At 37.6% G+C, this 71,166-nt stretch overlaps 4 protein-coding genes, 2 long non-coding RNA genes and 1 pseudogene across 25 annotated transcripts; 4 read left to right on the top strand and 3 right to left on the bottom strand.

The window, feature by feature from the left end:
• Window positions 1–2,820: 2,820 nt before the first annotated feature.
• LOC133795056 (maintenance of ploidy protein mob1-like) lies at window positions 2,821–6,299 on the bottom strand (annotated as a pseudogene).
• Window positions 6,300–11,703: 5,404 nt separating this feature from the next.
• LOC133795055 (uncharacterized) lies at window positions 11,704–12,869 on the top strand. Its single transcript, XM_062232508.1, has 3 exons — window positions 11,704–12,122; window positions 12,206–12,572; window positions 12,720–12,869. Exons 1-3 carry the CDS (start codon window positions 11,704–11,706, stop codon window positions 12,867–12,869), a joined length of 936 nt encoding a protein of 311 aa, XP_062088492.1.
• A 4,782-nt stretch (window positions 12,870–17,651) lies between these two features.
• Window positions 17,652–19,843, bottom strand: LOC133793501 (uncharacterized). The gene is made up of 3 exons (XR_009874858.1): window positions 19,017–19,843; window positions 18,373–18,409; window positions 17,652–17,916 (listed from the first exon to the last, which is right to left on the bottom strand). It is a non-coding gene; the product is annotated as an uncharacterized LOC133793501 (long non-coding RNA).
• A 1,247-nt stretch (window positions 19,844–21,090) lies between these two features.
• On the top strand, window positions 21,091–24,089 carry LOC133794694 (protein phosphatase 1 regulatory inhibitor subunit PPP1R8 homolog). Of its 6 annotated transcripts, none has more exons than XM_062232070.1 (4): window positions 21,095–21,249; window positions 21,418–21,458; window positions 21,608–22,205; window positions 22,714–24,089. In XM_062232070.1, exons 3-4 carry the CDS (start codon window positions 21,751–21,753, stop codon window positions 23,531–23,533), a joined length of 1,275 nt encoding a protein of 424 aa, XP_062088054.1. In that variant the 5' UTR covers window positions 21,095–21,249; window positions 21,418–21,458; window positions 21,608–21,750; the 3' UTR covers window positions 23,534–24,089. The 6 variants fall into 6 exon arrangements, with proteins under 6 accessions (XP_062088051.1, XP_062088049.1, XP_062088050.1 ...); XM_062232068.1 differs by having other exon boundaries at window positions 21,601–22,205; XM_062232067.1 differs by having other exon boundaries at window positions 21,091–21,458.
• Window positions 24,090–30,314: 6,225 nt separating this feature from the next.
• Window positions 30,315–33,221, bottom strand: LOC133793500 (uncharacterized). Of its 2 annotated transcripts, XR_009874857.1 has the most exons (4): window positions 33,100–33,221; window positions 32,944–33,020; window positions 32,415–32,476; window positions 30,315–30,940 (listed from the first exon to the last, which is right to left on the bottom strand). It is a non-coding gene; the product is annotated as an uncharacterized LOC133793500 (long non-coding RNA). The 2 variants fall into 2 exon arrangements; XR_009874856.1 differs by lacking the exon at window positions 32,415–32,476.
• Window positions 33,222–35,387: 2,166 nt separating this feature from the next.
• LOC133794693 (BTB/POZ domain-containing protein At5g47800) lies at window positions 35,388–41,530 on the top strand. 10 transcript variants are annotated; one of them, XM_062232061.1, is made up of 8 exons: window positions 35,388–35,792; window positions 38,080–38,191; window positions 38,584–38,666; window positions 38,887–39,031; window positions 39,150–39,219; window positions 39,380–39,784; window positions 39,885–40,622; window positions 40,781–41,530. In XM_062232061.1, the coding sequence occupies exons 4-8, from the start codon at window positions 38,973–38,975 to the stop codon at window positions 41,303–41,305; spliced, it is 1,797 nt and encodes a 598-aa protein (XP_062088045.1). In that variant the 5' UTR covers window positions 35,388–35,792; window positions 38,080–38,191; window positions 38,584–38,666; window positions 38,887–38,972; the 3' UTR covers window positions 41,306–41,530. The 10 variants fall into 10 exon arrangements, with proteins under 10 accessions (XP_062088045.1, XP_062088044.1, XP_062088040.1 ...); XM_062232060.1 differs by lacking the exon at window positions 38,584–38,666 and having other exon boundaries at window positions 38,112–38,191; XM_062232056.1 differs by lacking the exon at window positions 38,584–38,666 and having other exon boundaries at window positions 38,112–38,191; window positions 38,863–39,031.
• Window positions 41,531–41,891: 361 nt separating this feature from the next.
• On the top strand, window positions 41,892–51,004 carry LOC133794692 (calcineurin B-like protein 3). Of its 5 annotated transcripts, none has more exons than XM_062232052.1 (10): window positions 41,892–42,173; window positions 43,214–43,330; window positions 47,524–47,678; window positions 47,972–48,054; window positions 48,141–48,200; window positions 48,551–48,659; window positions 48,800–48,852; window positions 49,375–49,455; window positions 49,977–50,089; window positions 50,393–51,004. In XM_062232052.1, the coding sequence occupies exons 3-10, from the start codon at window positions 47,555–47,557 to the stop codon at window positions 50,448–50,450; spliced, it is 681 nt and encodes a 226-aa protein (XP_062088036.1). In that variant the 5' UTR covers window positions 41,892–42,173; window positions 43,214–43,330; window positions 47,524–47,554; the 3' UTR covers window positions 50,451–51,004. The 5 variants fall into 5 exon arrangements, with proteins under 5 accessions (XP_062088036.1, XP_062088033.1, XP_062088035.1 ...); XM_062232049.1 differs by having other exon boundaries at window positions 43,142–43,330; XM_062232050.1 differs by having other exon boundaries at window positions 41,896–42,173; window positions 43,214–43,325.
• The last annotated feature ends 20,162 nt before the right edge of the window (window positions 51,005–71,166 follow it).

The following is a 71,166-nucleotide window of genomic DNA, read 5'->3' as shown; positions in this document are numbered from 1 at the left end:
TGGGGTATCCAGGGCGTTACAGCGATGCCCAGCATGTCCGGTTCCCGCATTCCGATCTGCTGGTCATGGATGTTCAAATCGCCAACATGATGGTAAAGAGAGTACTGGTCGATACAGGAAGTTCAGTTAACATCTTGTATAAATCTTCGCTGGAACGCATGAAGTTGTCCGTCAAGGACTTGGAGCCCTGCAACCAAACAATATACGACTTCTCTGGTGAGGGACTCGCCCCCACGGGGTCAATCAGACTTCCGGTAACAGCAGGTACAACGCCTGCTACCAGGACATTACTCGCTACTTTCATAGTAGTCGATTGTCCTTCGGCGTACAATGTTGTAATCGGAAGGCCCATACTGGTTGACCTTCGGGCCGTCACCTCAATATGGGACCTGGCCATGAAATTCCCGACAGACGCAGGGGTAGGTTTCTTTTTCCAAGAATGCACGAACGACTCTGACAGATTGGGTGGTGTAACCGAAGAGTCGTTTGCCTTAAAGTTCATTTATTACTGGTCTTAATAAATAAAATTGGGGGGCAAATGTTATCCAAAAAACAGGCACGGGTGACGTGGCAGACTTTTTTAGCACGTGGCTGACACTTGGCAGAAGGTCCGCTCGACCATCGACCAGTAAGATTCTCCTGGCGTAACATTTGAAGTTTCTTTACGACCAGCATGGTCGTACACTCCGCATATTTCAAGATGATCTTGGGTAAATCATAATCAATTCCGAGATTATCTCCGATGATTCCTGATTATCCGATTAATTAGGAGAGAATATCTGTAACAAATTCATGTAATCCTCCTTGAGCCTATAAATAGAGAGAAATAGCTCAAGGGAGGGACTTTTGGCTTTTGGTTGATTAAAGCTATACACTTACAAGAGAATTAGAGCTATTGTATTACGATTGTATTGTTTATCTCTCTCAGGCTTGTGAAACTCAGAGAACCCTAGTTCTTTGATCACTCCTTTGAGAACTTATACACTACAAGAAAATGGGGTCTTTACCTACCAATTGTAAGTGTAGGTAAAACTAGCCTAATGGTGGGTAATGTGGTTTACCTACCAATATTGAATTGGTAGAGATTGGTAAGTAAAAGTTAGTGGGGAAAGAGTATTTACCTACACTTATTAATACTGGTAGGTAAAAGAATCTGTGGACCCCACTAAGTTATAAATCAATTGATGAGTCAGCGGATGACGTGTTTATCGACGTGGCATCCTACGTGTCTGCTGACATGGTTTCCATAGTTTTATGTGTCTGATGACGTGGCATACATCAATATCGCCACTTGGCATCTTGTGGTTGCTCCACGTGTCAAACAATAATTTGTCCACGTGTCGTTTGATAATTAGTACATATGTCATCATTTGATATAGACCACGTGGCATCATTTTATTAGTCTACGTGGCACGATATTATTGGACCATGTGGGGTCATTTTATTAGCCCACATAGCATGATTTTATTGGTTTATTACAAAATTTATATTTTGGTCAAATGTAATGGTTATGTGTAGGTAAAAGATAATAACAATTATTATAAATGTTCTATATATTAGAAATAAACTAGAAAAAAACCATACAATAATAAAATGTTTAATGCTAAAATTCTTTATAATGTTCAATACTAAAATAAGTCATAAAGTTATCATTTTAAGGTTACCCTTACAAAAATAAAAAAACTTCATAAAGTTCATTCCTTAGTAAATTATTGTAAATAAACTAAGAATCATCTTGTGACTCACGAACCGAACTCAAATAAATTATTTAACATTAATAATAAAATAAACAAACATATATTATAAAATATTCATTGCTTATTAAAGATGAGTGTTAAACTAATTACATTTCATAAAAAATATCAACAAGTCTATTCTTGACTTTGAGATTATTACTAAAGAGCATCATTTTTCTCGAACTTGTGAATGTCGATGATGGCTTTGTGAGGTGGACACCGACGATGGTTGGAGGTGGGGTTCGGGTTGGCAACAATGGGAAAATATAATTAATCTCAACATAATAATTATCCTCAATTTAATCATCATAAGGATTTCAGAAAATATGACTTATCATTATGGGCATTTATGACACTTGATATACCAGCATATATTAAAAAACAAATATATGAGCACATCAAGTCCCATAATCACCAACATAAAATAAAATCATTTATCAACATCGCAGGCAAAAAAAAAAAAAAAATCAAAGTAGCATAATAATCCAAATCAAAAAAAGAAAATATAAGTCAACATTCAAAACTACATTTAATAGGCAATATGCATCGAAAATTATAATTCATGTGATAAAACAAAGAAGTTCATATGCAGTATATATGAACATGTAAACAATGATGAAGATAATACAAACTAGATTCAAAGTTTAACATAAAAAAACTTGAAATAAAAAGTAGATGTCTCTTCTCCTTTTTAAAAAGAATAACAGATTCATATATATAATCAATGAACATAATACATAAATCAAATACCAAACACAAAATTTTCACACTTTAAAAAAATCAGATTCAAAACATATTTGTATACAGAATAAAAATCAGATTCAAACACACAAAACTCGTAAACTCAAAAACTAGTTATCTCTCCAAAAACAAAGTTCACCCTACAAACCAGAATGCAGAGCATGCTAAAAATAGAGAAACACTTGAGATTAATGCAAAACTTTAGAAATAGAAAAACAAAGAAATATGAAAAAGCAAATATCTAAATATGAAAAACAAATATCATAACATAAAAAAAATTAGTAAATCTTAGTACAGGAACAAAGAATCAGATTCACTAATGCAGTAAGCTTATTAAATTAATCTACATCCTAAATCTGAATATCAATATCAATAACAAAGTACAAAAAAATCTCCAAATCTGAATATAGCAACATAGTATCAATTTATTGATGATATCATATACCTTGTTGTTCTATCTGTCTCTGCTACAGAACCAAAAGCTACTCCAAAACAGGGAATAACAAAGACCAAACACTATATGTGATGTTCCCAAATCATCATCAGTATTTCAAAACTAATTATGACCAAATATGGGCATTTATGACATACATAGAATGCCAATATAACTAAAAATACGACATATCAAATGTCATAATCACTAACACATTAGCTAGTCATACTTATTATGGCTCTTTATTGACAAGAAAAAAGTGCACGTCTACACAATGTCTCAAAAATGAAATAAGTAAACCATAACCATAAAATCAATTAAAAATACAATTGTTTAAGAGCTGAAGAAAGGTATTGTGTTTATAACTTTGAATACACAAAATCATATAATTAGAAAGACAAAAAATCACATATTCATAGCAATGTTTGAATCCAGACTGCCTTAAATAATAAAAACAATCCAAATCAATACACATAATCAAAGATTTTGATTTTCCACTAATAATAAAAATCACCCAAATCAACACACATATCTAATATTCAGATTTGGCTAAGATAATAAAAATTAATATAATCAACACCACAATATATTCAAAATTGGCTTTTAAAAAAAAAGTTCATAAAACTATTCTCAAAACATATCTAAAATCAATTGCAAACTTGAGCAAATCAATAAAAATCTGTTAAATATATAACAACCCACCCCAAAACCATATTATAAACCAACTTTAAATACATAATATAAAAAAGAATCCAAACTCAAACTTGCCCAAGACAGTGATTAAACCACAGATTGCCTCATAATAAAATTGCCAAAACCAGCAACCATATTTAAAAAAATTAGATATGCCGTAATAAAAATTACCAAAGACAAAATCAATCAACAACATATTTTCAAATATTCAGATTTGCCTCATATAGATATATTCATCACCAATCCTTCAGATTTTGGGAATTTATAATAAATAAAATCATAGTATACCTCAATATTGCATACCGAAACTACAAATACATCCACTACAATCAACACCTCAATCCCCATCGCTGCAATCAACACCTCAAACCTCGTTGCTGCAATCAATACCTCAAACCCACCAGCCACTGCAATGAGGAAAACAAATAAAAGAAAGTTAAAACATTGTAAAGATAAAAACATAAAAAATGATAGTGAGCATACGGTATCTCAATTGAAGAACAGTGAATAAAGCGTTTGGATTCAATAACAGAAATAAGGCGTCTGGGTTCAAGAAAAGAGGTGAAGGTTTCTCGGTTCAACAACGGAGAAGAAGGCCTCTGGGTTCAAGAACGAATTCAAGAATAGAGACGACGGCAACTGGGTTCATGAAGATGAACTAAGGCCTCTGGGTTCAAGAACGGATTCAAGAATAGAGACGAAGGCAAACATTAAACAACTAGCAAAGCAATTATATATTACATTTTATTATACTACTAAAAAAACAAAAGAAGTTATGAATGTGAGTCTTTATTAAGCCACTTTAGTAATACCTGTATAGGTAGTGAAAAGCAAAAAGTTAGGGAATCATTTTTTTATTTTTCAAAAAGATTATATAAAAGTAATTTTTAACATATATTATTTATATATTTAATTTTTGGGTGATGCTTTGTCCTACTCCCCTAACTCATCACTGATTCTTACTACTTAAATATAATACAATTAAACAAAAAAAACATATGAGCATTTAAATTAAAAAATCATTCACACGAAACAACCTCTTGAAGATTGTCTTCACCACATCTGGGAAATTGGGTGGAAAAGGAGCACATGGAAAGAAAAACTTGAGTTAAGATTATGAAGAAGAAGAAAAAAAAAGAGTTTCAAGCTTTCAACTAGATACTTTACTAACCCAATCTTTGAGGGAATATTGACTCATCATCTAGCTGAACTTCAATCCAATCCATTAAGTACTTAAACATATTTTGGAGTAGAGACCTTTATTCGTTCTTTTGTGGTAACCCCATCAACCCACTTATACGAGTATCTACCAAGAATGAAAACAGACAAGGAATAATGATCTATTCGAGTTCTAAACACAATACAGCCAAAAGAATCTACTTGGTTGAGTACTCACACTGGTCCAGCATTCATGACTGGACAACTAGTTGGAGTGCAGAATTCAGTGAGAGTACCATAGAGGATGTTCACTTGGTTAAAAAAGTCCACAGCTACAGTATAAACAACAAACGGACTAAGTTGAAAAAACCAACACACGAATAGTTCTTTTAATCCTATTCTACTAAACAGGAATAAAATCTTACTATTCACAGCTAGCCATTCATTACAATCATCACCAGGAGGAAGCCTTATGACTTCCTTTAAATTCCCATTGCCCAAAGTTGTTAGAATGTGCTATCAACTATATCACTTTCAGCAGCAATATATATATATATATATCATATTTACATATAACAACAGAGAGATACCATGGGAGAGATGTGAGTTACCGTGAGTGTAAGAGGGAGAGAGAGAGAGATCAAACCCAGCTGTTCCCAAAGCCCCCACAACGTCCGTAGATCCCCATCCCCGCCATTGAGCCTGCATTTGAGACGAGGAAGACCACAAGCCCAGACCTTCGTTGCAAAAGTGGAAAAATCAACATGTTCTTGACCTCTTTCATAGCGTTTACCTGGTACAAAGACAGAATCCTTATTAATGCAATGGTTAATTATAACAAGAGTCAATCAGGGAAATATAACACAAATAAAGTTACAGAAGAAACATGTACACCTCCTCCAATGCTTTATTTTAGAGCTCAAGAAAAGCAAACAAAAATAAACTGCTGCATAAAGAAGGGGCTGAGCCAACCAAGTAGTGAGAATGCAAAGAATGCAACTAGTTCACCACAGAGTAACTTATTGGTAGATCAACCTTCAAGTAACAATCTTCAAGTCCATTACACAGCTTACAAGGTAAAATGCCCAACAAAACATGATCTAGCATGAGTGTTGAAACACTGATAAACGATCATATTCGAGCTAACCAAGATGTAAACATTAAAATCCATTTCAAACTCAAAGACCGTTATCCCAACTACTTGAGATTTTACTATTTTATAGATCAGTGTCATAAATTAACACACAAATAATGATGAATACAACTGCCCAATTCTTTCTTTCAGTATATTAATGAATCAACTAAAATATATTTTCTTTGTCAACATTCACTAGTGTCTTTTCTCTGTATGTCAATTACAGAACTAGTTCTAGTTCCAGACATTCAAATATTAGAAATAATAACAGTTATATGCAAAACCAAATATGCCGTAACTTCATACGTTAGTTGTACTTAGAGATAAGGAGAGCATACATACCTATATTGACTGTAAACAAGGAACGAGTGGCACATGACTTATGGTTTTCACAATGATACATTTTTGCACCTTTTCCCCGTGCCCTTCATCAAACAAGAGGCTCGGGGTAGTCGGAATCTCACCGGAAAGTGCAAGGGGCGGACGACTTCGGACCGTTGGTTAACAGCCCTGGGTAGCGCGTACAGTGGTGAGCTCGCGGGGGTCGACGTTTCGAGGGCCGACGGTTCGATTGGGCTGGCGCGTGTACGGCTCCAACGATGGGACGATGGCCGTTCGGGACTGGCAGAAGCAACACAGTAGTGAGAGAGAGAGAGAAAGAGGGTTTCGGGGAAGATAAAGGAAAAAGAGGGAAAGAGATGTTTCAGATTTTTTTTATCCAAAAATTTTCTTATTTATTGAGAGACAAGTGTTAGGGTTTAGGTTTATAAGTATATATTTATATTTAATAATAAATTTATTTATGTTTTTATTATATTTTATGTATTGATAAAATGATGTGTAAATTATAAAATAAGTATGGTTAGACACTAGGATAATGTTGTAGACACATCAGCATTAATTTTAATAAAATTTTAAAAATTAAAATAAAATTAGAGGGAAAAATGAGCTCCAAAAGCTTAATTTTTTCCCTCCAATATATACGTAGGTAAAAATCTTTACCTACCAATTTTATTGGTAGCGAAAAATATATTTGAAATAGTTTATATATTTTGGAATATTTACCTACGCATAGTCCGTACCATTAAATATTGGTAGGTAAAAGTCACATTTACCTACAAATAAATATAAGTAGGTAAGGAATTGGTAGGCAAATGTCGTACATATCATATTATTTACTCCACATAAACTTCCAAATAAGCATTTATAATAATAAAATAATATAATGAAAATAAAAAATGGGGGGAAAATTGAGCGGGAATGGTTAAAAAATTTCCCTCTATAATATACGTAGGTAAAGATCATTACCTACTGATATTATTGGTAGGTAAAGCTATGTTCCGAAATATAATATAATGGACTAGCATTTACCTACTAATATTATCTACCAATAAATATTGGTAGGGAAAACATTACTTTCCCTACCAATATATATTGGTAGGTAAAATATTGGTAGGTAAAGATCAGATTTTTTGTAGTGATATCAATAATAGCTTAAGTGGACGTAGATTATTACCATTTTTGTGGGGCCGAACCACTATAATTTACTGTGTTCTTTACTGTTTTTGTCATTAAATCTATTCCAACACATCTATCCACATCAAGCATTTGACTCCGTGTCAGTTGACCAAAACGAGGGTCAACAAAATTAAATAAATAAAGCATTATAGATATTTAAGTTAATAAAAAAACCCTTTTTGTAATGCATTGATCTGGAAAAAAAATCCCTTTACAAATATATACAAAACAATATGAGATTTTTTCATATTTATGGTTTTTAGGTTGTTTTTATAAAAATATGGACATTTAATTTTTCAATATTTTATGATTTTTTGACTTGAAATTTCATATTTATTAGATTTTTTTCCCATAAATTTGAAAAAATATATAATTATGCCACATTTCCAATGATATATAGTTATATTTTATTCGATTTTGAGGGTAATTTTTTTAAATTTTTTTTTATTATTTTTCCAGCTTTTTTCTTTCTTTCTTTTTTTTTCTACTAATTTTTTCTTTCTATTTTTCCATTATTTTTCTTCTTTTTTTTTTTCATTTTTATTCATTCATCTATTTTTTTTACTTCATCATTTGTTTTGTTTTTTTTCCAACGTTATTTATTTTGTTTTTTTTTTCTTTCATATTTTTTCAATTTTCTTTCCACTTTTATTTTTTTTGTTTTTCCTTCCTTTTTTTTTTCATTTGTTTACTTCCCATTTTTTCTTCTTTTTTGTACTTATTCTTTTATCTTTTCTCTTTTCGCTTTCCACTTTCTTTTTCCTTTATTTTTTTCACATATATTTTAACATTATATAATTATTTTACTATTTTATTATTTATTATCATTTATTATTGTAATTGTTTTTTTACAGTTTTACTACTATATGTAAGAAAAATCAAATCAATTTTTCAGCATTTTATTTTTACCGCAACCTTGATAGGAATATCCAAATTTGAAAAGAAAAAAAATAAAAATATGAAAACATGAATGAATAACTAGTTACCTTAATGAGAGCATTCAAATTTAAAGAAAAAAATCTGATATGAAAACGTGAATGAGTACCCGATTACCCTGATGGGAACATCCAAATCTAAAGCAAAAAATTCGTATATGAAAACGTGATTGCAATTAATTACTTAACCCAATCAAGGAAAGAAAAATAGTCATGATCAAATATATAAAAAAAAAAAAAAGCTAGGACAAAAAATTTGATTATTTTAGTACTGTTAAAAAAATAAGTACAATAATAAAACACATGATAATAAATAATGAAATATTTTGAGTTAAAGGGGAGACGACTAAATAAGAAGCTTTCTAAAAAAAAGTTTGACAAAGAGAGAAAGGAGAAATAAGATGCCATAGAGAAGATAAGTTGAAGAGATAAAAACTAAAATTAGTAAAGTGAAAATGTATTTGTGATTTTAAATTGTAACATTAAGTTATGAAAAATAAACATTAAACAATATAAAAAAATACAATAAGTTCCCTTCTTAAAAGACTAAGTCAATATCTTATAATAAAACTAATATAAAAATAATCAAATCAAAATACTTAAATGACTAAAATAATCTCCTAGTTTAAATAAACTTAATTAAGAGTAAAAATATGATATAAACCAAATTTTATAAAAAAAAATATGGGAAACTAAATCCATAAAATTGAAAATTATTTAAAAAAAACCATAAAATATGTTTTTTTTAAAAGCTATATTTTTGTAAACTTGTTAAAAAAAAGTCATAAAATATGTAATTTCCTCAATTAATATAATGCAACTACTACATATAAAGGGAAATTTTACCCTTTATGCATCATAACATATTTAATTTTTTTTAAATGCCAACATAAAAATTCTCCCCATAATATGCCCTCTCTTATATTTTGGACAAAAATACCATCCTCACTCAAATTTAACACTTCACACATTTTTTCTCTCTATCTCTTTCTCTCATCCCTCATTTACAGCCATTTTTTCACAGCTCAGAGGTGGAATGGATTGGAAGTTTCTTGGCGTTTTTTAAGAGAAAAAATCATGGGTAAGTATCATTTCATTAATCTACTTATGAATATGAAATGCCATGGTTAGATATTAGATTCGAACTGTTCCGCAGTTGAGTTTGTATTTTTTTCTGCAATTTTTGAACTGTTCTTCGGATTTGGGATTTCCAAAATCGATGGTACATCGATGCCATTTCGATACTGAGGCGAACATCTAAATTAGATGATATTTTCGATGTAATATCGATGGTGTATCGATGTTGAATCGATGTCATACATGTTGATTTGGTTCAGCGTCGATATGACATCAATATACCATCGAAATTGAATCGCATACATAGGGCAACCATCAGCATCGATGGTACATCGATGCAATTTCCATGCTGAGGCGAATATCTAATTTCGACGTTAGTATCGATGTAATATCGATGGTGTATCGATGTTGAATTGATGCCATATATGTTTATTTGGTTTAGTGTCGATATGGCATCAATATACCATCGAAATTGAATTGCATACATAGGGCAACCATCAGCATCGATGGCATTTCGATGGTACATCGATGCCATTTCAATACTGAGGCGAATATCTAATTTCGATGTTAGTATCGATGTAATTTCGATGATGTATCGATGTTGAATCGATGCCATATATGTTTATTTGGTTCAGCGTCGATAAGGCATCGAAATGGTATCGCATCGAAATTGCAACCATCAGCATCGATGATGCATCAAAATTTCATCGATGTGGCATTGATTTTGAACTACAATACAGATTTTCATAGGCATCAATTCATCATCGATTTACCATCGATTCTTCATAGATTACACTTTATTTTTATAATTTTCTTATGTTTTTTTTGTTGTAAATTTGCAGGTTCTAGAGTTAATATAATTGTTTCTTACAATGGTGTTTGGGAGCAGAAAGGAGAAAAATGGAATTTCAAAGCTGGTTTGAACACTATAATACATGTACCAATTGATGTTGGTTACATAGAATTATTGGAGAAGTTGTATTCAAAGTTGAAAGTGGATAGGTCATTGTTTGACTTAAAGTTGGAAGTGTCGTTTACATGTAATGATTTTAGCGTAGATCCCATTGAAATCACAGATGATGAAGGAGTTAGTGCTCTTATTCTTGAAAATTCAAAGTCCTTAAAACATCGGGTTCCTTCATGCGTTAGTTTGATTGCAAAGAACATTGCTCTTATTGATCCATCTCCTAGAGCGAGTGTTAATATGGAAAATCATAATCAATCATGCACGGCTGTTCCACAAATAACTCCTGGGCCAAGTGTATGCATGGGAGATCCTAGTCATAATGAAACTTTTTTCCCCCAACAAATCTCCCGCATGATGATGGGTATGAGTATGAGCCTTATGTCAATGACGATCTAGTTGCCCTTTTTGGTGATGATGATGAAAGAGTTGAGGGGTGCAGTAGTTCTAATGATAACTCAGAGGATCAGTTGTCGATGCTACATGTGATTCAAGTAGATAATTTAAATGTATGACCATTGCCAAGTCGTCAAGAAAGCCAAGGACGGAGGACTGCTGGCTCAGAGAGCAGTCGTCTAACTACACAAGATGATGAAAATAGATGGAGTTCTCCAGCGTATACTGCTGAAGATATCCCATGCCCCTCTTATGTTATCCCCATATTATCTGGGGTGAGTTGTGGAGTAATAGAAGTTGGGAAAGTTTTTGAGAACAAGTTAGAGTTGAAGACGAAGGCACACTTGTATGCAATGAAGCAGAACTTCGAGTTTGTGGTGAAGAAGTCAGGTACTGAAGTTTGGTATATCACTTGCAAGGATCCTGATTGTGGGTGGAGATTGAGGGGGAAGAGAATTCCTAAATCTTATATGTTCGAGATAACTCGTTTCACCAACAAACACACTTGCTCACTTGACCTCCGACATAAAGGCCATCGCCAAGCTGCACCTTGGGTTATTGGTCATTGCATAAAGAAAAAAGATCAGACTGGATCGAATGCGTACATGGCAAACAACATAAGAGAGGTCATTAAGAATGATTATGGCATTGAGTTGTCATATGGAAAAGCTTGGAGATGCCAAGAGAAGGCTCTTTCTTATGTCAGAGGGACACTGGAAGCATCCTACCAGAAGTTACCATCGTACCTGTTCATGCTTCAACAGAAAAATCCTGAGACGTTGACAGATTTTGTCACTGAGGAAGATTGATTCAAATATTGCTTTTTCTCACTCGGAGTTAGTAGAAGAGGGTTTCGTACATGTCGTCCTGTGTTATGTGTGGACGGTACCTTTTTAAAGACAAAATACGGTAGGCAGATGTTATGTGCAGTCGCGCTGGATGCAAATAACCATCTATATCTAGTTGCATTTGGTATTTTGGATAGTGAGAATCATGATTCTTGGAAGTATTTCATGTCAAAGCTAAAGGAAGCGATTGGGGAAGTCGAGGACCTGGCGTTTGTATCTGACAGGTATGCAAGTATTACACATGCCTTGGAAACTATTTTCCCCGATGCTTATCACGGTGCTTGCTACCACCACATTAGTATGAATGTGGTTGCTAAATTCAAGACTGATCATTGTCATGTGTTGATGTATAATGCAGCATATGCTTTTAGGAATTCCGAGTTCCACGTTAACTTCAAAAAAATCAAATCAAAAGACCCAGCAATTGCTCAATACCTAGAAGGTATGAGTTTTGATAAGTGGTCCTGTGCTTACTTTCCTGGAAATAGGTATGTCATTGTGAATTGAATTTAAATTTATGAAATCTTCTAAATGTATGTTACTATTAAATTTTAGTTTTCCTGGATACTAGGTATAATATAATGACAAGCAATTACGCTGAAAGTTTCAACAATAAGACCCGGGACGCTAGGAGCTTTCTGATAACTACATTCGTCGAATTTATTCGCTTCACACTACAGTCCTGGTTCTGTGATAGGAGAGAAACTAGTGAGAAGACAACTACAACTCTTGCACCGACCTATGCGAAAAATTTGGTGGATATGGCTGAGAAAGCTCGATTCTTGATTCCTTATGCAATAGGGAGGCATGGGTTCCATGTGTTAGATGGTGAGCTGAATGGTGAAGTCGACCTCCTGAATAAGACATGCACATGCGACGTGTTTCAAATTATTGGTATCCCATGTGCTCATGCACTATCTGGATCCCTTAAGCGAGGGGTGAACTTTTATTCGTTGTGTTCAGATTACTATAAAATTGAGACATGGAGGTCCTCTTACACATAATCTATATATCCTACTGGTAACGAGGAAGAGTGGATTGTTCCACATGACATTATGACAATAAAAGTGAGAACACCTGCGCAGAAAAACCCGGTTGGTCGTCCAAAGAAGAAACAAGGTAGGCCTAAGACAAAACGCCATCCTTCCAATGAAGATAAATTGGTTGTTCAACGCAAGTGCAACACTTGTGGAGGTCTAGGCCATAATAGGGCAACTTGTAAAGTTTGTGTTTGAAATTTATGGCATCAATGTTAAACTTTTTATTTGGGTACTAATGGTCTTTGTTACTCTTTTTATTTGTGTATTAATGGACTTTGTTATTCTTTATATTTGTGTATTAATGGACTTTGTTAATCGAAATGACATTTTTTATATACAATACTAAGGAGAAATATACTATTGTGTGTCATCAAAATCAAAATAAGTGTTTAAACATTAAGGGTACACATTCTCATAAAAAATGTCGATGCATAATTTATCCCCGAAGTACTGAATGTTGTCCTTGATGGCATATGATAAGGGAATGTCTCCAAGAATGAACTCCAAGTGTTTGATGGTGAATACGCTGCAATCTCTGCTGAAACCAATAAATCTTTATTGTGAGTGTATTGAAAATTAAAGGAGAACAGTATTGAAAATCTGAATTTAGTACGTCAACCTGGTTCTAGACTGTGGGACAATATCAGTGGACATGCGCCTCCAATCAAAGTTTGGAACGGTGATCTTCAGTCTAGCTATTTTCAACTTGGGGTGTCCTTTAAACATACCAGAAGCGTTGAGTAAAGATGGAAGCATCCTAGTCCAAGGCTCGATCAACTCAGACAACTTATTATGGCTAAAGTTAGAATGATCTGAGTCAAATACAGTGATCATCCAATCAACAAAATTTATTTCGCAAAGGATCCAGTGCTGATTTTCCATGCACCAGTGGAAGTAGACCTCGTTGCAATCACCCCAAGGCTTCTTGTACTTTTTGGCATCTCCTTTAAGGAAATCAAGAATGTCCGAGTCCCATTGGTAATTCCTGCCATTTTTCTTGAATTCCTCGTATCTGGCAGGAATATATTGTGCAAATGATGAATCAAGTACGGTGGCTTTCATGGGGTACGTCTTCGGAAACTCAAAAAGACGTCTCCGTATAAGATAATTCACAGCGTTGAGATGCTGCAAATAAATAGATTAATGTTAAGGAAGAGTGGATTGTTAAAATGAGATAAATGTTCTAACAAACATAAGAGACTTACAGTTTCTGCCAACCATTCTTTTGCCACCTTCAACTTCAAGAACCAAACAGGGGTCCTATCACAACATTCCAACTTCCTCGGTCTGCTGTTGTCAATCTCACCGAGTACCCATCTGTTAAAAGTTGTCAACATATCTTGATCCAACACCTTTAAAGGAAGGATCGTAACTGGGTCGTTGAACTTTGGTTTCTTGGCTGCTGGAGTACAGTCCTCGTACCTTACTGGTCTCTGTCTAGTGCGCTTACCTGTAAAGGAGCAATTAGTATCTAATCTCTTTAAAAAAAAAAAAAAAACTCATGGATTAGTCGTACCTAAGACCGTCTGCACTGGTTGAGAATGTGTGGCTTCTCCAACAAAAGGCTCGTAACATGAGGGGAGAATGTCGTACTCTACATCATCTGTTGGAGTGGGTGCATGAGTAGGTGCAGGAGTAGGTATACCACCTAGTGTTGCCAGCTTCTCTAATATGACTTCTTGATTTTTAAGGACGATACCTAGAGTGGCCTTAACATCATCCACTGCACCTGATAGTCTGGCTATCTCGCCCAACACCTCCTCATAAGCCCCAGGAGCAGGAGCAGAAGTAGGTTCTGTACTAGTATCTGGAGCAGACTCTGTCGGGGTATCCTCCACAAATATGCCAGCCTCAACGGCTATCTCAGCCACCGCAGCAGTCTCTGCCTCAGGATCGTAAGGTCTTCCATCCTCTGGTGCAGGCTGGATCATATTCTGCAGCATCGCATACCTAGGAGCATCCCCCTTTCTCCTCTGATATATGGCATCAAAGAAGTCTCGCTCATTTGGTCGAGGCCTTAGGATAGAAATGCATGACAACTGTAATGGAAACAAAACAATCAAATTAGAAACGACATAAGTTGATTAGTATAATTCAAAATTTCTTGAATTATTTAAATGTATTATAACTTACATGTCTCCTCGCAAGTACATCCTTCAAATGCAAATGCTTCAGCTGGCCTATGCTCTCCCACTGTAGCATCCTAGGGAACTTGAATCCACAGGGCTTGGCGTGTTCCTTCTGTAAATCAAGAATCGTCTCGTATGCCCAATATTGCAAGGCTGGTGGATACCCCTTGCAAGTGTACTTTGCCTCCACCTTAAAACCCTTAGAAGACTCCACCTCAGTGATCTTCTTCGCCTTCTTACTTGGTATTGTACCACCAATCGCTTTCATATCTCTATTGAATTTTTTCACAGTTGTATCGAATGAAAGGGATCCCCATGGATACTTCTCAAAATAATCTAAATCCTCGACTATCGACAATGAATCTCGCTAAATAACATTGTTGTTCTCAGCACCCAATAGTATCCCCTCCACAAAGTAAACCAAACCGAGCTTGTACAAATCATCAGGTACATCGCATATACTAAAAGCTCGTTCCAACATACTGAACTGAATGTCTTTCTCGAGTTCCACACTGAAATATGTATCAACTAGGCGGGAGGAAGTAATGTGAGGTTCAATGTCAATGGCAAGTGGTGGACAGGAGCAGCTCAGGCCGGTGATAATGGCAAACTCGTGCACCCCAAACTTACATAAGTTTGGGCCCATCAAGAAGTGCACCTCATCGCCACGCGGAGACTTGACCTTCCGCAAAAGCAGTGTGTGCACCAATGCCCCAGAGAACGAAAAGGGAGGGGCTGTGAAGAATGGTCCAAAAACAGACTCATTCACCCTCCCCAACAATCCATGCTCCTCAAATCTTTTCTTCAATTTTGTTAACCTCCCGGAACCCCTATAGGTCATACGACCGACATAATGATCCTCCATAGGGATCTCAAGCGGTGGGATACGTTTGGGTGGCATCTGCAAAATATCCAAAAAAAAAAGAATTAGTTGAATTTATAAAAAATACTCAATATGTTGTTGTCATTGAAATGGAATCGATGTACCATCGAAATAGCATCGATGGAGCATGGAATCGATGCCATATATGTTCAGCATCGATATGGCATCGATATACCATTGATTGCACATCGATTATGCATTAGCATCGATTATGCATCGATGTGGCATCGATAAACCATCGATGGCACTTCGATGGTACATCGATGATACATCGATGCCATGTCGATGCTGAGGCGAACATCTAATTTAGATGTTATTTTCGATGTGATATCGATGGTGTATCGATGTCAAATCGATGCCATATATGTTCAGCATCGATATGGCATCGATGTGGCATCGATATACCATCGATTATACTTCAGCATCGATTATGCATCAAAGTGGTATCGATAAACCATCGATTATGAAAGAATCGACATGGCATCGATATACCATCGATGGAGAATCGATGGAGCATCGATTGCGCACTGTATGTCATTGATGGAGCATCGATGTGGAATCGAAAGAACATCGACCCACAAAATTTTTGCAGAATTTGCAGAATGCATATAGAATCAAACCCATTTTAAGCTACATTTTTTGCAAAATAAAGATTAACAATCAAACCCATTTCATCGATTTATACATTACGATTCAATTTTTTTTTAAAAAAACCACATGACAATCGAATGTCTTACCTTACCGTGGCCGGCGATGGAGAAGACGGTGGCGACGGCGGCTGTGAGGAGAGAGAGAGCTTCGCCTGAGAGAGATGGTGAGAATGTGAACCGAGAGAAAATAATGAGAAAGAAATGAGAGAGTTTGGTTGGGAAGAGGGAAGAGTTTGGCTGGGAAGAGAGAAGGTGAGGGGTCTCGGTTAGTGGTAGGGGTGTTTTTGTCCAAAATTTTAAAATGGCATATATTTGGGAGAGTATGTTATGTTGGCATTTTAAAAAAATTAAGTATGTTATTGAACATACTGTCTAAAATTTCCCCTTATAAATGCATAATGTAATACCAATGCATCATACTCAAGCAAATGAAACGAAATCTAAATTGAAGAAATGATTGAGAGAGTAATGGAACAATGAACTCAATCTCCATTTCAAATCTAGTAATGAAGAAGAGAATGCCCAAATCAATAGTGTTCTTCCTGAATTCCTCCTAATTCATTGGATATATGAGTAGTGTGCAGACTCCGACAATAATAATTAACATATTTTAAAAGATATATTTGTAGTGAAAATACCCAATTTATTATGTTTGTAGCATTTAAGTACTCAAGTTATTTTTTTAGCGACCAAAGTACATGTCATCCATGTTTTGGTGACCGTCAATTCTCACAGTTAAGTTTGATTGTGACACGTAGGCGAAAGTGCCTAATTAAATAATATTTGTGGCGAAAATGCCCAATCAAATAGATATTTGCGGCGAAAGTACTCAATTTAAGAGATATTTGTGGTGAAAGTACCTAATTTAAGAGATATTTGTGGCGAAAGTACCTAATTTAAGAGATATTTGTGACCAAAGTACCCAAGTTATAAGTAAATTTCACGTTATGGTGGCAGATTTAATGGCGAAACAAATATATGCATTAAACTACACCAAAACATGGAAGGAAGATACTTTCGCGGCCAAAAAAATAACTTTAAGTGCTACAAACAGAATAATTCAAATATTTTCGCCGCAAATATCTTTATTTCAAAATGAAATTGTAACGACCTCCTTTCTTAACATACATGTATAGTGTAAAAACAAATTTTAACCTAAATACGACAATACTGAAATTCTGAATTTACAAAAAACTTTATTAAACAATACATAAATAATGTTTATAACCTCAAACCACACAATACTCACAACTAAATAAAAACTTTATCTTACATACAAATCTTAATACTTTTATAAATCATTTTCGTGACGTTACTACACCTTAACGTAGAAATGAAAATGTATCCAACTGATAAATTGAAAAGCTTTATGTAAATTACAAAGTTCATGAAATACTTTTAAAGCTTTAAGTAAATGATAAAGTTCACAAAATACTTTTAATGAAATATAATAAAACCAAGTTTCTTGTTTATTTATAAAATAGCATAGCAGAACTCCACTCCCTTCAGGTCAGCCCCATATGTACAGTCATGTTGGCTCCACGTATACTCATCAACGATTTATATTTGGGGCCTCTTACCTACAATACAAAACATTAACTGATGAGCCAAGGCTCAGTAAGCAGAATAACTACCTCATATGCATTAAAATAAACGTGCAACATGCTATGTATTCTCTTTCTTTCTTTCACTTTCCTTTCTTTTGGGCCCTAGAGGATGCTGCTGCCGGCATTACATAGGGAATCACATTCCCACCTGAACATAAACATGATAATAGGGAATTTCCCGCATAAACATTCATCATATAGGGACGTACATCTCCCTCCTTACATTTTTGGGACTTAGGTCTCCCAAGCAGCACCTCTACTTTAACGTTTTCAATAACTTGTCTGTGAACATTAAGCGTGCTTATGCATAATATAACACTCTTGAAAATAACTTATGCATAAGAACAATATGACAGATTAACATATAAAGCATATAAATGCACATAAGACACATAAAATACTTGTATTGTAGATGAGGATTCTACTTACCTTGCGTCTTGATAAAACAACCGAAATTGTTAGCTTCCTGATAAAAACACAAACTATTAACTTACATAAAATCTACATTATGAAATGTTAGCTTATAATTGTTATTATCCCATTTTTCCTATTTTATTGCTTATTTTATGTCCAGGCGTATGGTCATACTATATTTGTCCATGGCAAGGTCTTGGTCTAAAAGTCGTGGTCATGGTCATACGAAAAAGTCCAGGTCATAATACTTGTTCATAATAATAGGGAATAAGGTTATAAAAGTCCATAATAATAGTCCAAAGTATGACCATAGCCTATATAAGTTTAGTATTATGAGGATACATAAAAAAATAGTTCATATTTCAATTTTAGCATTGTAAAATATGACGACATGGTAAAGAAATCTATATATAAATTTTGGTATTATAACGGCATAGTAAAATAATCTATATATAAATTTCAGCATTATAATGGCAGGATAAAATAATCTATATATAAATTTTGACATTATAACGACATAGTAAATTAATCTATATATAAATTTTTAAATATAGTAGCATAATCTATATATAAATTTTGGCATTATAACGGCATGATAAAATAATCTATATATAAAAATAGTTAAATAACTGAACTGAAAGGCTCGGGAAGGAGCTTACCCAAAAAGGTCTTCGTAGGCTAGCGTTACAAACAGAACTTCGCCTAGATTTTAGAGATTTAAAACTTTAAAAGAGTGTTAAGAAGATTTTAGGCAGAGTGAGAGAAAGAAAGATTTTTCGTAATTCAAAATGAATTCTGAAAGGCTCTATTTATAGGAAAACATTGGGTTACTATGCTGCATAGTAAAATAATAAAATATTAAAAATATCAAGCATAGTAAAATAATAAAATATTCAAAATATCAAGCATAGTAATTTGCTTAAGTCATCACTATATCACTACTGCATCAACATGTGGGACCCATGGGGTGGACCCCGCTGTGGGACCCTTGCGGACCCCACTGTGGGACCCACTATGAATAGTACCCGGTGAATAGTAAAAAAAAAAAAAAATTCCCAATCTTCTTATATTACTTAGTTTAACATTTTTGACTCACAAACTTTTCTGAAAATGTTTCTCTAACACCCATAAATTAATTATTCCCACCTGTTGGTTACTACAACAACTTAGAATTGTTAAAATCCCATAATAGAAAACAACTATACCCCCAACGGTCATGATCACTATTCACCAACGGTCATAAACGGCTAGTTTTTGTCCTATAAATACTTGTTCCTTCAACCATTTATTTGCACAACTTCTTCATCTCTTAACCTTCTAGATAAAATTCATCATCAAAACATGAATTTCTCTTTATTTTTCATAACTTTAGTGATTGTTTGCTTGTATTTAGCATCATTCTATGGGTATTATACTAATGAAATGCCCATGAATGTTATAGTTGCATATTCATTAGTTATTCTTCCACTTTACTTAATAGCTCTAACATTCGGTTAGCATTGTAATGCACTCAAAAGTATGAATAAAAAAATATCTTCTCTTATTTTTCATAATTGTTGTAATGTATTTGTAGAAAGAAATGGGAGTTACAGAAATATTTAAGTCTAAAGAAAGAAGTGCCTCGAACAATGTAGATGTGATTTCCTACAATTGATTAGACGGGTACCGGCAATCTGTCAAGAAAAAAGAGAGAGACAAGAGTTCAATTGGGAGCACCGGTGAGGTGTCAGCCAAAAGGACTCCGACACTCAAGTTAGTCAGGTTGTAACAAAAGATGATTGGAAGTAATAAAACTATAATGAAAATAACGATATATTGATGGATGGATGAGTATTAGGATGGTCAAAGTGACGACAGAGACGACGACGGAATTCAACGATCGGGTCAAGTCCGGTTGGGTCAGACTAAGCTGACTGATTCAGCTTGCTCGATTGGATCGCCTAGAGAGAGTAGTACTTTGTTTCAGTAAGAGAGTAAAGTAGAGTAAAATGATTATCAGATGTCCCATTCTCAACCCCTGAAGGTCTTATTTATTATTCTTTTTCTCTACCGTTGCTCCTCCGTTTTCCTGATTCGTCTGACTCACTTCAAATGGTTTCCTTCCGAAATTCTCGGCAAATGTGGTATGAGCCTTGACTGTTTCAAGATCCCTGGCTGACTGAGCATATCTGGATTCGGGTTCGGGTCTGGATATGGTTTTGGGCAATTGGACGGTTCATTGTATATGCAAGCCTATTTACATGAGTTTGAGCCTTGTTGGCTAGTTAAGTTGGCTTATTGGGCCAAGAGGTTAATCTAACTACTTATTGGACTCTTTTTTTTTAGCAAGTAGACAGATTTTGTCCATTACAAACAAGTGTACAAGATGAACTCTTATAATCGTAATACATTAAAATAAGATAAAAACTATAATCGTAACCAAAATAAATAAACAAAAACATAATTTTTATTTTCCTACGTTTATTGTCATTCATTTATCTTTTAATTAATATTATGATAATTGTTTTATAAATATGTTTTGTTGTAGTAGATTTTTCTCTTGATTTATAAATGATTATAGTTTACTAAACACGGTGGTATTGACTCTTAAAAAATACTTCACATGTTTTAATTACGTGATCCACTATAAATATAGTAAAATTATATTCAATTTTTATTGAATAAAAAAATCGATCCTTTTTGCAAAACTGGAGTAAATATTAAAAAAAGTAAAATAAAACCCTAATGTGTTTAAATGGGGGAGAACTGAAGTGGGATGTGAAGAAATAGGAATAAAGGGCATGAAAGCAAAGTCGATACGTGACAATTGAGGAGGTGAAGAGCTTATTACAATGCTCTGTTGAGAACTCGGAAGGATTTTGTGGTTTTCTCCGTCGCCGACCTTCCTCCCTGGTAAGCATAAGATAAAACTATAACCCTTTTGATTTTCTCTAACCTTACGCGATTTCAAGTTCCGAACTCCTAACCCCGATCTTGGTTTCCACTTGTTCTCAAATTTAACCGATTCATTTTCATTCTTCTCAATCGCACTACCAAACCACTTGTTCTTAACAATTGAAGCAAAATCTGGTTTGGATTGGAAAATCAAAGGACACCCTGAGGTGACGATGCTCTTTGTTAAATTGATTTTTTTAGCTTATAGTCTCTATTAGGTTTTACTGTCTTGTACTTTTTCTTTATCTTAATTTTCTCTACCATAACAAGTTGAGATTCCTATTTTTTTCTAATGGATAGTTTTTATAGGGAGAAGGTTTACGGGTGTAAACTTGGGGACGATGCTCAATGGCATTGGTGTTATATGGGTTTTTTCATGTTGGATACCATTGCCACGATTCCCGATAGTTTTTTTAGCTTAGCATTAGACCAGATCGTTTTGAGTAAGTTAAGGATTAAATGATGTACGGAAGAACGGGACTTGATAGGTTCAAGAAAGCTCAGTCATTGGAACCCTTCGCTGTATCTGTTAGTTCGGGTTCGAAATCCACTTCCAGGCCTGAAACAAAATCGGTTTTGAATTTGCAGCATCAGACTGCTCAATACCAAAATCAATCCCATGTTTCTCAAAAACCAGCAGCAGGGCAGGACGCAGCCCCATTGGTGGGGCAGAGCCAGCCTGTGACCCAGGTTGGAGGGGGCCAGTCTACCTGGCAGCCACCTGATTGGGCTATTGAGCCACGGGCTGGTGTCTATTTTCTTGAGGTTATGAAGGATGGTGAGGTTCTTGATCGCATAAATCTTGATAGGCGGAGACATATCTTTGGGAGGCAATCCCATACCTGTGATTTTGTGCTTGATCATCAATCAGTGTCACGCCAGCATGCTGCTGTGATTCCTCACAAGAATGGAAGGTTGGTTACTTGTTCTTTGCTCAAGCTTGATTTTCTATTTTTTATGATTTTGTACCTTAACCTGTTATTGCCCTTTTAACCACTAGTTTAGGTATTGTTTTCTCACAAGTTTTCTGTCTGGCGATGAGCTTGTCAAAAATGTATATGCTGACATTAATTATTATATCTCAAACCAATTGCTGGGAGGGGATTTTACCGAGCCCATTCATTTGTTTTGTTTTTTTGACACATGTTACCAAGTTCATTCTATGTACTTAGGCTTGAACTGAATGACAGGGACATGCGTTTTGGTCACCTAGGAAATTATAGGGTAATCTGATCTCTGGCGCTTCATAATGGCATAGTTATGGCTTTACTCATAAAAACATTAGTACTTATTTTCATTTGCCTATTTTGATACATTCGGTTTTTGTATTTTGTTGTTTTAAAAAAGAACATTTGTTTGGCATGAACTTTTGTTCTCTTTTTGAGCTGTGTGAAAATTTACAAGCTTTCATCTCTTCTGCAGCATATATGTAATTGATTTGGGGTCTGCACATGGTACTTTTGTGGCAAATGAGAGGTTGACTAAAGATACTCCTGTTGAGCTTGAGGCAGGGCAGTCTCTAAGATTTGCTGCATCAACTAGAATTTATATTTTGAGAAAGAATAATGCAGCTCTTTTCCCGCGTCCTCCACTATCCACAGAGATTAACCTACCACCACCTCCTGATCCATCTGATGAAGAAGCCGTTGTAGCCTATAATACACTTCTAAATCGTTATGGTATTAGCAGGGCTGACACATTGCCTAAATCCCGTGTGACTGGTAGCTCAGCATGTGGAACAGATGGCAGCCATAACTTGGAGAGAGCTGCTAAGAGAATAAAGAAGGCAAGAGTGGTTTTCAGAGATCATGTTGGGGGAGAACTTGAAGAAGTTGTTGGGGTTTCAGATGGTGCTGGTGTAGAAACAGAACCTGGTCCAATTGGTGTAAAAGAAGGAAGTCTTGTTGGAAAATATGAATCCCTTGTACAGATAACCGTTATACCCAAAGGGAAGGAACAGAACTTTGCAAAAGAAGATAATTATTCCCAAAAAGGCGTGACTGGTAAACTACAGGAGGTTTTAAATAAGGTAAAAACTGCTCCAAAAAGTGGAATTTATGATGATCTTTATGGAGAATCCTTTGCTGGAAAAGTGGGCTCTTCTTGGGCGTATTCTTCTGTTAGTTCCAGTGGTAGACCAGCTTCTCCAACTAAAGACACTGCAGAAAAGTCATCAAGTGTTAAACCCGGTGCTAACTCAAGCCATGTTGACGATGATGATGATGATTTATTTGGGGATTGATTGGAGCCAATTGCACAGCTTGTGGATAATTTTGAAATCTTAATCTGATTTATACTTGGAGGTTGAAAAGCTGCAATATCTGAATACTGTATGTGCATGGCACACTTATCTCAAGGGAAGACTGTGCTTGCAAGTGGGATGAGTTTTCTTTGGCTTGTACCCTCCATCGTTTATTCTTACTTCATACAACGGATGAAACAGAATGGAATTCTGCTGTTGCCACTTTTTTTCTAGTAAAGCTGCTTCTTTCTGTAATTGCTTTGACAAGCTTGTGCTGGTCTAGTAACGAGGAAACTTGCGCCTTGAGTACAGCTAGTATCTCGGTGGCCTTTTGAGCAGCAGCATCAGTTATGGTTTCAAACATATGAGGAGGTTGGTTTCAGTAATCTCCTTCTTACTTTGGTTGAAGCGGCTTGATTTGTTAAAAAGCAGCTCTCCACACCAGTTGTATATTTTATTCAAGAATCATTTCCCGTAGACATTTATTCCTGGAATTTTATGGGACATTTTCGTGTTTATTAAAATCAGGCTGAAGAATATGCTGCATTGCATCATCTTTCCTATGTTTGACATGACTTGTATTATATTGACAATTATTGTCTCAGTTTTCTTCTATTAATCCGGCAATAGAACAGAGAAATCAAGGAACATGTATAGGTGGTTCGATTCTCGTGAGAAAGTAAACCAAGGTTTAAGGGCCAAAAGCCAGATGTTGCATTTTCAGAATGTTGAATTGCTTGTGGGTGAGAACAGTAACTCAATGCCCTTTTCTGATAATGGTATAATAAATAATAACGTTCTGACGGCTGACTATACCTTTGGAAAATACTCAATGATGAACAAAACTCAATATGCGAATGGAAGATGCCCTGGAAATGAGTCCTAAATATGTTCACAAAGATGGCAAATTTTTTTTAGAAAAAAAATCGGGGCAAATACTGTTGTCTGTCTTAGTAGTACATAACATATTGGTATTTCATAACATTTAAGCCTTCGAGAAAAAAACTCTTACAAAACATTATTCGTAGAATTCAAACGGTAGTCCAGTAGTTATGATCAAGTTAAATACTAGTTTCAAGTAAGAAGTACCAAAAGTAGTGCTTCCAATTGCATGCAAAGTTGTTAACTTTGCAAACAAAAAAAAATAAAATAAATGAAGAGATAGACCTGCTTTCTCTGTAAAGATTTAATAGTTTACATCTGAGCAGCCTCTGCAAAGCCCTTTTCAACCTTTTCTTGGCGGCCCCAACTCTACATTCTCACCACTCAGCACAAACTCCTTTTCTTGAGGTGTCTCATTTTCAGTGAAGGGAGAAGAACCTCGAGTTTTTTTTTACTATTGCCACAACCACCATCATGGCTTGTTAATTGCTCTCTCTGCGGCTTTTCCTCGGTTAGTTTCTGCCTAAGTTGGAGAGTAATGTGTCCAGTGAAAACACCTTCCTCTTCGGTGAGAGAATGCTTTTTTTTCAAGGTTCATAGTATAAATCAACTGCTTGTTTTATAGGAGGAAATGGATTAGTTGAAACCATACATCAAAGGAGAGTTCAACAAAGTTTGGATAGGAACACACTCAAACTAACTTGAAAATGAGACATATTGACTTTTGCCATGACAATTTATTTATTTTATGTAGTAAGACCAGGTGGATGGATTAATTATTATATACTAAACCCCGTTTTAAGTTTTAAAACAACATGATTTTCAGACCAACTATTTTAGCAATTACTTCTAAGCTCCCTTTCTCTCATATTTGAGTGTATTTTAGGCAAGAGTTATACTGCCTTGTCCAGCCACCAAACCATATACTCATGTGACTCTATTGTCCTATATAAAATTATTATTGTCGACGAGAAACCCCTTTGCAGAAGATTCTTATTCGCCCATTATAGCTTGTCGTGAAAATTATGTAACAAAAAATTAAGTTAAAAAAAAAGGTACAGAGGCCAATCCAAATACTCTCTCGAAGAGAGACCAAAGCAAATGATATCAATAGTCAAAAACAGGTAACGAACCATACATACTGAGAACAGTCTAGCATGGGGTATTGGGGGTTAGTTTTTATAAAGCCATTCTTATGGGCTTAAAATAAGCATGATAACATGTATGGAAATGAGATCTTATACCCATTTTAAATGATCAATTTTAATTTTTACCCACTATTTTTAATTCTTATTTTAGTATCCAAATTTTTAATTAATGTACCCATTATACCCCTTCAATTACATGTTTTTTTTTTCTCCTTAAACACATTACAATTAGAATGTATTTCTAATTTAACTATAATATGACACATATAATACACATTACAACAACACTTAGAATCATGTACTCAAATAAGGGTAATTTGGGAAATCTCATGATAATAATGGGTAAAATTCAACTAAATATATTTAGTGTCTAATTTTAGTTAATTACTCCTAAAAATGGGTAGTTCTCAACTTTTCCCGAAAATTACATTTTATATGGATTTTTTAATAAAATTTTAAAAAATATGACTTTTTTTTTACGAGTATTATTTTATGATTTTTTAAAACTTGTATTTCCTTTTATGAGATTTTTTTCTCATATTTTTGTAAAAAAAATCATTATTATGCTATAATTTTATAAAAAATCATTATTATGCTATATTTTTTTTCTCATAATCTGATTTTTTTTAATTAAATTTGTCTATACAAACTAAGAAAAGTTTAATTACCATATTTTTGCATATTAATGGCTAAAAAATCATATTTATGAAAAAATCCCTTGTAACATAGAAGTTAACCCGCCCACAAGATAGAGTTGGATTGGAAGTGGAGTATACTATTCAGTATTGAAGAAAAAATCTATTTGTCCAATTACGTATCATTACATGATAGTTTATTCCATTTTCCTTAGAAAACAAAGAACAAACAAACAACATTGTGAGACTTTACACTAATACAAGAAAGATAAGATCTTATTACTCAATCTTACTCGTAATGAAATTGACTAGTTTATTGAATCGATCTTATGTGTCAAATTTTTCTTTAAAAAAGAAAAATATGGAGTAATGGACATACATACCAAATTTATCATCACTCATAGAAGAAAAAAGAAAAAGAAAAAGAAAGATTGGTTACTTATGATATAAACTTCAAATATAAAACGAAGACATGTGGAAAAGGATAGGTTTAGAGAGAATATTTCCATAAGACGCATATGGAAGATATGAAGAGATCCCTAAATGGACCATGTAATCTAAAATGGGGCAAGCCCTATAAACTGCCCCATGTGGTAGGAATAAGACATTGACAGTGGGGCTCCCACCCACTTAATCTGACTGCCCAAACTTAGAAGACCCCTCAGTGTTGGGAATTTTTTTTTTCGGTAGGCCCATTGTGATGGAGTGAAGATTGACTATACCCATTTTGGTCCTAGCCTACCTCCTTTGCATATATGTAGCTGCCCCTTTAATTTATCCTAGCCTACTAATACACTCATCGACTAATACTGCACTGAAATTTTTGTATATCTAGGGAGTTTATGTGTGGTGTACAACTGCCATTCGTTTGGTCCTAAAAAAATTTGAGATTGTTATTTCTTGTAGGTCAAAAAAAATCAATTCCATGAAATACACGTAGGAAATGTCATTATATATTTGGTTCATGTCATTCTCATATGTTTGTCGTGTATAGTTTTTGTTTGGTGTGTCTATACCACACAAAATTCAACTGAAATTGCTCAATCAAAGAATGACACATCTTGCTCTTACTCTTGTGTGGTTTTTGTGTGTTTGACCAAGATATCTATACTATAAAGAAGGAGCTGATGATTTATATATGAAAGCTAATAATTATAGAAATGCATGGGGAGAGAAATAATAGAAGTTTCTTTTATAAGCTTTGACCATAAAGTGGAAGAAGGATATCGATTCACTGCTATAGATTATTAATATAGTGTTTAATAATGTGGTTTATTAATGTATAACTGACTTAACCTAACCTAGTCTAGGTATGTATATAATATTTCAATAATATTCTTCTTTTAACAAATGTTAGTTACTGAGTTAGACTAGTATTATTAGTAGTAACAATTATATGGAGGAAAGGCAGGGAGGGAAGGATATGTTGGTCCCTCCGGCTAAAAGAAAAGTAGGTTTTGAGGACAACTTTAGTCTTTATACCACGAAAGGCACGTCCGACCCAAATAAACAAATATATATATATGAATTTACAACTGTAATGAGTTTTGACTGAATTGATTACTTAAAAGTTGTAGTCATACAACATTGATGGCTCTAGGGCCTACGGATTATTTAGCAGACCAAACAAAGCTATATTACTCAAGTAACACTCCATTTCTAGTATTGCGTGTTGTAATTCATTAGTATTAGTTTTCTTTGCATGAAAAATAGAAAAAAGCTCTATATATAGGTAGGTACAGTTAATGGACCTCATATATATAATTATACGTACATAGGTAGGCATATACTTTTCTCTTAAAGGTAGTAGTAGTAGGGTTTACATTTTTTTTATAAGAAAGAAAGCAAAATCTGAGTAAGAAATCTTGAAAAAGTTGAGTTAAATGATAACTGGGGTGATGATGATGATGATCATGCCATCATGATGAACGTTCTCATGATGACCAACATCGCGGCCTTGTTATAACATGATTGGTTTATTCGGCAATTAGACTTTTAACTTGTCTTTCTTTTTTGATTTAAAATCATATAATCTTAAGCCCTAATTGCTCATGTCTAAACCTCATGGAAAGTAAATTCAATCAAATTTCATTTTATTTCCCTCTAATTACTTATTTTTCTTTTTATGTAAAAATAAAAATAATAGTAATAAAATAACAGTTGGCACATCCCATTCAAAATGAAGAGATTGAAGAGATAGGTGGGGCCCATACACCCTCAAATTACATTGTGAAAATTAACGTAGGGCCATGATAATTAATGTATATATTCATATACACGTACCAATTAAGATTTTATATTTAGAATAATAATTTGCGTCCAAATATTTATTTTATTATTGTATGAATCGACAACAATATTAAATTGAAATTGAAGATAACATGTTAGGAAGAATTGGAAGAGTGAATATATTTATATGTGGAATATATATAGGGTGATTGTGTTGAGTGTTGACATATGAAAAGTTAGTAATTTTTTTTTTTGATGAATATGTATATTGTAGTTATTTATAATAATTTATAATTTTTTAGAAAATTTTGAATGATTTACAACGTTGAAAATTATATTTAAATATGTTTTATACTCGTAAAAAAATTAATCACATGTGCAACAACTTATTTTGAACACAATTTTCAATATTATAAATTATTCTAAATTTTTTTAAAATTTATATAATACTCTAAATAACTACATTCCAAGTTCATAACAAAAATCATTCCAAAAATTATTAATAGATCGGGAATATCTCACCGGTGTGATCTTCTTGAAGCCCCTACAACATATTGTCTATATATATATATATATATATATATACATAGTAAAGGTCATGGGAGTTGGAATGCACACGAACACAAAAGGAACGGGGCGAGGGAATCCGAATTCACACGCGTGGGCGTGGGAGGTTTGACAGTGGGAGGAATACTTGTCTTTGTTTGGCCTCCGAAACAACCAACAAAGCCAAAGGAGAGCAATCCCATCAGCGTTTGGGTTGATGTAGCCAACGGCACACCACGAGACACGTGGCCGACATGCAGATCCAGCGGGAGCCAACTCGTGGACTAAGATAGGTAGTAGCTAACAACACAATACGAAAGAATATACTCCGACTTTGGCTTAGTGGGGGGAACAATGATGATGATGAGCAATTTCTCCATACCCAAAATCTCATTCGATTTAGCCACATACACACCCAAAAAAAAATAAACCGACCCCACACCCCATACTACTCCTCCTTCCTTAGCAAAGTTCATTAACCTCTTTTGAAGACATAATATATAGCGTTTTGTCGTGATTTGGTAAATTAGTCCTTACATTAATAACATAAATCCAATTAGGTCTTTAATTTCATTAAACACTAATAATTAAGTCTATGTATGTCTTTTTTTAAAAAAAACTAATTATTAATAGAAAAGAATGCATAGCATTGGTAAAGTGACAATGTGAAGATTTTGTGTTTATCATTTTGTTCATGATGCTAAAGTTTTGATATGCACAAATTTTTATTTTTGATTCGTTTGTTTGTTTGTTTTTAGAAAGATAAAATAGAAAAAAAAGAGTGAGATTTTGGGATGTTAATTAATTATGACAATGTATTTGATTTTTTTTGCTTTTCCATAAAGATATAAACTAGGCGGGGCGGATTCGAGAGCCCACTAGATACTTATTTAATAAAAAAATTAATTATTTTTTTCTTTCTAAAATTGATAAATACTATTTTGAATCATATGTTTTGCAAAAGTTATCGATCAGACCTTCTGTTTGTTAAATAATAATTCAGACTCTACATTTTGTAAAACGGAACAAAATAATATTCTGGACAGGATTTTTGTCAAAATATTATTGAATATGACCAAAATAGTCCTACTTTTATGAATTAGTTTTTTTCAACAATTTGAAATAAATTATTTATTGAATTAAAAATTTAAAAAAATTTGATATATAATTTAAAAAATAATAAAATATATATTTTAATTACTTAAAATATTTAAAATCATTATAATAAACAAAAATCAAAATTAAAGCTAAATACAAACTTAAAACCTAATTTTAAACCATAAAATTACAAGATTAATCAAATTGAAACTTAAATAAAGATAAAACACTTTCACTTAAAAACCCTAAATCTAATTAAAATCATCAATACTTGAAATCTAACCTAATAGAAAATTTAAACAACATTGAAAACTTCAGATCTAAGCTAAACCAGTGCAACTCATCCTCCTCCTCTTCTTCTTTCTAGATCTAGCCTAACCTCCACCCCTATTTTGTTGTTGTTGTTCTTCTTTACACGAGGCTTGGACGATTGCAAAAGTAGAGCTTTGTTGTGACAGACAAAGGCTTGGTGCGACTGTGAAGGTGGGGTTTTGTCGAATCGAAGACCTGGTTTCAACCCATGTCGGTCCCCTTCTCTTCTTCTCCACCAACGATGATGTAACACCCTCACTTATTTTAGTTAAAACCATATCTGAGGTGTTACGTTTTAAAACTATATCATAATTACTTTCAGTTTTTGAAAACTTATTTCACATTAGTTACATTAAGCATAAAGTGTGTCTCAAACATATTATACATAAGTATTAAATAACTCAATTTGTTTTCAAAACATAACTCCACACTTTATTACAAACATACACACTGATAAACTGAAATTACCCACAAAATGTCGATATGTTCATATGTACAAATCAGGGTCAGGATCATGCTTCAGTTCTCCTTTGTCATTCACTCATTTCTTTCTCTACCTGCAACATGAGACAACTGTGAGCCTAAGACTCAGTAAGCAAAGTAATGCATGTCATGCTAATGATTACCTAATGTCAATGGACATACACAACTTCTTTTTAAATTTTGGGCCCCTTAATATTGTGCACATTGTTTGATTAGGCCAATGCATGCAGGGCTTGTTACACATATAATATAAAATCTCATGGGTTCTCCTCCGGCTAGCCATCACCACAGTAGGGCGCATTAAAAACCTTATTCCATCGTTGCCCCGTCAGGCTCAAGAGTTAAGGCTGCCACACACTGTGGTGTCAATACATATAACAATAACTCATATGGAGGAGAAATAAAAACAGGAACATGGCAAACAATATAATTGGTTCACTAAAACCTAGCCCAAATTATTGGGCTGCCACTATGAGCCTAACTATAGGCCTCCGTTTACACTTACTTACAGTACGCCCTGGTTTTCCCACGAGCTGTTAGCAAGCTGAGATACGACCTAATCATGTCTACCACGTGGACGTCCCCAAGATCGGAGCTGCCATCGAATGATCCTACCTCTTTAGCTCGAGGTAACCTAAGGGTTCGCCAAGATTAGACTGAGTCTGGACTCTGAAGGCCACAGGTCGAGGGAGGCATCCAGCTCGTGATACGAGCTAGAGTTGGAAGCTATGACCTTTTATAAAGTCAACCACGCAAGGTAAATGTGCATATATCAGATTTCGCGTGTCTGATATATCCCTGACTTCTCGGACACGCAGCGTGAACGTGCGTATTCAAACACCCACGACTGGGTTGGGCTGTGTGGCCCATTATCCCCTTATCTATTGATTAGACTACACTTCATGTGTCAGGTTTTAGGAATTAATCATGAATGTCACAGAGTTGACATGATATGTAAGTAGGTCGCGGGATGACCTTCTTACCAACTCCCAAGTGTCCTCTCCTATAAATATGGAGACCCTGGGAGTTACAAAGGGTTGGATCCGATTGTGTAAGAAATACCCTATAAAGAATATCAAGCATATATCAATAATATTAACTGGTGGAGTAGAATGATTTTAACCTTTGAACCACCTAAAAACGTAATTGTGTCACCAGCCCATTTTCAAAAAGATCATTCATCTATTTCAGTTCAACATAAGCACTAATCCCTTCCTCTTATTTTCTTAATTTCCTGTTGGCGAAGAACCGCGTCAACACTTACATTCTCATTTGCCTTTTCAAAACAGTGGCATTGAACTTAAACTTCTTATTACAACTTACTTTTATGTTGCATAAAACTTGCCAAGACATCACATAATTAATGATCATAATATCATGCATGGTTTCATATCATACAATAATTCACCATATCACTATTATGCCATGCATACAAATTTATGATGAAGTGTCAATGTATGTTAATACCACTTACTCACAACATATTCATATAATGCATACTTTCACATAACATGTAATTCTTGTGTTGCAGTTGAGTATTTTACTTACATTCTGTCCAAAATATATTTTATCGTGTAACAAGTGGTGCCTTAGGTGTTGATGTGCTTATCCTGACAATGGCATGAATTTCACATCATAATGATGACAGTAAGGGATTGAACTATCATTTAAAATATCCATAAAACATTATCTCAAATTTCATATCCAAATAATGCCTAAATTGCCTTAAACCACTTAGATCGAGTGTTAGATTTATCTTAGACACTTGGAGAAATTTTGACAGAGCTTCTCCTTAATTTTAGCTATCCCCAAATATCAAAATCAATAAGTAATCATCATCAATTAACCTGCCATAACCACATATCCCTAATACCAACATAATTCATCACAAAGTTATCATATACCGATTTTGATAAAATTCTAATTTCCAAGATCATTACCCAAATTAAATGAGTCTCCACGTCTATTCAAACATTTATAAATATATCTACCCTCTTATAAACTCAATCAAATAACCAAAAATCAGTGTGTACTCCAAGAACCACAAAAACCTCATAAAACACAAAATTTCACTTACCGAGCAACTTTTCGGCGAAAACAATATCTCCTAGCTTTTCTAAACCTCAAACCACTTGGAAACCACCAATAAATATCCTAAAAAGGATAAAACACCAAATATAATCTCTCAGAAAAAATAAAAAACATTGTTTAACTTCCAAGTACAAGAACTTACCATAAAAAGGCCAGAACTAAGCTTAATCCACTTCTTTGGCTTTGATTTCACTTTGATCTCCTTAGAATCTCTTCAAGCCAGCCAAGAAATGGTTTTTGGTTTTCTTTTCTCTCTGTTTTTCAGAGCCTTGGTCGTAGAAAGTGATAAGGTTGATGACAATCCTTTATTTTCAATGATTTGGCCTTATTGTATCAAATTTTGACACCTTTCACCTTATCATTTCACTTTTTGACTTATGAAAACCTTATCACTTCAATAATTTCGACTTAATCATCTGATAGTCCTATTATCCTTATGTGTGAAACACTCACACCAAACCTTAGGTCCATATGAGTTCATACCCAATAGTTATACTTACCCGATTGAGCGTAGCGCACTTATGCTAAGCTCGTTTTGACTTTGCGTCAACACCACTGATTATGTATACCTCCCATCAAGACTTGATCTAATGGTTCTAAAACCATTTTTACCTCATCAATGAAACCTTAATCATACCTCAATTATATTTGGTAAATCCACTAATACTCAATTTTACTCCGAAATACTAGTAATCGACATTGTACTATTTTTCACCGCTTAACATCTTTTGCCTTCTATATCTCACCTTTCTCACTTGATTTCATGCCTTGTCCATATATTTCATCCTTTCTTATATCTTGAGCACATCAGACACCCATAAAAGATAACTCAAATGCCACAAGGTTAATAATGTTGAACATACACATAGACATCATATACACAACTTTTATACTTATACATAAAAACACTTATAAAAATAAGCATATGCTCAAATTATACATATTGTATGATATGTAATGCAATGTAATCATGTGATTATTGGCTATATTATATCAAAATAATGTGGGTGCTACAGATGACCTCAGAGGTAAGCAAAGGCGATGGCACTAGGCAAGCAGAGGCGCTTGGCTGGCTGGAAGGAAACGACACCAGGGATGGGTGTGGGGGCTCGACGATGTCGGGGATGGTGCGGGGGTTCAACGATGACGCAGACAGCTTAGATCTGGACCGTGGTCGGTGATGGTTGGGGCTTTTTTGGCGTTAGGTCGATGAGGGCGACAATGCTTGGGGTCAGCCATAAGGTTTCTGCAAATGGAGGAATGAAGAAGATGGAGAAGGAGGGAAGAAGAAGAAGATAAAGAAGAAGAAATATCTGATTTTTTAATTTTGTGATTTAGTTTAAGTTTTTTTTTTTTAATTTTATATGTAATGTTAATTTTAAAATTAAAATAATTATGTTTTTTTAATTAATTAATGTATTTTTTAGTTTAAAATTATTTTTTACATTTTAAAATATATTTTTAATTGTTTATATAATTCATTAATAAAAAATCTAGGGGTATTTTTGTCATATTCAAAAAAAGTTTGACCAAAATTGGGCTTAGAGTATTATTTTATTATATTTTGTAAAACGCAGGGTCCGAATTGTCATTTAACAAAATAGAGAGTTTGATCGGTAACTTTTGCAAAACACAGGGTCCAAAATTGTATTTACCCTTCTAAAATTGATAAAATATATTAAATTTTATACCATTGGAAAATATATTCTTTTATATAAATTATTATATTATATATTTTTTAATAATATTTATATTAAAATAAAATTACAATATAGGGCGATTCAGATGACTCCTACCCCACTAGGTTAATTTGACATCCCTATTAATATCGTTACTTTAATAATGTTATATGATCTTTTCCATTAATATATAATTAGTAAAAATATGACATACAAAAACTTAATTGTTATATTTTATAATTCAAGAACTAAATTGCTAAATAATGTATAATTCAATAGCTTTCATGCTAAATATTTGCCAGTAACCACTCTTTCTTCTAACTAATAATCCCACATTTCCCACTATCCTAAAGCCTAGCATGCTTTTTCTTCATTTCGTTCAATCATAGTAGCATCCCAAATTTCGAGCTAGCTACCTCTCTTTGGAGAGAATTAAACGATCTATCATAAAGTTTTTCTTTTTTTATTTTCTTTAAATAAATAAAAAACTAAGACATGATTATCAAGAGTAAAGACACACACTACTCTACTTCGACTGTATTTAGTTACTCATCTTGTTATGTCTATCTAACATTGCTTTTTTCTTTCTTTTCCATGAAGCAGTTTTGCAATAATATGCTTTTGATAATATTACCATGTTGACTAATCCCAACCAACCACTATCTCTCTCTCTCCCTTTCTCTCTAGTATTAGTCTTTGGTGACACATCGAGAGACTCACTTTTCTTCTTTAGTTGGTGTTTGTCTCTTTGCTTCCTTGCTCCTACTAATTGATGAGCTCTTAATAAGCTTGACAGAAGCTAACTATAGCACCCCCAGCTACAAAGCTTCTCTCTCTCTCTCTCTCTCTCTCTCTCTTTCTCTCTCTCAGCTGGGTATATATTATATGCATGAGCTTTAATTCACGTTACATATATATACTCACAAGTCACAAAACTCCTTCTCACAGATGTGTGTGTGTTTGTTTGGGAGCATTAAATCTCTCCTTTTTTGGGTTCACCTCAGAAAGGTGTTCTGTATCTATACCTCTTTTCTTCATATATTTCAGCTGTTGGGTTTCTGAAAAAAGGTAAAGTCGCAGCTTTTTCATTCCAAAATGGTGCTGTTGCTGGCTTGAGCTCGAGCTTCACCAACTTTCAACTCTATTTTTAATTCTGGTACGTTCTCTTTTATAATAGTTATTATTAAGTTCAATATTTACTGTGATTACTATTGTTCATATATGTTTTTTTTCCGAGCTAGCATTAATAGTTCTGTCCCACTAGTCCTTCCTGGTGTGGTTAGTGTCGATAAATCTGTGGATTATCAAAACAGAAAATAAATTAATCAATGGAAGGAGAGGTGATTTGATTGAAAGAAATCTTTATTGGCCGGTTATAAATGTATTTCTCTTAAGAAAAAAAATTAATAAAAAAAATCAAAGCAAAAGCTCAAAGGTGCATGCTTTTTCATTTTGTTGTCCAGAGGAAGATTCTACCATACTTTGCTACAAGATAAAAGAAATGATAAAAAGGAAACTGTACCTCGCCATGCTTTTAATTATGTAGCTCCAACAGAATATGGACAAAAAGGAGATAACAAAACCTCATGGAGAGAGATCATTATGTAGTAGTATACTTTTTCTTTCCTAATTCAAAAGATGATATATATTAATTAATATAAAACCTATTAAGTACTATTATCAACATGGTAATAATTCTGAATTTTGAGTTAAGCCTGACATAAGCTATGTGTATGTGTGTGTGTGACTATTCATGTTCATAGGTGTTGGGATCTTTTGATAAAAGATAAAGCAATGAAGAAAGTGACTTATTGCAAGGGCTTATATTATATTATAGTGTATTCCATCTTGGAAGAAAAATCTTATAGGCTTTTTGCTCTCTGATAAAAGAAAGTATTGGGTGTTGTTCCACATTAGCACTAAGGTTTTCTCTTTTATCAACCTTTGTCTGTGAAAGCACAGACCACCTCTAAGGTCAGATTTTAACCAATCAATGGTGATAAAAAGGCTCCAACCTAACATAATTAAAATCTCTCAAGGTTTATCTTTTTTATTTATCTATGTTTGCCTTTGTTTTTTTTCTTTTAGCTCTCTTGTGATTGTGTCTTTGTAAAAAAGATTCTCACTCTCTTTTCTTTCTCTTTTTCTTTTTCTTTTGTTGTTTTGGGTTACTGCGGATACCATCTTTTCATGGTATCAAAGTCTTCATCATAACTCGATCGTCCGGGGCACTAACTTTTTTCCATTTTCTTTATACAAGTCAAACTGATATAAAGATATTGTTATTTCTTCCGTAACTATATTATATTTTGTTTTCTTCCCTACATTTAAAATAAATAATATCTTTTACTTTACAATAATAATAATCTATTTAAAGATAAGACTGGTTAAACTTGTTTTTGTTCCAAATGAAACCTTTACCTATATATGCATAATTTAGTTTCAGCTTGTTCCTTAATTATAGAAGAATTACCTGACAATAAAAAATATAGAAGAATTTAATTAATGTCAATGCCTCCAAATTAATAATTAATCTTTTTTTATTATTCAATGATGTTTGATCTTTTTTTTTCTCTCTTCATTCATTGCCATTCTCCACTTCCCAGAAAGGCAACTAAGTAAATAATTAAGTTTTTTTTCTTCTCCTTTTCACCATGAACCCAATAATATGTCGGTCGCTTTCGATTATAGCAATATGGCTTCATAATCATGATTATATATATATACTTTAATTTTTTTTTAAAAAGAAAATTATATATAGCTCTACTATATTCAAGATACATACTACCTTCTTCATTTTTTTTTTAAATATATATTTTTAAGCAGTCTCACCTGCAAGATATGAGTTTTCTGACTTTTATAATTTCCATACTGACCGAAAAGTAGTGAAAGAAGAATAGAATGGAAGTCATCAGAGAAACCATAATTGGTTTGCTTTACTTTATATAGTCTTTCTCGTGAGAAATTTTATGTCTTTTTTTTCAGTTATTTTTATTTTTACAGTACCAGTGCTTAAGCTTTTGCAGAACAGAGTCATGTGAGGTCATATTTTATACATGTCGTAATCCAAAAAAAAAACTGATCCTATTGAAGTTTTTGGTCAGTTTTTATTTTGTTACTGTTACAAGTGTCAGAGATTGACACAAAACTCAGACACATGCTGAGCCCAATTGAACTAGTCAGTCACAGTGATTGTTATCACATCCTTCTAAATTAGGTTCAACCACTTGATTAACTCTCTTCAGTATCTTCCAAAAGATAAAAGAGACAAATTTTGCATGGCTTGCCAGCAGAGGTTGAAACGCATTGTCACAAGTTATTGCCACTTTGAGACTTGAAATCTCATAAACCATCAAACATTCATGACAGCAACAAAAATAAAATAAACAAAAAATTGCATAATTAGTTATATTTATTTTGGTTTTATGTTTTTAATAATGTAGGTGAAATTTTACCCTGTTGCTATAAATTGAAGGGCTTGCCAGGCTCTATGTGAACAGTATTCAGGATAAGCGGATGAAGATGATGGGGCCCTTTTAAGGAATGAAATTTGAGGTAATAATATCTAAATCCCATCTTCAATAATTTTGTAGTATTTGAAATCCATATTTACCTTGTATGGTTCTCAAATTGCATGCATATAAAGTAACAATGATGGAGCCAACCTGTCCTTGATGATTCATCTTCTTCTTCCTCCGTTTCCTTAATTTGGTCGAATGTTTTTATTGCATTGTGAACATACTTAAAGTAATTTGGCAATTCTTCATCTGGGCATGTCCAAAGGATACCACAGTCACCTCCTTTTAGATGAATTTTCCTTCATTTTTCTAGACTATTTTATTCTCTCTTCTTTCCCTCTTTCACATAGCTTTGTTTTCTCTGGCTACAGCTTCTGATTTTACAAGATTCCTCCGTGGCTTTACTTTTGTATGTTTTTTATGCCTCAGCTGACGAGTTTGCCAACTAACATCATAATGATCACATGTCTGGAGTACATCTCTTTTCCAACATATTCAATTTTGAGACTTTGGTACCAATAACAGCTTACTTTACTTCTTCAGTGAAAGTAAAACAATCCAAGTTGAATATTTGTTTAGTTTTTCATATGCATACAAATTCCAAACCCTGTAGACCTTGATTTGTTTGATACTTCTTGTTCTGTGTTCTCTCTCTCTCTCTCTCGCTCTCTGATGAAACATACTTGATCTAAAACAATACATATACAGATTCTGGTCCCTTTTTTTCCCCAGGAATCATTTTAGAAGGGCATCTCTCAGTATCATAAAAACAGTACCTGTCAAATAGTTTTGATAGAAAGAAAACACAAGCAGAAAAAATGAAGTTCATGAAAATTGGGACCAGGCCTGACACCTTCTACACAGAAGAAGCTGTGAGGTAAAAGACCAAAACAAGTTAATCTGTCATTAAATTATGCCATTACTGACCTTGTTATATGGTATTAGAAGTTTTTTCTTTCTTTCTCAACTGTAAATTTTTTCCTTGAATTATGCAGGACTTTAATCTCAGATATACCAAGTGACCTTTCTATACAGATTAACAATATCAGCTATCTTCTCCACAAGGTATGAATCGATGAAGGAATTGATTGTTGCCCAATTATCCATATCAATGAATAATATTATCACAACATAACATCTAAGTACCATCTATTGGAAAACGTTTGGTTATTTATTTATTTTGGTGCATATGATTGTTCTTGTTCAAAATAATTGTGGTTCTTAGTTGCAGTTTGCACTTCTTCCGAGGTGTGGTCTCTTGCAACGGCTTTGCTCCAGCTCTGATGAATCAGAAGATACCAAGATAGAGCTTCATGACATTCCTGGAGGAGAAGATGCTTTTGAATTATGTGCTAAGTTCTGTTATGGAATCACAATCAATCTCAGTGCTCACAACTTTGTACCTGCCTTCTGTGCTGCTAAGTTCCTTAGAATGACTGAATCTGTAGAGAAAGGAAACTTTATTCTGAAGCTTGAGGCTTTCTTCAATTCTTGTATTCTTGAAGGCTGGAAGGACTCCATTGTCGCACTACAGACCACAGTGAAGTTACCTGAGTGGTCTGAAAATCTTGGAATTATCAGAAAGTGTATCGATTCAATTGTCGAGAAAATCCTTACGCCTCCTGCTAAGGCAAGTATAAAACAGTTTGTTTCCTTGTTCTTTTTCATGGTGAAATTGTTAAATTTGTCTCTTCTTTTCTTCTTTATTGATAAATGGTGATTCTTTACAGGTCAGTTGGTCCTACACTTATACCAGACCAGGTTACAACAAAAAACAGCATTCTGTCCCTAAGGATTGGTGGACAGAAGACATATCTGACCTTGATATAGACATGTTTCGATGTATAATTACCGCGATTAGAACGATAAACATCCTGCCATCGCAGCTTATTGGTGAAGCTTTGCACGTCTATGCCCGTCGGTGGTTACCAGATACCACAAAGATTAAGCCTCCAGAGAGTTCAGTGTCCCATGCTGAAGAATCAGATGAAAGGAGTAGAAGAATTCTTGAAACCATCGTGAGTATGATCCCTGCAGATAAAGGATCAGTTTCTGTTGGTTTCTTGATGAGGCTTGTTAGCACTGCAAACTATCTAGGAGCCTCTCCAGTGACAAAGACAGAATTGTTAAGGAAATGTAGTCTACAACTTGAGGAGGCAGCAGTAGAAGACTTGCTTTTTCCTTCACAATCATCCCTTAACCAACATTATTACGACATTGACCTGGTTTCAGCAGTGGTAGAAAGTTTCTTGGTGATATGCAGAAGACAACCTCCTGCCACTGTAGAAAGCAGCCAATTTCTTAGATCTCTAAGAAAAGTTGGGAAACTCATTGATTCTTATCTTCAAGTTGTTGCCAGAGATGCCAATATGCCATTATTGAAAGTAGTTTCTCTGGCTGAAACTATCCCAGATATTTCCAGGGAAAACCATGACGAAATCTACAAGGCAATTAACATTTATCTAAAGGTAAGCATGACTAATGGCCAAAAACTTCCATATTATATTCCAGTTTTTATCTTCTGGGTAGCAAAGATATCTTCAAAATAAGACATTTTTCTCAACCAAAATCTCTATGGATATAAGCTCCTATGATTGATTCTTCGATTACTCTTAATACTAAGCAGGAGCACCCTGACTTGAACAAAGCAGAGAAAAAACGACTGTGCCGGATCTTGGATTGCCAAAAGTTGTCCCCAGAGGTAAGATCCCATGCTGTGAAAAACGAGAGGCTGCCGCTGAGAACCGTGGTGCAACTCCTCTACTTCGAACAAGAGAGAGGTTCTACGGCAGCAAACGACATTAATAAACTCTCATTCCAGGAGCTGATTCCCAGAGGGAAAACGACACCAACTCCCCGAAATGATCAGGTTAGTAAGCTCAAGCTTGGTACAGATGATAACAAGTCCACTAAAGGAGACAGCACCGCTAGAAGCACAACTGTATCAGAAATTGGTGAAAAAGATCATCACCATCATCATCACCAACATCACCAGAGAATGAAAAGAGGAGATGGGAAGTTGCCTTTGGAAATGGAAAGAAAGGCGAACAAAGGAGAAATCGAAGAAGTTGAAGCTTCAGCCAAAAAGATGAACCAAAAGGGTAATAGTAGACCATCAGAGCATGGCCGAGACAGAGGCAGAGACAGATAGTAAATACAATAATTATATATTTTTCATAAATATGAAAGACCCTCATTTGTTTTCGCAGTATGGAAGCCATTGTTGTAATTTTGTGTCATTTACATTAGAAGAAAATGCTCTAGTATGTGTAAACAAGTTTATTAAGTTTCAGGTCCCTTTACTTAGCACCTCGCAGTTTTCGTTTGTAAAGGGCTTATTCTATTCATATTATTTATCTTGGTGTCATAAGCAATACGGAGGAGAGTCTGTCCCTTACTCCTAAATGCATCGATTTTTTTTCTTCATGCCCTATTTTCTACTCCATGGGAGAGAGCTAAGCTAACGCTAACGCTAACCAAGTTCTGATCAAACTAACTTTTCTCACTTTTAGAAAAAATGGAACGGGTCCATATTAGACTAGGGCCTAGCCATATTAACAAGCCAATGAAAATGAAGTGCAAAAACACAGCCGAGTTAATGAGCCACGTGTATATATTTTTTCTTCCGAAAATGGGAATTGGCCTAAACTGGAAAATTTAAATATTAAAAAATTCACTCCACCCCTTCTCCGCAGCCGTCATATCTCTCTTGTCGTTTATTTTTAATTTTTATCTTCGTTTTGTATACTGATATAGAATTATATAAACAAAAAATAAAATAAAAAGATAATTAATAATGATATAATCAATCTCAATCATTCACCTGCTTAAAAAGAAAGGGAGAGAGAGTCAAGAATCTTCGTCCATTATGTTTGATTTTTTTTTTTTTTAAATAATTATTTGAGATAGAAATATATCTGTGGAATATGTCGGGGTATCTTGAGTCTTCTTCTTCATCGTGCTTGTTATCATTACCAGCCTTGATGATTTTCCCTCTCAATCTACGGTTTCTCTGAAAGGTAAGATTTTATACTATTATTATTATTATTATTATTACGGGTTTGGATGTTATTGCTTGTATTAGGATCTATGGTCCGGAGATTATTCTTGAATGGTTTTGCTTTACAATTTTTGGGATTTGAATGGTGAAAATTGGGCCTTTGGCTGTCGAGAATTGGGTTATGGGATCCGCATCTTTGATGTAAAGTTTGTTAGTTTATTTATTGCTCAAATGTTTATCTTTGGTTTGGTGGTTGAAAGAAATTATATGCGTTTCTGTTGTTGTTATCATGTTATGGTAATGTATTTTTGTCGATTTAGTTATTGATTGCTGTATGATGGAGCTTTTCTTAAATGAATTGGTTGACGAGTTAAGCTCCCAATTTATGGAAATTGCACCAGGTTCTATCTTATAATTTTTGGGAGCAACTGTCTCTTATATATATATGATATAGCAAATGCTTTAACAATTTGATTATAATGGTATGATTTCACGTTTCACTGGGATTACCAAATTTCTGTAATTCAATTTATTGGGATTTTTAGCATTTGGTATATTCGATTTTTAGGAATTGACTGGAGTAATTGTAGTGCAATCTCTTTGCTATGCTAGAAGGCTTGGAGACTCTCTTGCATACTAATATTCGTTTCCACAACCACAGTGATGTGCTTTTTGTATTAGGTTTGTGTTGAAGATATTAGATTGCCAGATTTCTATCCAATTCCTGTCGAAATTATGCTTATTCGAGCACTACATATTGAAATTTGCATGAATTTCTGACTATGCAATAGGACAGTTATATTACATTGCATATGTGCATTTATGTTAGTATTTTGAGTTATGTTTTCTTCTGGGGATAAGAAGTTTTCTTGTATTCTTGTTTAGAAGACTGAATAAGTAATGGATTTTTTTTGGTGTTGTTATTTTGATGCAGATAAAGTAAGATTTCTGATTTAAAAATATTTATTTGTTTTTTTTATCAACTAGGCTACAGAAGGAAGCATACAGTTTCTCTTTGTTACATGCTCTGATAGGGCATTGTTGGTAATATTATTGCAGTCATCAAGTGGCTCTTTGTTGTATTGCCATTATACACGTTTGTTGCTGTGATATATGAGGAAAGGGAGAATGTGGGATTGCTAATGGCTACTTGAATCGTTTAAACCAATTTGTAAGGTTTTTTCCCCTTCCTTCTGATTTTTAAGTTTATGTAGCGACAAGTGTTAGAAGTCATTACCGTATTTAGAATACTCTATAATTCTAGAATGTTCTAGAATGTACTAGGAAGAACATAGAACATTCTAGAAAGTTCTGGAATAAACTTAAAAGTCACTAGCAATTCTAAAATGCTCTAAGAAATTTTAGAATGTTCTAAAAAGTACTAGGAGAAACCTAGAACATTATAGATAGTTCTAGAATTATTTAGAAAATAGTAGAGAATAGTTAATTACTTAGAAAGTTAGAAAATTCTAGAAAGTTTTAGATGACTCCTTGGTTGTCTATAAATACAAGTGTAATGTGTGCTTAAAAAGGAAGAGAGAAAATAGTCCCAGGTGTGTGTGATTACAAGAGTGACTAAGAGAGTCCATTTGTTCAAAGTGTTCTAAGCTTGTATTACTCTTCAATAATAATAAAAGTGTTTAATTTTTCTACTCTACAAGTGGTATCAGAGCCAGGTTCGTCAAATTCGTGGAGCTTCTTGTTATCGTGCACAATAAGTTTGTGAAGCTTACAAGTTCGGTTAAGCTTGTTTAATAATTCGTTTGCCAAATCACAATGGGTGACGCTCAAGTAATTGGCGGAGTGAAAGAAGCTCAACAACCAGAATTACAACACTTGGTCAACATTGATGGAGTCATACCTCCAAGGCCAAGATTGTGGGAAGTCGTCGATGGCACTGAAGTAAACCCACCTGAAGATGCTGGAGCTTTGTAGAAATGGAAGATCAAAGCTGGAAAGGCAATGTTTGCAATCAATACCACAATTGAAGAGGAAATGTTAGAACACATCAGGCATGCTAAATCACCAAAGGAGGCTTGGGACACTTTCGTCGCACTCTTCTCAAAGAAGAATGATGCAAGGCTACAGCTGCTGGAGAATGAGCTTTTCTCAGTCTCACAACAAGAGATGACAATCGACCAGTATTTTAACAAGGTAAAATCTCTTTGTCGTGAGATCTCGGATTTAGAACCTAGTTCTAAAATTCCAGAAGTAAGAATGAAAAGAATAATTATTCATGGGTTAAGGCCTGAATATAGAAGTTTTGTTGCCGCAATACAAGGTTGGCCAACCCAACCTTCTCTTGTCGAGTTTGAGAATTTGCTAGCCGATCAAGAATCTTTGGCTAAGCAAATTTCAGGAGTTTCACTAAAGAGTGAAGAAGATCAAGCACTCTTTAGCAACAAAAGACAAGGGTGACTGAGACGACATAATAACATCGGAAGTAATGAAAAGTCACATAAACAACAAAAACAAAGCTCTCAATCAGGGGGAGCTCAAAAGAATCGTGATTAGAGTAGTTGGAAGAGTAAACAAAAGAACTTCCGATGCTATAATTGTGGAAGAAAGGGGCACATTGCAAAGCATTGTTATTCAAAGAATCCTGTTGAAGGCAATGCAGCTACCTCCAAAAAGACGATTAATACCAAAGAAGAATGGGATTTCGAAGCATCTTTTGCAGTAGCAGAGTCCGAGAAGAAGGATGCAAGCTCTGAAGAATTGGCATTGGCAGCAGTCGTTCCAGAACAAATTAATTACAAGAGTGATTGGATTATTGATTCCGGATGCTCAAATCATATGACTGGAGATAAGGAGAAGCTACGAGATGTGACAGAATACAAAGGAGAACGTGTAGTGGCAACTGCAAATAATTCAAGGCTGCCAATCACTCACATCGGTAAGGAAAATGTAGTCCCTTACTCTAGTTCTAATCAAGTTCAATTACAAAATGTTTATCATGTGTCTGGAATGAAGAAAAATCTACCATCAATAGCACAATTGCTATCATTAGGAAATTATGTCGTATTTGGTCCTAATGATGTCAAGATTTATTGAATCTTAAGATTTTTGGGAAACCATTGATAGAAGGGCGACGATTAGAATCTATCTACGTTATGACAGTTGAGACTGCTTACGTAGATAAGGTTCGAAAAAATGAGACATCAGATTTATGGCACGCCAGACTAGGACATGTTGGTTACCACAAATTAAAGGCGATGATAGAGAAAATGGTGCTTAAAGGTCTTCCACAACTTAATGTCAAAAGTGACTGCCGGATGTCAATATGGGAAGGCGCACTAGTTGCCATACAAGGAGTCAAATTTCAAGTTTGCAGCTCCTTTGGAGCTAGTTCACTCTGATGGATTTGGACGAGTCAAGCAATCTTCAATTAGTGGAATGTGTTACATGTTGACGTTCATTGATGACTTCTCCAGGTGTGTATGAGTTTACTTCATGAAAGAAAAATCTCAGACTCTAGAAAAGTTTAAGGAATTTAAATAACAAGTAAAAGGAGAAGTAAGAAGAAAAATTCGATGCCTACGCACTAATAATGGGGGAGAATATACATCTAATGAGTTCCGTCAATACTTACAAAAGTATAAGATACGTCATCAGTTGACGTGTCCGCATACATCACAACAAAATGGTGTAGCAGAAAGAAAGAATTGACACCTTGCTAAGACTTGTCGAAGTATGTTACATGCAAAGAATGTGCCAGACAGTTTTGGGCTGAAGGAATGAGAACAACAGCCCATATCATTAACAGACTTCCTCAACCTAAGGTCCGCTTTGTATCACCCTTTGAGAAACTGTGGAAAATAAAACCCACAGTTAGTCATTTTTGTGTCTTTGGCTGTGTATGCTATGTCTTCATACCAGATCACTTGCGTAGCAAATTTGATAAAAAGACTATCAGGTGCATCTTTGTGGGATATGAAAGTCAAATAAAAGGGTGGAAATATTGCGATCCTACTAGTGGTCGATGCTATGTATCAAGGAATGTTGTGTTTGATGAGGTATCTTCATGGTGGTCTCCTCAAATGGTCATGCTACCTGATTTAGAAGAAATTGAAGACAAACTTCTTTTGAAAGAAGAAGAAGAGCAAGCAGGAGGAGCAAGCCCTAATAACAAAGAACGGTTAGAGGAGTTAGGTTCTAGTGAGGAGTCAGGGCACAGAGCAATTCAGAATCCTTGGAAAACAGGAGAACATCAAAGCACACCAAATGAAGATAAATCACCACAAGATGAGAGTTCGCAAAACAATCTAAGGAGGTCAACTCGACGATCAAAGCCAAATCTTAAGTACGCAAATGCAGCATTGGCAAAGGAGGAAGCAAAAGAACTATTATCATATGAAGAAATAATAAAAAAAATAGAATTGTTAACAAGAAGCTTGAAGAGATTCGGTAATGAGGGGGAGTGTTAGAAGTCATCACCATATCTAGAATGCTTTAGAATTCTAGAATGTACTAGGAAGAACATAGAACATTCTAGAAAGTTTTGGAAGAAACTTAAAAGTCATTAGCAACTCTATAATGCTCTAGGAAATTCTAGAATGTTCTAGAAAGTACTAGGAGAAACCTAGAACATTATAGATAGTTCTATAATTATTTAGAAAATAGTAGAGAATAGTTAATTACTTAGAAAGTTAGAAAATTCTAGAAAGTTTTAGATGACTCCTTGGTTGCCTATAAATACAAGTGTAATGTGTGCCTAAAAAGGAAGAGAGAAAATAGTCCCAAGTGTGTGTGATTACAAGAGTGTCTAAGAGATTCCATTTGTTCAGAGTGTTCTAAGCTTGTTTTACTCTTCAATAATAATAAAAGTGTTGTAATTTTTCTACTCTACAGGAAGCTGGTTTGACTCTTGTGTCACATACAAGAGTAGGATATAGAACTAATGCTTAGCTCTTCGAAATTGGCTTTTTCGCCAAGCAGTCTAATAGTTTTGTTTGAGCATTGGATGTGTTCTTTGCTTCTGATTTTTATTGTAGCCAACAAATTAGACATATAGTGAATTCAGTGGTAAAAGGTAATTTGTTACCTTCATTTGTGCTATGTTTATTTTCAGGTATAGAGTGGGGTTTCGATAAGACAGAGGGTGCTGGATTTAATAAAATCTTTTAATACTTTTATTCTTTCCTTTTTCTTTAATTTTATGCAATGGCAATTGCATACCTCTTTTGTGGTGTTTATAGTTGGTCATAAAATGATGGACAAGTTTGTATGCGTGCATACATACATAGTAATACAGACACTTTCATTTATGCTTGTGCTTTGTCTGTTGTGAAGGAGACAACGAACCAGTATGTTAATATCCTTACACAAGAGTTGTCCTGCTCAAGAGATTTTTTTTTCCCTTTGGTCAGGTATGGAGTGTGCTGACATCTGGAAAAGATCATGGTGCAGTGCTTAGAAGGATTGAAGCATTTGTGTGTCGCATTGGTTAATTGTTGTGATGCTGATGGATGTAAACAACCAAGGGGTCTGGAAGATCCAGAAGTGCTAGCAAGGGAGACAGTTTGTATAATACCTTCCCTTTTACACATTTCCCATCCACTGTACAATTTTTCAAACAAATACTTATGTTTTGTTCTTTACGTGGTTGTATGGGTATATGGTGAAGATATGAATTGTCAATTTCTTGTGATAGCCAAATGTTAGTAGTAGTATCAGGTGTTACAGCTAGTCATCACATTTCAGTATGAATTGTCAATTTCAATATTTGTGGATATTTTTGCTTAGATATATGTTGATGTTGCCATCATTATAACTAATTCTTATTACCTGGCTTAATTTTCCTTAATTTAAATGCAGTTAGTGTAAGTGAAATAGAAGCCTTGTACGAGCTATTCAAAAAAATTAGTAGTGCAGTAATTGATGATGGGCTGATTAATAAGGTGAGAGATCCAGTAATTGCTTCTGGCCTACTACTATTGATTCCCTTACTATTTTTTTTTTCTCACCTTGGTATTTTGTGTTTCAGGAGGAATTTCAGCTTGCATTGTTCAAGACTAACAAAAAAGAAAGTTTATTTGCAGATCGGGTACTTTCCTTTCTTCTTCCCCTCAAAACATTCTTGCTGATGCAATTTCATATTTTAATATAATATAAAAGGATATTTTGAGAATTTAATTCAAATATGCTCTTTGTGAGATTAAAAATTTGGCATATCAATAATCGCTTTGGCATTTTTGTTGACCTTTTATATCTTCAAAAATTCTGGTCCCTTAGGAAAATAGCACATCCAGATTCTTTTAGACATTCCAATTCTCATAATTAGACGATGTTTTGGGTGTCACTTTTGGTGTTGTAACCTGGACACATGCACTCACACATAAGCATGAGTTTTATTTAAGAAGTAACATTTATTCCAATCTGTTTTCCAAATTGTAGGTATTTGACTTGTTTGACACAAAGCATAATGGAATACTAGATTTTGAAGAGTTTGCTCGTGCTCTATCCGTTTTTCACCCTAATGCACCAATTGATGATAAAATTGAATGTAAGTGTAGCAATTTTTCCAAGACTTTATTATGACACTTACTTTAATACTTAATTTTTTTAATATTTCTTTTTATGTATATTTAATTATTCAGTCGGTGTGTTTATTTACGGGGATGCCTGAGTTTTGCTTTGTTGCAGTTTCCTTCCAATTGTATGACCTCAAACAGCAGGGGTTCATTGAGAGGCAAGAGGTACTTACTGTTCTTTGTCTTGTGATGATGAACTATACCAATTCTGTCTCTATACTCGTGTAATTAAATCACAACCTCCCATCCCACTTTTTTATTTATTAATTTAAAAAGAAAACATTGCATATTTTTTAATGTTTGTCCGGCAGTTTTGTTTTCACTTTGCAAGTTATCATGATGTCTTTTTCAGATTTTGTTCGGAATAGTGTTCAATGTACTTTTATCACTTTTTAAGCACAGAAACTCTTTCATCTGTTAGACCAGACACATACATCAAAATAGCAGCTAGTTAGTAATAATAAGCAACTACTCTCGGCCTCACTGGGTTAACTGTTTCTAAATCCTGACTTTTGTTTCTTGCAATGTTAAAGGACTCGCACTCCTAAGCTTGAAAGTGTCTTTGATATCTTTTTTAATGCTCTTCATAGATTTCACCTCTTCAATGCAAGCTCCAATTTCAGGCATATGATTTCAGCTTTATATAAATTTATTTAGTTATTGGCTTGCTTTTCATGTAATGTATAGGTAAAGCAAATGGTAGTGGCTACACTTGCTGAATCTGGTATGAATCTGTCAGATGATGTTATAGAAAGTATCATTGACAAGTTGAGTTCCTTAGTCTAACAGGGGGTAAACTGAAATGGTTAGCTCTGGATATGTGGCTGCATGATATTCTTATTTTATTTTGGCACCCAAGTAGTTATCACAATTTGTGCTTCTTCATCTGTACTCCAACTTTGTTTTCAGTCTACCTGAATCTTTTCTGCATCTCTACTTCCCGATTGAGTGACACTAATATGAGAGACTAGACAATTACAGAAATTGATCATTAATAAGGATTTAATGTAGAACAAATGTGCTTTTTCTTGTATGGCTACAAAAGTCTTACATTTCATTTACAAATCTGGGTTCATAATTTCTTTTCAGTGACACAAATTGTAAAATGCCTGGGGGACTTATAGTCGCAAACACATTACATGGTCAATGTTGAATTTTTTTTTCTTTTGAATGTGATATTGGTGAATTAACTGCATTTCTATTTGCACTGTTGAAGCCTCTGATCTGAGCCTGCCAGTTTTGCTTTTCTGTATTTACTCGGTTTGTCTAAATTTTGGCTATTCTTTCAGACCTTTGAGGAGGCAGATACCAAACACGATGGGAAGATTGACAAGGAAGAATGGCGAAGCCTTGTGTTGAGACACCCATCCCTTTTGAAGAATATGACTCTTCAATACCTCAAGTGAGTTGATGTGATATTGTTTTTTGTATTATTTAATATTGAGTTGTGTTATGAACTTTTGATTATCGCCTAGTGGAGTACTCTTGCTTGAATGACTTCCAAACAAATCTTAAACTGATAAAGCAAGTGTGAACATTTGAAGTACATTGAATTAGTAGTTATTTTTGTATCTTCAGAGTTTTCATAATGTCGTTATTAGTTATTACTGTGTTGTTATGGTTTTTTCTATTCGCTGTTTACTCGGGAAATATCATGACTTTTGAGATTCGCAACTTACATCAGTTTTTGTTTTTGCTTGGACAGAGATATCACCACGACATTCCCAAGTTTTGTGTTCCATTCACAAGTGGACGATACCTGAATATGAGACACGTCAAGTTTGAGAGTATATAGTGGGGAAGGGAATGCTTTGGTTTGTTGAGACAATTGTCATTTTGTGTGCAGAAGTTCAAATTGAGAAATGTTAATTGTGACTCGTGTCTCTTTGATTTGGATTTGGGATTACTAGAACACTTATTTTGGTTAGATGAGGTTCTTCAGCTTGACCACTGAGCTGCGCATGTTTGTTTGTGCGTAGCAGCTGATTGGGGATCAAACGAACTTGGCCCTGTATTTGCATGCCTATGTATGCTTTTAGGGGGAAATTGGTTTTTGACACAGCCTCAGGCTCCGCCCACATGCCAGTTGTGTATAACTTCTTATACTTGTTTTTTCCCTTCTGATATTTGTAAAGTCCCACCCTCCCTCTCACTCTCTCCTCATGTTTCGTTTTTCCTGTAATAACTAAATTTACAGCCAATCATATGGTTTGTCGTTTGGGAATAATGAACTTAGTATTTCTTTCTTTTGACCGGGAGCTCAAGAAAACAGCACTCGGTCTTTGGGACCCAAATTTAATCAACTGTAATTCCTTAAGTTTTATTTTATTTTATTTATTCATTTTATTATTACTATATTGTCAATTATCAGCATAGGCTATCTAGTATTTACTATTTTTCACTGAATAAATATATTAAAAGAAAAATGGAACTGAGAAATTATATATAAGGTGGTTAGTTTTATAAATTTATTTATATTCCTAAGTGAAAAATGTAGAGAGAACTTGTGTATTTTTGTGTATAATCACTATATCAAAACTGGTACGAAGAAGACTATATATATATATATGTATAAAAGGGAAAACTAATCTAAAGCTATACACATGGTAAGTACCACATGAATATACAAAATACAGAAATATATCACTTATCATCCCCGCAAGATCAATGGGTTGGTGATTGAGCTTGGTACGTAATGATTGAAAAGGAAAAGTAGGCAAGGCCTTTGTGAGACAATCTGCAAGTTGTTCATCGGAGGGAACAAAACGAACCACCAAAGAGTTGGCAGCCACCCGCTCATGAACGAAATGAAAGTCAATCTCGACATGTCTGGTGCGAGCGTGAAGGATTGGGTTAGCAGTGAGGTAAGTGGCACTCAAATTGTCACAAAAGATGGTGGAGTAGCAGAAACAATGCCAAAGTCAGAGAGAACATATTCTAACCAAGTAAGCTCAGCGGTACCATACGTAATACTCTGATATTCTGCCTTCGTACTAGAACGAGAAATGACTTTTTGCTTAGAAGAGGACCAAGAAACGAGAACCCCCAAGAAATATACAATATCCACTAGTGTTGCGGTGATCATCTGGGCAAGATGCCTAATCAACATCGGTATAGCATCGGAGAGAAAAATAAGACGATTTCTAAAATGTAAGACCAAAGTGAGCGGTACCTTTGAGATACTGTAAAAGTCTTTTGACAGCCAACCAGTGTAAATTAGTAGCATGATGCATGAATTGACATAGCTTGTTAACAGAATAGGCAATGTTTGGACGTGCCAAAGTACAATACTAAAGAGCACCTACAACACTCCTATATTCAGACCCATCGGCTAAGGGAGTGCCATCATGAAATGATAAAACCGAGCCAGTAGCCATGGGTGTAGCAGCAGGCTTAGCATCCAGGAGAGAGGTGCGTTGGAGAAGATCTGAAATATATTTAGTTTGGCAAAGATGCATACCATCTGATGATGAACGTGTAACCTCCAAGCCAAGAAAATAGTGAAGATCGCCAAGGTCCTTAATAGCAAATTGAGTTTGGAGCTGACCCAAAAGTGCCTGAAGATGATAGATTTTGTTGCTAGTAATAAGAATATCATTAACATAAATGAGAGTAAAAATCACACAATCAGCAGAGCAAAACAAAAACATGATGGAATCAACCTTAGAAGTAGTGTAACCCAGTGATAAAAGGGTAGAAGTAAGCTTAGAAAATGTAATGCCCCGAATTCTCCGATATGGTTTAATGGCGGGATTAGTAGGCCAGGAGGGCCATACTTGTTTAATTATGCCATTAAATGATATTATGCATGTATATGTGAATTATGTTATGATATGATATTATATGCGTGCATGTGGGTCCACATTTGAATAATTATGTTATTTTGATAATTTGACCCATTGAGGGTGAATATGTGTATTTGGGTGCATAATGTGATTTGTGAATAAGATTCCATTATTATGGAGATATATTCGAGCCGGCATGAGACGGTCATATATAATGAATTAGCGGTTTTGTCATAATGGGGTCTGTTGACGCGGTTCTTCGCCAACAGGTAATTAAGAGAAGAAGAGAAAGGGACTAGTGCTGAAAGTAGAACCGTCACAGATGAAATCTTAGAGAATGAACTAGGTGACTCAAGACACGTTTTTAAGTGGTTCAAAGGTTAAAATCCTTCTACTCCACTAGTCAATATTATTGATATATTCTGGATTTTTGGTTACAAAGTGTGTATCTCTTCTGAGACTATTTTTTCCAACCCTTATCAACTCCCAGGGTCTCCATATTTATACGAGAAGGCACCTGGAAGTTGGTAAGGAGGTCATCCTGTGACCTTCTTATTTTTCATATCAACTCTGTGACATTCATGATTAATTCCTAAACTTGACACATGAGTATGGTCAAATCGATAGATAAGGAGATAATGGGCCGCACGGCCCAACCAAGCCATGGGAGTCTGAATACGCACGTTCCTGCTGCGTGTCCGAGAAGTCAGGGAGATATCGGACACGTGATGTCAGATATAGGCACGTTTATCTTGCGTGTGTTGACTTTACAAAGGGTCAGAGATCTTAGGAGGAGCAGCTCGTGCCACGAGCTGCTTCTCTGACCCGACCTTCGGCCTCAAGGATTCCTTCCCCCAGTCTTGGGTAGCCTTGGCGAGTTCTTGAGGATACCTCGAGCTAAGGGGGTACAACCTGGAAAACAGGATCTCCGACCTGGGGAAGTTTACGGACTAACCTTGATTAGTCCGAAGCTCGACCTGCTAATCAGCCCGTGGGAAAACCAGGGCGTACATCTGCCCCCCAAGCTCCTGCTCGTGGTATATGACGTCATATATAGAAGACCACAGTAGGGGCTTTTAGACTTCCCCACAACCCTTCACACTCCACTTTTTGTGCAGGCGTCTGATACGTGGAACGCCGTGGGTGGTGACGGTACGTTTTACGAGAATCGCATTTAATGGCCTAGTCTAAGCCCAGCCGTCATTTCGTATTTCGAGTGGAAGGCCTCGGATCCCTCACTAGGGTCATCCAAGAGCCTTCTACGCACGGGCCACCCCTTCATTCAAAATTTCCCAAATTTCTTTCCTTCTTCCCTCTCTAACTTTCAGAAAAACGAAACCCTCGCCTTCGTTGCTGCCATTCTCATTGTTCAAGAAGCTTAGGCGCACGAGTTTCTCCGAAGCTTTGGAAGCTATTTCACCGACGAAGCTCCTATCAACGCAGCATTCTCTTCAACCTTCCAGCCATATACTGTAAGTTTCTTGACCCTGTTCATTTTGAAAACATGCTACTGTAGCTTAGGTAAAAAAAATTTACTGTAGCCGCATGCAAGGGTTTTCTGGGTTGCGTGGATAAGGAGGGTGACAACCCTCTTTAGGCTAGGACATATTGGTTGTAGGAAATCGCCTTAGAGTCTGGGTTTCAGGATGCTTTTTCTGGGACATTTTCTGGGTAGGAGTTTTGGAAATTTTGGGTGCAAAACCGGGTAGCTTAGGGAACACGCCTCATGGGCGGTTTTGCAATTCCTGCCGACTGAAACTTTCCTCCCAAGGCAAATTTCACTCTGAACCTCCTGACACGCGAATTCCGAGTAATCTGGGATCTGTTGGGAGTATACGCGCGTGTTCACTGAATCGCGTGGTTCCACTTCCCACGAGCTGGGCTTTCCTCAGCTCGTGCAAATAATTATTCTTCCTCCCGCTTGGGTCGCCTTTTCTAAAATGTTTTCTTGTGTTCACTAGGCGACCAGATGGCTCCAAAAAAGAACCTCCCTCAGAAGAACGTTGGAAGCTCGGCCTCCCGGCAGGAGAAGGGAAAGGCGGTGATGCCCAGCTCGCCGATCCCCCATTTTGGGCCGGCCGTGGAGAAACAAGTCGAGGTGGCCCCCAACGCATTCTTTGAGGTGGAGAGAATTTTCTCAAAGGTAACCGATCAGGTGAAGATCAACAAACTCTTCCTCACCCACAAGATCCCATTGGGGAAAGCCTCAGTCATAGCCCGACCTGCTGCGGAGGGCGAGCGGAGCTGTACGCCGCTAGACGAATCATTTGCGGCCTGGAGTGGTGAACACTTCAAGGCAGGGGCCTTCCTCCCCCTGGATCAGTACTTCGCTGATTTCCTGAAATACGTGGGGTTGGCCCCTTTTCAGCTCCCCCCCAACTCCTACCGTCTGCTGGCAGGGTTGAGGTACTTGTTCAAGAAGCAGGAGTGGGAGGTTCCTACTCCTGCTGATATTTTATATTTCTTTTGCCTCAAAGCCAGCCCGGATCAGCGGGGGCGAGGTGACGGGTTTTACTATTTAACTTGTTTTCCTAATACGGCGGCGGTCATCGAGTTGCCAAGCCATCCAAATGACTTCAAGGACCAGTTCTTCATGTCAACTGGGTTCCGGAACTGTGAGCACCACTACTTTAACCGTCCTCGTAAGTGAACCCTGACCTTAGCTCGCCTTTTAAGTGTTGTTTAATTTTAGCTCCTCCCGTATTCCATTCTGATTCCAGCCCAATCTTGCAGCCATCTACGCGAGGACCGAGAAGTCTGCGACCCTCGGGGGTCAATATGAAACACTGGCGGGCTTGCCCCCCAGTGAAAAGGACTATCGCGTGCTCGTGACGGACGAGACGATGGTGTTCTGCAAACTGATTTTTCTAAATCAGACTCTGAACCTAAAGAGGCTTCGGGGGCCGCCCCCAGCTCGCGCAAACAGGCCTATCACCATGGAGGAGGTCGCGGAAGAGGAGGACGAGGAGGACGAAACGGCTGAAGTTCCGCTCGTGAGGAATAGGAGGAGGAACTTGGAGGTCGCCCAAGGGATGGACGAGGAGAGGATCCAATCTGGAGCAGCCGCGGGTCCTTCCGGCCAAGGTAACCCTTTCTTACTTAGGACTGTAGATAGGGCCACTGCGGACCCCCGGCTGGTTAGGTTCAATCCTAGGCAGATCGTCCATCGCCACCGAAGGAACCCGAACCTGAACACACTCCTGCTCCATTGTGTTGACCGGCTCGTGCTGGATCACCAGGATAGTCGGCCTAGGGGTACCATAGTAGTAGATAACACCCTAGCTTTTAGGTCGATCATTTTTTAGGAGTATGGGACCAATTTACGCACATGGCCATCACTCCAGAGAGGTATCTATGCTCCGGGGCTTAGGCAGTATGTAGAAGAGTCTAGTCCCGAGTCAGAACCGGACCCCGAACTTGCGCCTATGCGGGAAATAATCATCTTAGGTTCTTCTAGCTCGGGGGGTAGGGCTCCTCTAGTATTCGTATACTTTTTTCCTTTAACCTTTTGCTTTTATTTCTGCCTGATTGCTAACTTGTAATAACTATGTTTTTTGTTTTCGCAGAAGAAATGTCTCAGCCCGAGGATAGTCTGCGGGACATAGACTTCGGGGGGAGTCCCCCGGCAGGGCAAAGATTGAAAAGGCTCCGAGGGTCCAAGAGCACGGCTGGGGGCTCCACCAAATCCCCGGCAAAGGAGAAGGAAAAAACCCCACCATCACAGGTCGGGGGGGCAATTCTTCTTTTTGGCGGAGCAGGACACATGCCCCCGCCGACCCAGCAATCTCCCTCAGCCGCCCAAAACGTGGGAATGGAGGTCGTGCCCCCGGCTGCAGTGGCCCCCGGCGTACGCATCACGGTTGACACCCAGGATCTGGAGAAGATCCCAGAAGCCTTTCGGGGGACGGTGTATGAGTCGACGAGCTACGCCGTCAAACATTTCTACAAGTTCAAAGAGAAGGAGCTCCGGGCTATTGAGACACTGAGTCCGGTCCACGTAATAGAGTCATCGATGGACATGACCCTAACGGTAAGCTGCCCCATTCTTTTAAGGCTTTATCCCTCACACACACCGCCTTATTTTTCCACTTAGCCGATTTATCTCCCGTTTCTCGCAGGGCATCGTTGCCGTACACCGAGGCATCGCCAGGACCAGAGCTCAACTCGAGGAGATGAGGGCTGGTCGCCAGGCCGCCCTTCAGGAGGCTCACGTGGCGAAAGATGCGCTGGCGACCTCGAAGGACGAGTTAGAGAGGACCCGCTCGAAGGTCAAAGAGCTTGAGACATCCCTTGCCACCTCGCGAACTGACCTCGAGGCAGCAAAGACCGAGGCCCAGGCCGCCCTTGAAGCTGAACGGGCCACCTCGGAACAGTCCATGCAGGAACTGTTCTATCGTTGTTGGGCCCACAACCCGGAGGCTGACTTCTCCTTCATGTCGTCGGGTCTCTGGGCGCGCTTGTTGGTGAAGTTCCAAGCTCGCTTTGACAAAGAGGTGCCGCCTTCGAAGACTGGGGAAGCCTCTGGTGCGGCGGAGCAGGATGAGACCGCGACCTCCAAGGGGCCGACCGACGGGGCTTAGGGCATTTTTTTTTTCTTTTTATTTTGAAGTATTTTATGTAATCTTTAGCACGAGGTATTTTTTCCTCGAGACAATTTGCCTTGCAATTTTAACTTGGGTATTTCTTCATGCTTTCGGCTATAATACACATATTTTGTTGTTTAATAAACTTAGTTCGTGTTAACCGTTATTTATATCCTGAGCCCTTTAAAAGAACCACGATCAATAAATTTAAGTTAACTTCTAAGTTTTATGACCCGGTTAAAACCAAGAGCTTATTTTGAAAACTTAGTTCGTGTCAACTTTTTATCCATATCTCGTGCTCTTTAAGAAGAACCACAATCAATAAATTTAAGTTAACTTCTAAGTTTTATGACCCGGTTAAAACCAGGAGCTTATTTTGAAAACTTAGTTCGTGTCAACTTTTTATCCATATCTCGTGCTCTTTAAGAAGAACTACGATCAATAAATTTAAGTTAACTTCTAAGTTTTATGACCCAGTTAAAACCAGGAGCTTATTTTGAAAACTTAGTTCGTGACAACTTTTTATCCATATCTCGTGCTCTTTAAGAAGAACCACGATCAATAAATTTAAGTTAACTTCTAAGTTTTATGACCCGGTTAAGACCAGGAGCTTATTTTGAAAACTTAGTTCGTGTCAACTTTTTATCCATATCTCGTGCTCTTTAAGAAGAACTACGATCAATAAATTTAAGTTAACTTCTAAGTTTTATGACCCGGTTAAAACCAGGAGCTTATTTTGAAAACTTAGTTCGTGTCAACTTTTTATCCATATCTCGTGCTCTTTAAGAAGAACTACGATCAATAAATTTAAGTTAACTTCTAAGTTTTATGACCCGGTTAAAACCAGGATAGGACTTAGTTCGTGTTAACCCTTATACATTGATAAGAATCAACACCTAAGTCGTTAAGGAGACCTGGTTATATCCAGGTACCATATGCCCCCCAAGTAACTGGGAAAGGGTCTTTCGTGGTTACTTTAAGATTACACTTGCAAAAAAGAAAAACTTGATTCTTATTTATACATAAAAAGTGGCCTTCCAGGCCTTACAAGTGGATCATTGATAATATTTCTTCAAATGGATGGCGTTCCAAGTCCGTGGGACTGCCCCTCCATCAAGTCGAGCTAACTTATAAGTTCCTTCCTTGATGACTTCAATGACCTGGTATGGTCCTTCCCAGTTCGATCCTAAGACTCCATCCTTGGGATCTTTTCCGGCCAGGAAGACACTTCTTAGGACCAAGTCACCAACGCTAAAGGTACGTTTTTTGACTTTAGCGTTGAAGTAGCGAGAGATCTTTTGCTGGTAATGGGCGAGCTGGAGTTGCGAATCCTCTCACCTTTCATCGATAAGGTCTAGGGAATGGCATAGGAGCTCGTGGTTCCTATCATGGTCATAAGACTGGACCCTATGCGACAAAACTTTAATTTCCACGGGGAGGACTGCTTCACTCCCAAAGGTTAGGGAGAAAGGAGTGTGACCCGTAGGAGTTCGATGTGAGGTCCGGTATGCCCAAAGGACCTGGGGGAGCTGTTCTGGCCAGATCCCCTTTGCCTTATCTAGCCTCTTCTTGAGGCTCGCCTTTAGAGTTTTGTTGACAGCCTCGACCTGGCCGTTTGCCTGAGGATAGGCCACAGAGGAGAAGCTTTTCACAATCCCGTGCCTTTCACAAAACTCAGTGAACAGGTCGCTGTCGAACTGAGTGCCGTTGTCGGAGACAATCTTCTTCGGCAGGCCGAACCGACAGATGATGCTTTTAACCACAAAGTCGAGTACCTTCTTCGATGTTATTGTTGCCAACGGCTCTGCCTCGGCCCACTTAGTAAAGTAGTCGATGGCTACCACGGCGTAGCGGACCCCGCCCTTTCTGGTAGGCAGGGCGCCTACTAAATCTATCCCCCAAACGGCGAATGGCCAAGGGGCTGAGATCATTTTCAGTTCGACTGGAGGAGCTCGGGCAACTGCAGCGAAGCGCTGACACTTGTCGCACTTTTTCACATATGAAATCGAGTCTTTGGACAGAGTTGGCCAGTAATAACCTTGCCTGAGAACCTCCAAGGCCAGGCTTTGCCCCCCAGCATGGTCTCCGCAGAATCCTTCGTGAATGTCTTGCAAGATGGCCTGTGCCTCATCTGGATGAACGCACCGGAGGAGAGGTAGGGAATGCCCACATCGGTACAACACACCATCGACCAGTGTGTACCTCGGAGCTTGATACAAGACTCGCCGTGCACCGCTACGCTCTTCAGGCAGCAAACCTTCGACGAGATACTCAAGAATGGGGGTCATCCAGGTCGGCTTGGCATCAATCATCTCGACCTCTGCCCGATCTCCCTCTATACTTGGTTCTTTTAAGAATTCTATTGGCACACTAACCCCAGGGTTTTTGTCTCTCCCGAGGTGGCGAGTTTGGCGAGAGCATCTACGTTGGCGTTCTGTTCCCAAGGTATCTATTCAATCGATCCTCGCTCAAATGTGGACAGCTCAGTTTTTACCTTCGCCAAATAGGCGGCCATCTTGGGTCCCCGCGCCTGATATTCGCCCAGAACCTGGTTTACCACGAGCTGGGAGTCACTGAAGCACTGGACGGAGGTCGCCTTTAACTCCTGAGCCACCCTTAGCCCAGCTAATAAGGCTTCGTACTCTGCCTCATTATTGGACGCCTTGAACCCGAACCTTAGCGCCGAGTGGAACCTATGTCCCTCGGGGGATATTAGGATGATTCCAGCCCCGGAGCCGCTCTCGTTAGATGAACCGTCAACGAAGATCTTCCACGACGAATGCGGCGAGGCGACTTGACGTAGGTCTTTTGATGGATCCTCCTGGAATCCCGTGCACTCCGCCACGAAGTCAGCCAACGCCTGACTTTTTATGGCAGTTCGTGGAGTATAGAAAATCTCGAACTGATTGAGCTCGACCGCCCACTTTAACAAACGTCCCGATGCTTCAGGCTTTTGCAAAACCTGCCTTAGAGGCTGATTGGTCATGACGTGTACCGAGTGGGACTGGAAATACGGTCTGAGCTTTTGCGAGGCTGTGATTAGGCAAAATGCCAATTTTTCCATCAGTGGGTACCGTGACTCTGCTCCGAGGAGTCTCTTGCTGATGTAGTAGACTGGCTTTTGAACTTGGTCCTCTTCTCGTACTAGCACGGCACTAGCTGCATCCTCCGTGACGACCATGTAGAGGAAAAGAGGTTCTCCTGCCCTGGGCTTGGACAGCACGGGCGGTTCAGCCAGATGCGCCTTCAGATCGAGGAATGCGCTTTCGCACTCTACTGTCCACTCAAATTTCTTGTTTCCCCGGAGCAGGTTGTAAAAGGACAAACACTTGTCGGTCGATTTGGAAATGAACCGGTTGAGTGCTGCCACTCTTCCTGTGAGGCCTTGGACGTCTTTCCGCGACCTGGGGGAAGGAAGCTCGAGCAGTGACCTAATTTTTTCGGGGTTTGCCTCGATTCCTCGGGTATTGACTATGAACCCCAGGAATTTCCCTGATGAGACACCGAACGTGCATTTCTGAGAATTGAGCCTCATGCCGTATTCCCGTAGTATTTTAAAACATTCTTCCAGGTCGGAAACATGGTTGTCGGCAGTCTTTGACTTGACGAGCATGTCATCAACATACACCTCCATGTTCTTTCCGATCTGGTCCGCGAACATTCTGTTTACTAGCCTCTAATAGGTAGCTCCGGCATTCTTCAGACCAAATGGCATGACCTTATAGCAATAGACATTCGTTGGGGTCATGAAGCTGGTATGCTCCTGGTCCGCTGGGTTCATCGCGATCTGATTGTAGCCTGAGTACGCGTCCATGAAGGTCATGAGCTCGTGCCCCGCCGTAGCATCCACCAGCTGATCGATCCTAGGCAATGGAAAGCAATCCTTGGGGCAGGCTTTATTCAGGTCGGAGAAATCAATGCAAGTCCGCCATTTCCCGTTGGGCTTTGGAACTAGCACGGGGTTGGCGACCCAAATTGGAAATTTGGCTTCGCGGATAAAGCCACACTTTTTGAGCCGAGCCACCTCTTCTTCTAGGGCCTCGGCTCGGGTTGTTCCTAAACACCTCTGCTTTTGAGACTTGGCAGGAACGCTTTTATCCAGATGGAGCGTATGCATGATGACACTCAGACTAATCCCCACCATGTCCTCATGGGACCATGCGAATACGTCCAAGCTATTCTTCAGAAACGCAATCAGCTCCGCCTTTCTCTTGTCGCAGAGGTTCTTCCCAAGCTTAACCGTCCGTGACGGATTTTGTTCATCAATGTTCACCTCCTTGAGCTCCTCAATAGCCTGGAGCTCGGATCTGTCCTCGCCTACTCGGGGGTCAATGTCCTCGCTCAAGGCGATCTTTTCCTCTTCGGTATTCTGAGGTTTTTCAATCTCAGGAGCCGCCAAGGGTCCTTGAGATTCCTCCTCGCCCTGAATGGCCATTGCCAGCTGCCCGGGTTTAGACGTTCCCTTCATGGAAATGCTATAGCATTCCCTGGCAGCGAGCTGATCGCCCTTGATGGCGTAGATCCCTGTTGAAGTGGGGAATTTCATGGCGAGGTGTCGAATGGAAGTGATGGCCTCGAAAGCTATGAGCGTAGGTCGGCCCAAAATGGCATTGTAGGCAGCGGAGCAGTCAATGACCACGAACTCAAGTAGCTTGGAGACTGTCCGAGACTCTTCTCCTAGGGTGATCACCAGCTCGATCGTCCCTATCGCTGCCGATCCTTCTCCCGAAAAACCATATAGCATCATGGAGGTCGCCTTTAGCTCTGCGACGGTTAGGCCCATCTTTTCTAATGTGGATCGGAATAAAAGGTTCACCGAGCTTCCGTTGTCCACCAACACTCTCCTCACTTTCCGGTTGGCGAGCTGGACTGCTACGACCAAGGGATCATTATGGGGGAATTGGACGTGACCTGCGTCTTCCTCCGTAAAAGTAATCGGTTGCTTCTCTAATCACTGCTGTTTTGACTGACGCTGCTCTGGGATGAACTCCGCTCCGTTGTGGGCCTTTAACTCATTCACATACCTCTTCTGGGCGCCTCTGCTCGTGCCAGCCATGTGCGGTCCTCCAGAGATGGTGGATATCTCTCCCTCAATCACGGGAGGAGGGACGTCCTGATCTACCCGAGGCCCGGGCTGACTGGCTGGGACTTCTGGAGTTGGTTGACCCGCTGGGACCCTGTTTCGCGAATATTGCGCCAAGGGGCCTGCTCGGATGAGAGTCTCGATTTCATCTTTTAGATGCCTGCAATCTTCGGTATTGTGGCCGACGTCGTTATGGAAACGGCAAAACTTTGAAGTATCTCTCTTTCCCTTGTGGTGTTTCAATGGCTCCGGCCTCTTCCAGGGGACCCGAGTAGAGTTGGCTAGGAAGATGCTTTCCCTGGACTAGGTGAGCTCGGTATATGCTGTGAACACGGGCTTGAATTTATCCACGGACTTATTCTTCTTTTGACCGTGCTGGCTGTTTTCACCGTTTCCCTTTCTTTTGCCACCGCCGGGCTGGTTGTTCTGCGCGTCGCCGGGGATTGCCACCGCGATCTCCGTCCCCGCTCCAGCGGGCTTCTCGGGAACCTGGCTGGTCCCCGCGGCTGAAGCTTCAGCTTCTTCTAAGTTTATCCACTCTTGGGCTCTGTTAAGGAATTCGTTAACCGAGCTGACTCCCTTCCTCTGAATATCTTTCCACAGGTCTCCCCCGACCAGGATTCCGGTTCTCATGGCCATGAGCTTAGAGCTATCGTCAGCGTCTCGGGCTCGAGCAGCGACATTCGCGAATTCGCTCAAGTAGACTTTTAGCGTTTCACCGGGCTGTTGTCTCACGTTAGCTAGGGAATCGGCTTGGACTCGGGCGGCCTGGGAGGCGCGGAATGCCCTTTTGAAGTCAGCTGAAAAAGTCTTCCAGGAGCTGATTGACTGTCTTTTACTTTGCTTGAACCACTGCCTGGCAGGTCCGATCAGTGTGGAAGGGAAGATCAAGCAACGCAGCTCCGGGCCAATGTTATGAGCCATCATTAGGATGTTGAACATCCCCAAATGATCCGACGGGTCCCCGTCCCCGTTGAACTTTGACAAGTGGGGCATACGGAAACCAGATGGGTATGTCGTCGCTGCTATATTGGGGGCGAAGAGTTCCATTTCGTCGCCCAAATCATACTCGTCTTTTTCTTTTTCTGTTAGGAGCTTCCTCATCAGTTCCTCCATCTGAGTTAGACGCTCGAGGGTTTGGTCCTGAGATCCTGGGTTATTCCGGGGTTGTTCCACAGCTCCGGACCCATTGTACATATTAGGTGGGTTGTTGCCCCTCCTGTCTTGAGATAGGTTATTTGGGACATTCCCTCCGTTACATACTTCGGATCGGACTCCCGCCGAGCGGGCCTGACTACCATCCCTAGCCCTGTCCTCTCTGTGAGAGTTGAGGCGATCTCGAAGGTCGAATCCCTGGGTGGACTGGTGGCTCTGTGCCAAACTCAGTCGCTGACGCAGGTCTCCTCTGGAGAGATCACTCCAGCGGCTGCCGGTCCAATGACTCCTACCGGATAGGCTAGGAGTCCGCCTTTGGTGGTGAGGACCTGAGCTTTCTTCAGGCGCCCTGCTATGCCGGGAAGGTCCCGCTGATGGTGGGTCTCTCCTATTACTTCCGTAAGTCGGGATGTCTCGGAAAGGCCGAGGAGACGGATATCTGATTGGAGAAGGAGGATGCCTGACTGGGGAGGCGATCCTAGTTCCGTCCGGACGGATCAAATTTGGCGGGGGCCTTTCGGCCTTGCCAGCTTGCTGGTCCCGCCCTGGGAGAGCCGGACGAGGCGCAGGACGGTCTTCTGGGACGGGCTGGCGCTGCTGGCCCACCCCGGATCTCCTTCGGGAGTTTCCTCGAGCTCTCCGGAGCGTTCCCGAGGAAGGTTGAGAACTAGGAGTTGACCTCCTGACCAAACGGCTGTATTGCTGTTGTCCGACCCCAGGCATTTCCCTGAAGTTTGCCTCTTGATGGTGTGACGAAGGGGTGGAGTTGGCTGCATGAGGCCTACCCGACTGGCTATGCCTGGGCCGATTACCCCGGTGAGACTTAGGAGCCTCACCTTGCCTCTCTCCAACGTTAAGGTTGGTTGTGAGAGGGGGTAGTCGGGCCAGAATATCCTGGATTTGCCGACCGGCTGTTGCTAATTGGCTCCTCAGTTGAGCATTCTCCATCTCCACCGCAGTATAATAACACGGGTTCGGATTAGGTGGCCGGGGTGCTGAGCTACCAGTGTCGTCTTGGCCCGCCGACTACTTTCCTGGCCTCTGTTGGACTTCAGGAATTTGTTCATCAGGGATGGCAATATGGTGGGCCTCCTGCCCATCCTGCTGCTCTATTTCGTTGCCATGCCTGGATCAAGTGGTCACCATAGTTGGATGTTTGTGGCAGCACTAATTGAACTTGCTCTCAATGAAAGCACCAAACTGTTGACGCGGTTCTTCGCCAACAGGTAATTAAGAGAAGAAGAGAAAGGGACTAGTGCTGAAAGTATAACCGTCACAGATGAAATCTTAGAAAATGAACTAGGTGACTCAAGACACGTTTTTAAGTGGTTCAAAGGTTAAAATCCTTCTATTCCACTAGTCAATATTATTGATATATTCTGGATTTTTGGTTACAAAGTGTGTATCTCTTCTGAGACTATTTTTTCCAACCCTTATCAACTCCCAGGGTCTCCATATTTATACGAGAAGGCACCTGGAAGTTGGTAAGGAGGTCATATCGTGACCTTCTTATTTGTCATATCAACTCTGTGACATTCATGATTAATTCCTAAACTTGACACATGAGTATGGTCAAATCGATAGATAAGGAGATAATGGGCCGCACGGCCCAACCCAGCCGTGGGAGTCTGAATACGTACGTTCCTGTTGCGTGTCCGAGAAGTCAGGGAGATATCGGACACGTGATGTCAGATATAGACACGTTTATCTTGCATGTGTTGACTTTACAAAGGGTCAGAGATCTTAGGAGGAGGAGCTCGTGCCACGAGCTGCTTCTCTGACCCGTCCTTCGGCCTCAAGGATTTCTTCCCCTAATCTTGGGCAGCCTTGGCGAGTTCTTGAGGATACCTCGAGCTAAGGGGGTACGACCTGGAAAACAGGATCTCCAACCTGGGGAAGTTTACGGACTAACCTTGATTAGTCCGAGGCTCGACTTGCTAATCAGCCCGTGGGAAAACCAGGGCGTACAGGGTCAATTTTGGGATAGTAGAAATGTTTATTTGATGATAAATTGGGAATATTTGGGATCAGGGTGAAATTTTGGAGGTTTTGACTATAATTTCCCTGGGGGTATTTTTGAGACCCCGAGCACTAGGTTTTATTTGAGGTTACTTAAGCTTGAAGTAGCTGTCAGATAGAACGTACGGTTAGAAAACCTTTCGTTCTCCCTTTCGTTAGTTCGTTTCACCGTTTGAGCCTTTTTGAAGAAATCTCGAGTTCTAGGAGTCGGAATCAAGCGAGGATTGAGGCATAGCGATCCTAGAAAAGATTAGAAGCTTCTTAACCAAAGGATTTGACGGAAAACAACTCAATCAAAGGTAATCTAAGTTTAAAGTTTTGAGTTTTTAGAGTTTCTAAGCTTTGAATTGGACTTTGTGAATTGTTGAGTTTTTGGTGGGTTTGAACCTTGGGTTTTGAGAGTTTTGGAGTTTTGGGAAGCTTGGGAACTTTTTTTTGATGATTGGGAATGGTTAGGTATGATTTTGGAAGCTTGGAGAAGTTGAAAACACGTTTGGGAATGGCCCAGGGTTGGGGACCGCGGCCCTGGCTCGATGAGGAAGAAGAGGGGGTTCTGTTTTGGCTGGGTGCCGCGGCCATTGGTGTTGGGCGTCGCGGCGCTTGCTTCAGGAATTTCTGGGGGCCGCGGCCTATGGTGCCAGGGCCGCAACCCTTGCCCTTTTTTCACCCCGTTTGCTCGTTTTGACCCCGGGAACTTAGTTATAGGCCTCGGGAGTGTTCCTACTACTTGGATTAGTTGGGATTGATCTTCCGGAGGCTAGATTTTGGTGTGGAAACCTATGTTGATCATTTTTGTTGATGATGTCCCGTGTTTGGTTATGATTAGGTGACCGCTAAAGGACTAAAGGTTGATCGTCCTCGCGGGTCGTTCTTTTAATCTTTCTAGCTCGAATCTGAGGTAAGAAAACTGCATCCTGTGTATATATGACATGCGTGATTATTACTGAGGCATTTTGATTGATAAATGTGGACGTGTATTGCCTATTGAATGCTAGCGAATGTTGAATACTTGTATATGTACTGACTAGTCAGGGACACTGACCTAAAGAGTCAGAAATGGCATAGCGTCATGAACGTCAAGCCAAATGAAGATTAGATCTAATCGATATTAGCGTTGAATGACTCATATGGGGTATTAACGCTGGACCGACCCTAAGGTCGATGAACTTATAAGCGCTTGTCTGGTCTAGGACCAGTTATTCAGAGCCAGGGCATATGGCCTCGGTGACTATTTGTCACATGGATAGGGAACGTTGTTCCAGGGTTATGGCTTAAAGTCATGGCTAGGGACCAGTCACCATACACCTGTCCTGTTCAAACTTATGAAAGGTTCACTTATCAGTTAAGCCCGAGTGACCCTATTATCACAGGGCTATAGGGGGATGTACCCACTTTTGTGATTGTTGCGACTGTCACCTATTTGTTTGGACTGATGGTCCTGAATGATTATTACGATCATTGTTGATATTATATCATGCTTTATTGTGTTTTCTTGCTAGGCCTTGGCTCATGGGTGCTATGTGGTGCAGGTAAAGGGAAAGAAAAGCTCACCTAGCCTTGAGTGGAGAGCTTAGGTGGTGATGTATACATATGCGGCCGCTTGACCACCACGGCCAAGGCGTTCTCAGAGGAACTAAGGGGTTTACCCTATTTTTGCCGCTTAGGTCGGCGGGATTGTAAATTTGAAACTATAATGACCATTTTGTACTGAGAACAACTTGTAAATGTTTTGATTATCTCTGCAGAGCAGTTTGTAATGAAAAATATCCATTCCTTTTTATTAGTTTACCACCTTAACCTGTCAATCACACTTAGAGCACGTTTTCAACCAAAAGACTCGGGTAGCGGGTCAAATTTCCGGTTCACCGTAACTGTTCTGGGGTAACCAGGGCGTTACAGAAAACCAGGCGCGAGGTGATTGTTCGAGGTCGTAGATAGACTTCAATAACTTGCAAACATAGGTCTGCCTAGAATAGTCAATAAAGCTAGGGGGTTGCTGCATATAAACATCTTCAAGGAGGTCCCCATGGAGAAAGGCATTAGACACATCAAGTTGACGAATAGGCCAATCCATGCTAGTAGCAAGATGAAGCACAACACAAATGGTGGCAGCTTTGACAACCGGGCTAAAGGTTTCAAAGTAATCAAGACCTTCAGTTTGGTGATAGCCCTTAGCCACAAGACAGGCCTTGTAACAATCAATTGAACCATCACCTTTTATTTTCAGTCGATATACCCATTTACAACCCACAATAGTAGCAGTCGGGGGAGGCGGGACTGTAACGCCCCACGTTAGTATGATTGCTTCCTAGAATGACGACTGACCCTACAAACCAACACCAGTCTTTCCAGCGTGCTTTGTCCTCACTCGCACGCTTCCTGGGAAAACTTCCCAGGAGGTCACCCATCATGAGACTACTCCAGGTCAAACATACCGAAAAGAAGATGCATCTTGTTGGCATAGGTATTACCCATCAATCCATTTAAGCCTTCTTCAACTGTGTAGTCCCAGAGCTACACAGTCTTAGAATCATCACGCTTGACCTTCCCTAGGCGATGTGGGATTGCACAACTTTTACCCGGTCTTTCCCCCTGCGGATCACGGGATTCTGACTGTCACAGGGACCAAGGTCCAAGTGGCATTTTGTTGAAGGGCAGTAAACTCAGTGGTCATGGCTGACTGCCACTCACGGATTTGGAGGCTTGAGCGAAGGTGGCAGGTTCTGGAGAACTATCTACATACACACTGAGATACAATTTGGGCTTATGGATGCCCGTCTTAGAACGAGTTAGCATAGGATGTACATTATTAGTAGAAGATGGTAAAACAATAGATGGGCCATTTAAATCCATAACTAATTGAGGAGAAGAATGAGAAATGGAAGCAATAGAAGGCGGAGAATAGTGGGAAGTGACAGGGGAAAGAGGGGAAAAATGGGACGTGGAAGGAAAAGAAGCAGGAGAAGACGATGGAGAGGTCGAAGGAGGGAAAGACAAATCTGGAGGAGGAGACAGAAGGAAGGTCGGGACAAAAGAAGGAGAGGAATGAGGGGAAGGAGTCGATGAAGAAGAGGGAGAATGAAAGGGATAGGCATGTTAATTAAAAATGACATATTGTGAGATGTAAAAATGGCTAGTATCCTTGTCAAGTGATGGACCCAAAACAGGTATGTTTTAAAAATTTATACTCGCAAGCGCACGAATCGTATTTATAGAATAGTGTTCGTGTAAGCACGAGGTCGAACCCAAAGGAGTTGTCTAAAATCGAAAAGAAAACTATTTTAAACCAAAATTAACAAATTCTAACCTAGCTCCAAAGATTGAAGAGATTTTTTAATAATGAACATAAAATAAAAGACAATAATATAGAAATTAAAGACAATATATATTACTAAATTAATAATTATAAATAAGATGGTAAAATAAGATTATTAAGGATTAGATTCCACAAAATATAAGTTAAATAATATTTATAAGTACATTAATTCCCAAGTTTTAGTGATAGTTAAAATAAATCAAACTATCATTTTCTAAATAGATTTATAATTTTAAGCACAAATTACTTCTAAAAAGATAGGATTTTTCTTCACTTTTCAAAATTATAATTTCAAAGCATTTAGTGTAAATCAATCTAATGAAATAACAAATAAATCAATGAGCATTATTTATAAGGCAAAACATAATATTTCTGTTCTAAGCTTGGATGTGTACAATTTAATGACACATCTTACACAAAGAATATTATGTATTTGCACTAATGAAGAACAAAGTTTAAATATGTGCTAACAATCCAAAATACATGATATTTAAGATGAAAGAAGATATTTGAAGAAAAAATTCCATAAACTTTGTTGCACAAAATGAGAAATCAACATACAAAATAAATACTATCTAGTTACATATTGTTTCATCATCACCTTAATAATCTTAAAAAGATTAGAAACTCATAACTACAATAGTAAATACAAACTAAAAATTACAAACATAAATAGGAAAATTTGGAGGAGAAACCCCCCAATTTTTCCTCTAAAAATGCATAGAAAGTAACCAAAAAGAAGAAAAGGATGAAGAGAATTTAGAGGTTTTGAATGTGTAGAAATTATGGTATAGTAACCTCCTTTCAAAAATAGACACCAAACTCCCTTATTTATAGCCAAAAAATAGGAATTAAAATAATCAATTTAAAATAATTAAATTGATTAAATTAATTTAACTAATTATAGTATGGCAAATATGAGTAAATTATAGGGTGTAATAATGATGTTTTGGGGTAAAATGTGTAGAAAAGTTTTGGTAAAAATGTGGTATTTTAAGACAAAAGGACAAGGGGACAATGGTGAAATTGTTGGGCTCAAGATACATTTTTTTCTTTTGCTTTGTTGGGCTGGCAGCAGGCTTTTGTTGGATGGGGGAAATGATTTTCGGACTGGCAGGAGGCATCTGGCAGCTGAAGTGGGCTGGTTTGTGGGCTCGGGCCTGCTATGGGATGTTGAAGCTGGCAGGCGTGGTTGATTTGGGAGGAAGGCTGGAGCAAGTTGATTGTGATGTGCCAGGCGTGGGAGACTTGAGGCAGCTGGGGATAGCATAGCTTGTTGGAGGAATGGTGATGTTGGCACGTGGAGGGAGGCGGCTTGAGCAAGATGCAGCAACTGAATTCGGCTTGGGCCTGGGCAGATGGCCAGCCGTGGGCTTTGGTTATGGCATTTCAAGAATGCCATTTTTTTTCTTTCTTTCTTTCTTTACTTTAAAAATGACACATTTCCTCCTTTTCCTACAAAATAAATATAAAATAACTTATAATACAATATTTTCAACTATAAAATAAATCAATTTAATTCTTTGAAAATATTAATTATAACTTAATTTATATTTTACATTTAAGTTCAATAATACAATATTTTTTTACCACTAACTTAACAATAATAATTCAAATAATTAACTTCAACATTTTACAACAAAATAACTATATAAAAACAAACAAAATTATATAAAATCATGATAAGACTAATAAATTCAAAATTATTTAAAAACTTAATAAATTACTTAAAAACTCAAGAATTAAGCTATAATTAGCACATAAAAAGTAGTAAAATAACTCTATTTTGTAGAGTTATCATCAAGGCAGAGGTACCCTTTATGTTGAGTACTATACCCAAGGAAGATACAAGGCTTGGAACGAGGCTGAAGTTTATGGTCAGTGTACGGGTGTAAGAAAGGAAAACGGAGACAGCCAAACACACGAAGATGAGAATAGGAAGGAGCTTTGTTGTATAACGTGGCAAATAGAGAGGAAGAGTGGAGAACCACAGTGGGCATATAGTTAATTAGTTAGACAACAATTTGAAAATTGTAGGTACAATAAGGTAAGGGCATATGAGAATCAGCAAGAAAAGTGGGACCCATCTCCACAACACAGCGATTATTGCGTTCAACACGCCCATTTTGGGCAACGGTGTGGGGCAAGAGAAGCGATGATGGAGACCAAGATTGGTAAGTAAAGGAATAAGTGAACAAAATTCTCCACCACCATCGATTTGAACAGTTTTAATTTTTGCATTAAATTGACGTTCAACCATTGGGTTGAAAATGAATAAATGTAGAATAAGATTGATCTTTGGTGGACATAAAATAAATCCAAGAAAAATGAGAGAAATCATCCACAATTAATAAGAAATAATGAAATCCATAACTGAATTAACAGGGGTAGCCCCAAATATTCATACGAACTAAATCAAAAAGTTTTACAGCTCTTGAAGAAGACAAAGAAAATGGAGTCTATGGCTCTTGGCCAAATGACAAGCATTACAAAAAAAAATAAAAGAACTAGAAGCAGAAGAAATGTTGCAGAAGCGGA

The sequence above is a fragment of the Humulus lupulus genome, chromosome 8 (genome assembly GCF_963169125.1).
Source record: "Humulus lupulus chromosome 8, drHumLupu1.1, whole genome shotgun sequence".
NCBI classification, from domain to species: Eukaryota; Viridiplantae; Streptophyta; class Magnoliopsida; order Rosales; family Cannabaceae; genus Humulus; species Humulus lupulus.
Note: the sequence above shows the minus strand (reverse complement) of the source record. Positions and strands in the feature narration are given on the sequence as shown.

What these genes read in the sequence shown, in the direction of transcription:
- LOC133795055 (XM_062232508.1), top strand. Translation starts at nt 11,704, where the DNA reads ATGTTATGTGCAGTCGCGCTGGATGCAAATAACCATCTATATCTAGTT. An exon ending in GCTTACTTTCCTGGAAATAG is followed by an intron (nt 12,123 to 12,205) that starts GTATGTCATTGT and finishes CCTGGATACTAG; the next exon opens with GTATAATATAATGACAAGCA. An exon ending in CTGGATCCCTTAAGCGAGGG is followed by an intron (nt 12,573 to 12,719) that starts GTGAACTTTTAT and finishes ACACCTGCGCAG; the next exon opens with AAAAACCCGGTTGGTCGTCC.
- LOC133794693 (XM_062232060.1), top strand. Translation starts at nt 38,973, where the DNA reads ATGAAGTTCATGAAAATTGGGACCAGGCCTGACACCTTCTACACAGAA. An exon ending in TACACAGAAGAAGCTGTGAG is followed by an intron (nt 39,032 to 39,149) that starts GTAAAAGACCAA and finishes TGAATTATGCAG; the next exon opens with GACTTTAATCTCAGATATAC. An exon ending in TCAGCTATCTTCTCCACAAG is followed by an intron (nt 39,220 to 39,379) that starts GTATGAATCGAT and finishes TGTGGTTCTTAG; the next exon opens with TTGCAGTTTGCACTTCTTCC.
- LOC133794694 (XM_062232067.1), top strand. Translation starts at nt 21,751, where the DNA reads ATGATGTACGGAAGAACGGGACTTGATAGGTTCAAGAAAGCTCAGTCA. An exon ending in ATTCCTCACAAGAATGGAAG is followed by an intron (nt 22,206 to 22,713) that starts GTTGGTTACTTG and finishes TCTCTTCTGCAG; the next exon opens with CATATATGTAATTGATTTGG.
- LOC133794692 (XM_062232052.1), top strand. Translation starts at nt 47,555, where the DNA reads ATGGTGCAGTGCTTAGAAGGATTGAAGCATTTGTGTGTCGCATTGGTT. An exon ending in AAAGTTTATTTGCAGATCGG is followed by an intron (nt 48,201 to 48,550) that starts GTACTTTCCTTT and finishes TCCAAATTGTAG; the next exon opens with GTATTTGACTTGTTTGACAC. An exon ending in GGTTCATTGAGAGGCAAGAG is followed by an intron (nt 48,853 to 49,374) that starts GTACTTACTGTT and finishes TGTAATGTATAG; the next exon opens with GTAAAGCAAATGGTAGTGGC.